At 36.2% G+C, this 72,089-nt stretch overlaps 1 protein-coding gene and 3 long non-coding RNA genes across 5 annotated transcripts; 2 read left to right on the forward strand and 2 right to left on the reverse strand.

Moving 5' to 3' along the window:
• Positions 1-9,551: 9,551 nt before the first annotated feature.
• LOC145792386 (uncharacterized) lies at positions 9,552-16,948 on the reverse strand. Its single transcript, XR_014331783.1, has 4 exons — positions 16,925-16,948; positions 14,657-14,728; positions 9,747-9,790; positions 9,552-9,625 (listed from the first exon to the last, which is right to left on the reverse strand). It is a non-coding gene; the product is annotated as an uncharacterized LOC145792386 (long non-coding RNA).
• Positions 16,949-18,150: 1,202 nt separating this feature from the next.
• LOC145792387 (uncharacterized) lies at positions 18,151-22,681 on the forward strand. The gene is made up of 3 exons (XR_014331784.1): positions 18,151-18,506; positions 21,642-21,698; positions 22,557-22,681. It is a non-coding gene; the product is annotated as an uncharacterized LOC145792387 (long non-coding RNA).
• Positions 22,682-23,849: 1,168 nt separating this feature from the next.
• On the reverse strand, positions 23,850-28,969 carry LOC145792388 (uncharacterized). Its single transcript, XR_014331785.1, has 3 exons — positions 28,627-28,969; positions 25,021-25,077; positions 23,850-24,162 (listed from the first exon to the last, which is right to left on the reverse strand). It is a non-coding gene; the product is annotated as an uncharacterized LOC145792388 (long non-coding RNA).
• Positions 28,970-52,199: 23,230 nt separating this feature from the next.
• LOC114281430 (sucrose transport protein) lies at positions 52,200-59,933 on the forward strand. 2 transcript variants are annotated; one of them, XM_028223878.2, is made up of 4 exons: positions 52,200-53,575; positions 57,136-57,199; positions 57,296-57,339; positions 59,473-59,933. In XM_028223878.2, exons 1-4 carry the CDS (start codon positions 52,343-52,345, stop codon positions 59,668-59,670), a joined length of 1,539 nt encoding a protein of 512 aa, XP_028079679.2. In that variant the 5' UTR covers positions 52,200-52,342; the 3' UTR covers positions 59,671-59,933. The 2 variants fall into 2 exon arrangements, with proteins under 2 accessions (XP_028079679.2, XP_028079681.2); XM_028223880.2 differs by lacking the exon at positions 59,473-59,933 and adding an exon at positions 58,505-58,704 and having other exon boundaries at positions 52,229-53,575.
• The last annotated feature ends 12,156 nt before the right edge of the window (positions 59,934-72,089 follow it).

The following is a 72,089-nucleotide window of genomic DNA, read 5'->3' on the forward strand; positions in this document are numbered from 1 at the left end:
TATGATCTGATGTAAATAGCACGTACTGCTACTGGGCAGCAAAATGGGTTAACCATTTTTGACTTGGAAAATGTTTGAGGGCCACAAAATCAGTGACTCAAATGGTTTAAAACTGTCAAAACGACGTCGTTTTGCGTCGTTTTGTGTCCAAAACGACATCGTTTTGACAGTTTTAAGCCATTTAAGCCACTAATTTTGTAACCCTCTAACATTGCTGTTTTGACTAATGAGTTGCGTGTCTCAACAAGCCAATGATTAAGTGGTTGTGATTGTGTAAAAACCAATATTTTGAAAATTGAGCCTCCGTTTTGAGAGTTGGTTGACTTTTTAGTTTTTTGACTTTTTGATTTTTTTAGCCTGGGGCTAAAAAGTTTGATTTGGCAATGACTTTTTGACTTTTGACTTTTTTTTATGAGAAAGGAGTGTAATAATTATGGATTGAATTTGATGTTTTATTTTTTGTGGTTATTTTAGCCCCTAACCCACCAAAACCAACTTTCCAAACTATGCCTAAATCGATAAGCTAACTGAAATTGTGATTGGATGGATAGGTTAATAGTTTAATTGTGGGTTAATTGAAATTTAATTGTGATGTCATAATTATATCATAAATATATTAAAATTATAAATATAAAAAATATAAGTATTAAAATAATTAAGAAAAATTCTTAGAATTTATTTTGTATTTTTTATATATTGATTTTTAGTAAAAATAATTAAAAAAATATTGAATATATAATATATATAATGATTTCAACAATTGTGTTAAAGATTTAGCAGTTAAAATGCTTGCTTCTTATGTTCAAACCCTCTCTCTCAATAACATATTTGTCTAGTAACAGAGGAATTTTCAACTCCGTCGGCTGGTCGTTTCTTGAATACATTTTTTTAAATTTATTTAAAATATGAATTATTTTTTTTATTATTTTAAAAATTACATCTGGTATTTTGAAGTTTTTAATTTCACAATAAATGCCCAATTTGTTAATAAATCATTAAGTTAATTAAATTTTTTTAATGATATCAAAAAATTATTTCAATTAATAATTCAGATAATTTTATTATTACTTAAGAGAGTAATTATGAGTTTCATTTGTTTACTTAATTCTATTAAATAAAAAGATCTAATAAGGAGATATTTATAATTTTCTAAATTACAGAAAATAAATCATTTATAATTTACCTAGAGTTTGATGTTGGGAGGTGATATAGTGTGCCCAAGGCACCGAAATACATTTCTTGTTTAATATGTTCAGTAGGTGTAGTAAAATGCGAGTTCCAACTTTTTTAAAGAAATATTTTTTCTCAAACCATTCTAATAAAAAGTTCTGAATCACGAGTAAATTGAATGATGATTGAAAAAATAAAAATTATTTATATTCGTTTCTTCAATTTCTTTTAATTATATTTTCAGAAAACATTTGTTTGACAATTAAACTAAGCTTTGAGTGTGTGTGGAATCTCCCACTGATCACAATCAAACACTGGCCTCTAGGGATGGCAATGGATAACCTACCCTGTGGGTATCCATGGAGACCCAACCCAAATACATGGGTTTTCCCCTCTTTTTCTTATCCATTGGGTAGGGTAGGTGATATTCTTTAAATATCCACAGGGGATGGGTTGGGGATGGATACCCACTAATTTCCCCATATGTTTTTTTTTTTTTTTTTAAGATTCACAACTAAAACTAAATATACATTCAATCTTTTTTTTTTATTTATTTATTTACTAGCGTATGCCCGTGCCTAAAGGCACGGTGTAAATAATTTTAAAATTAAAATGCAGTTATAATTTATACGTATTATATTGAAATTTATAAAGTTTATGTCATTTTTTGATAAAGATACTGAAAAAATATTTTGAAATATTTTTCTTCTTAAAGAACTTACAACAATTTTGCTTGTATTACACGCTCTACAAAACTCAAATAAAATGACAACTCTCCCTAATCTTAATGCAAATTAAGAAACAAACATTTAAGATTTAAAGTTATATTGCATATCAAAATATAAAAGGCAGTAAAAAAAAGTGTAAACACTGAACAAAAAATAGAAATAAAGTTATACTGTCATACACCAAAGGAGTAGGTTAAAACTTTACAAAAAGTGGGTTAAAGCTTTACAAAAAGTGGGTTAAAGCTTTACAAAAGATGTATGCTTTACAAAAGATGTGTCACTAACATGTCATACACAAAAAATTATATTGTCATACACCAAAAATATGTATGCTTTACAAAAGATGTGTCAATAACATGTCTTCAAATATGCGTTTGCCCAAACTTCCTCTTCATTACTTTCCAAAAAGTGTTTGTATCAACTTTTATGTATCCCCAATGAGGAATATGCACAACAATCTGGTAATTTGTGGAAACAAAAAAAATATAGATTAGTACATGTGTTGGAAATATACATGTCAAAATACTTTCAGATTGAAATTACCTTATTACATCCCCATCGAAGCAAGGTAGTCGTATTTCTCCTTTTAAGCTCCATAGATTTTTCGGTCCAATCCTACAAAAGTCCAAATTTCAAATTATTATTAAATTGAAAATTTTTAAAAAGTTATATAATCAACAGAAATAAATCTACGTGGTTACCTTCTAATAAAACGTCATTTAATCTGCATAGAGTACTACAGCAACACTTTAGGATAAACAATATTTGTAGTAGAATCCAAATTATCTTTAGGAGGGAGAATACTTATACGATCAAATGATGTACATCTAGACAATGCCACATATAATTGCCCATGGCTAAACACTGGTATACGCAAATCAACCCCAACAAATTTCACGGATTGTCCTTGAGATTTATTAATGGTCAATGCATATGCCAATCGGACTGGAAATTGACGTCTTGTCATTTGGAAAGGCATTTCTGAAGAAGATGGTGTCAAAGATATCCTTAGTATGAATGCCAAATTGCCAAACTTTTATCCAGTTAAAATTTGAGCTTCAATTATGCGAGTGCTGCACCTAGTAACCATCAATCTTGTACCATTACATAGTCCATCTTTCGGTGCAATGTTTCTCAACAATATTATAGGACAACCCACTTTCAACTCTAACTTAAAAGTTGGCAACCCAGGAGGATCCAATGAATTTAAATATTCATTAGGATATCTATTTGTAATGGTAGGATCAATTTCATTATCTTCAGACATTTTATCTGCTGCAAGATAAGTATATAATCTCCCTGGAAAGATATTCAACGCAGTAGTATTAATGTCACTGACATCATCGTTACGCGCAGACAGAATTGTGCGTTCAGTTAAAAATGTTGGGGTTGACGTCTCTATCATATTCAATTGTGGATAAACTGTAGAGAGTAATTCATTCAAATCTTGACATTTGTGTATTGTTGATGGAAGGTTAACGATTTCTTGAGGATTGGTCCCAATCTAAAAAAAAAGTGAAATCAATAAAAGAGTAAGTGTAAACACAATTTATTAATTTAAAATCTATATAATACAGGTTAAAGTAGTGTTACCTCCATCAAGAAATTTGCAAAATTAGCATTTTCATGGCCTTCATGATTCAAGCGCATATTCAAATCCAAAGTCAAGATATATATATGCTTCCATAGAACAGAGTGTCTTAATGATGCATTCACAATTTGCTCACGAACTCCTTTGGGTATAACTGGTAAGATTTGTCGAAAGTCTCCTCCAAGAACAACAGTAATACCCCCAAATGGCTTTTCACTATCGCAAATGTCCCTCAATGTACGATCAACCGCCTCAACACAATGTCTATGTTGCATAGGAACTTCATCCCAAATTATGAGTTTTGTTTCTCTAAATAACTCAGCTTGTAATGATTGTTTGCTAAACCCACAAAGTGAATTTTCCAAGACATCTAACGGAATGAAAAATGTTGAATGTGCAGTGCGACCTCCTACCAGTAACAGTGATGCAATTCCAGACGAAGCCACAGTAACAACGATATGCCCAAGGCTACGACATTTTAATGCAATTGTATTGTATAGAAATGTTTTCCCTGTTCCTGCACCCCCATTCAGAAAGAAAACAGTTCCTTTATTTTGAAAAACTGAAGAAGTGATTGTATTATAAGCATTCCGCTGTCCATTATTGAGACAATCAATATTAATTTGTGGATCTGCATGTTCTGCCTCACTCTGCAGTTGTTGATGTTCAACTATCAATCGATTACCAACTACTGTACTCCAATTTGCAGTAGGTTGTGGCATGGGTGGGAAGTCAATTAAACTTTTGCCTGATTCATGAAGCATTTGATTCAAAAGATGGAGACCATAATCTTCAATTTGAGCCTCAGTTGGTTTAGAAATGACAAACAATGTACAAATCTTATGTGCAAGATCATCACATATATGCGTTGAAAATTGATTCCATAATGCATATGGATTTAGTGGAGTGCACTGGGTGAGAATAATACTAAACAATCTTCTCAATTGATATCCAGTTTTTATGACTACAGCCTCTTTCAAGCATTGTATCCATTCTTTATCATCTTCTAAAAGCCCCCTTGCAATACATGCTAATTTAAATGTATCATGCACAACATTATCGACTGTGCATAAAGACTGAAACGACTTTGGTCCTTTGACAACGGTTAGTAACAAACGTAGATAAAATCTTTCACCACAATTAGGGCTAGCAAAGTACATTCTACCAATTGCATATCCCCTTTCTCTTGATTTCCATCTCTTTTCTGACTTGAGCCAAACAAAATGTTGTGGAAATTCTTGATAAGTGAATGGACATTCATCTTCACTGGCAGCACAATATGCAAAGAAGCCAGTAAGAGTTGACATTTGTTGACCAGCTCTAGATTGAATCGTTTGTAATGACTCTTCTGGGTTAAAAACAACACGATGCATTCCAGGTAAATGAAGTGCCAATCGTACAACTGTTGGCATCTCTGCATGCAAAGGATGACCAAATATTCGCCAAGCAGCTTCTGGAGGTCCAATATACCTTGCATCGAGATATTGTTGAATCTCATTTATCATTCCTAACACCATCGTTGTACGATCATAACCTTTATAAATGTACTTATGTATATACTTGACACATCTCATTCCGGCACAAACTTCCACATTTATATGACAGTTGAAAAGTTTTGAAAGATATGCATTGTATGGTACGACATCCCTGTTATCAACTTCTTGCCCTCTTACAGTATGTACTTGACCATTATTGCGACGACGATAGATAGGGTATCCATCTTGATCCATAGTTGTTGTTTCTGTGAAAGCTCGAGGGTATCTCTTAGTGCATCTACCATTTTCCATACATGGTGCTTGCGGATTTCGAGCACCACATGGTCCATGTACCATACAACATTTGATAGTTTCAAAAAGCATTGGATCGTCTTTTGGGTCTGGAAATTCTGCACACACCAATTTGTCTACTTGAGCACATGTCCGAATTTTGTCTGGACCCTTGAGAAATAAAAGTGCATGCATATGAGGGAGGCCTCGTTTTTGAAATTCAATTGTAAAAACATGTGCAACTTTATTTCCAAACACTTTATTTGTTTCTATCTCCTTCATCAAACATTTTCTCTTCAACTCAAAAACACGGGCAATTAAATCAGGACGATCAATAGGTTTTTGATATGGTAATAATGCTGAAGTAATTTCTAGCCAATTGGGATTTGCAGTCATGGTAAGAAAAATATCTGGGTGTTGGTTGTATCGTGTGATAGCCATTGAATCTTGAAAGATTTCAAACATATGTCTAGGACTACCAGTAAATGAAGATGGCAAAACAAACCTTTGACCAATTTGTCCAGGTCGCACATAATCTGGATCCATATCTGACAACTCTTGGTAAAGCTCAGCCCGAAGTTTCCCTTGATTAAGCTTGTAGTATGTCAATCGATTTTGCTCAGTTGCAGCCCAAGCATCTACCAAAAACTCTTGAAATAGTTTCCCACCTCTCAAAATTGTTGAATACTCTGTGGGTCGTTCAAATAAACGATAACTATAAAAATTCATTTGAGTAAGTCGATCAATTGAAGGTCGATCGTACTGAACATTCCACAATTTCAGCTTAGGTTCCCATCCAAGCTCACCATATGGAAATAATAGAACATAATGTAATGGCAAGTATGCTGGGTGACATTCATTAATTTGCATCAACTCATTATTTCCTCGGAAATGTAAAATAATATCTCTCATTCCATTTACCTCTGTTCCATCACCTGGTATTACAATTGCAATCTCATCTGTAGTTGGTAGGTTATACCGACGTCGATCAGTTGTTGAACTGTAATGAAGATGAGCAGGTAGATTGTGTCCTGTCGAGTCTAATTGATGTAAAATGGCATAAGCCTGGCGATATTTATCTACAAATGCATTGACTTGCAACAAACTATCCTGAATAGTTTTGAGAACATCCCTTCTCAAGTTAGGATTCCTACGATTACGAATTTCTAAAGCTGAATAAGGGTCATAGATATACAGCTGAGCATAACTCGCATCCTGCCCTGGTTGTGGTTGTAATGATCCTGTTCGATGTCGCAATTCCCTATGAATTGTGAATGATGTAGGGCCCCTTCCACTGAGTACTCTAGGATCCAATGTAGCACCAAGACTCGTAAAAGCATTGGCTGCATTGTACACTCGAGTATAACTTCGAAAGGATTTTGATTGATCATTATTCCCATCATACAATGCCTGAAGTGGTGGAGGGGGTGTAATAAGTAAAGGTAGCCTAATCTTCCCTTCCAAACAGCAAGTTCCGAATAAGGGATGCTTTATAGATGATTTTGTTAATTTTTCATCCATCCAATGTAAGGCTGAACAATAAGGACATAATACATCCATCTTGCCAAGATAATGGCGGCAAGAATCTTTGTGTGCCCGGGCGCCAATTGATATACTCGTAGGTAGATCTTCTAATTCATCATCAGTACATAGATCTTGTTGAAGAAATCGATTTATAGGAGTAGTCCTACAAATATTTGTGTATAAATAAAATTCTGTACAACAAAACGGTATGAGCAAAAGTATGTATTGAAGATGTGAGAATCTGAAGATGTGCTTGAAGAAATCGATTTATAGGAGTAGACACAGTAATTTACCGATTCCTTTGTGAATTTGAAGATGTGCTTGGCATAGAAAACGAACATGTCTGATGATAGGTAACCATTGTTCGTTTTTGTGCCGACTGAGAATCTTCAGTTATTGTTTCCCACTCCAAGTGAGTGCGATCGCGACGAATTGGTGTTAAAGAACATTGTCTTATTTGAACACATTCTTCTAATCCCTCTTGCTCTCGTTGCAAGCATTGAAATTCAATTTTTTCACGCTTTCGCCGTGCCCGTTGGGCCAATGCAGCTTTTGATATTATATTATCATTTTGTGCCTAAAAAGAAAATATTTTATCATTGAAGCAAAATATGTGAATATTTTGTGTTTAAAATGAAACTATCTTCTTATTTCTTCCCTTTCTCTTAATTTTGTTTTATATTTTATTTGTTTTATACCTTTAATAGTGTTATCTTTATTTCTTTTTTTCTTATTTCTTCCCTTTCTATCTTCTTATTTCTTCACTTTCCCTTTCCCTTTCTTTGTTTTCTATTTTATATATTAAATAAGAATTAAAAACCTATCTTATTTAGTTTCTCCTTTCTTTATATATTTTTTCTTTATTTCTTCGTTTCTTTTTTCCTATTCTCTTTATATAAGTAGCAACTTATGGATGGTACATTATAAATACACATGTATCCATGCAAAATAAGAATAAATAAATTTGAAAAATACATACAAATAATAGCAAGTTACAGGAAAACATATTACAATCATTCTACAAAAACAACATAAAACAATAAATTCATTTTACACACTCATATATTTTAACTATCAAAATTTTGATTAGTTTTGCATCATATTTTTAAAAAAGAATATATACCACTTGACATGCATTTGTCATTCTCTTGCCGGAAGGAGCCATCTTTTCTTTTCCTTTAGACATTGGGTTGACCTTTTCTTTATCTTTTGCCTAACAAATATAAATAAAATATTGAAAAGATTAAAAAAAATCTTATATAATCTTATATAAATAAAATACATACAATGTTTGACTTGATTTTGTACTTACCGCACGAACACGGATAACATTAAGGTCGTGCTCATCACGGATGACCACACCAACATTTCTACATGGAGTTGTAGGAGGAGGCCTACAGAAATAGATTGTGAACAAATTAAAATCTATATAATAAAGTGGTAATAGTAAGAGTAAAAAATTTAAAATTGTCTTGGGTAAAAAATTCTTTTTATTTTTACCAATTTGGTGTTAAAGAAGGTTGTCTTGAGTTAATACATTCCTTCGATCTTTCTCTTTCTCGTTCTCGTCGCAGGCGTTGTCCCAATTGGTATGCAGAACATGGCTTTTGATTTTTTTCACGTTCTCGCCGTGCACGTTGGACCAATGCAGCTTTTGATAATTTATTATCATTGTGTGCCTAAAATGAGAATATTATATAAGAATGTGCATAAAATGTGAAGATTAACGAACTTGCTTCCCTTTCATCATGTAATTTTTCTTCCTTTTAACTAACTTTTCCTCTTCACTCGGTTAAGTTGTTAGTCATATAAGAACCAATGCATGTATTTATGAAATTTAAAAAGGAAGGGAAAAATAATTTGAAAACACAAAACTGCAAACTCACTATGCACGCACTTGTTGGTTTTAAGACACTACCCATCTCTTTACAAAATGTACGTTGAAAAGGTAAATATTAAATCATTGGGTACGTAAAATGTGAATATTAGTATGTAATGTCTTGTACTTTCCTTTTCTCTCTTCTTGTTGTTTCTGTTGTATTAAAATGCATTTTTGTCTTTTTCTTCTTTCCTTAAGAACTTCTTATAAGAAAAATAAAATTATATTATGTAGTTTCCTTTTCATCACATAATTGTTCTTTCTTCTTATTTTCCTTTTTCGTTTTCTTCTATTTTATTTTTATTATGCTATGTTGTAGATGCAACATATTGTACAAATGCAAAATATTTTTATCATACAAATAGACAAACATATTAAAAATTCAAATTAATGTTTATACAAATGCATTAGCATGTTGTACAAATGCTTACTTTACCATGCTTCAGAAAAACATTTCACATTCAATAAAAAGAATTGAATAAATTTTTGAAAAAGAAACTTTTGAAAAATGTACATAAAAAATAGTATATGACACTATGCAATTCGTAAAAAAATCTATATAATATTCGAAAAAGAAACTTTTAAAAATTGTTGAGAAACCATACCATGGGATGTGCATTTTCTTTTCCTTTGCCATAAGGAATAGCTTTTTTTGTTTCCTTTGATATTGCCTTATCTTTTTCCTTTGCCTTTGCCTGTAAAAAATAAGTAGAATATATTTATAAATTATTTTTAAAATGATAAGAAAATACATGTCCAATGTTGATGCGACTTTTAGGCTTACCTCATGAATGCGAATAGTATTAAGGTCACGCTCATCGCGAATAACAATATTAATATTTCTTTCTTGAAGAAATCGAACCTATACATACAAAAATTTTAGAGTGATAAATAAAACTTTATACACATAAATAAGAAAATTAGTAAAGGGAGGTGATATTACGGTTCGGTGTAAGTCCCCATCCACCTATAAAGTATGAGGAAAAAAAATAATTAGAATAGTGATATTGTCCATAACTGTTGTACTTAAATTTATAAGAGAGGTACTTAAATTTATATGAAGAGAAAAAAGAAGAAAAAAAACTTACTTGACCAAAAATAGTGATATTGTTCATAACTGTTGTACTTCAACCTAAAAATGTTTGGTTATATAATTTTAGACACAAAGAAACAAAAAATTAGCAATAATAAAATTAGCAATTACCAAAAAATTGGAAATGAAATGTTATTTAAATAAAATTCAAATAACATTTAAAATGAAATGTTATTTAAAATTCGAATAATAAAATTCAAAATTTTATTTAAATAAATAACTACCAGGAATAGAAAATACTTAACGGGTTACAATCAAGAGGAAAAGAAATAAATAAAAATATAAACTTCTAAGAAAAAGAAAAAGGTCAACAGATATCAGAGGCATGTGCCTTCTCTGTTTAGAATGGTACAATTTTTTATAACAAAATGTTAAATACATTTTTTTGGATTAAGTTAAATACTCGGTGAATTTGATTAAAAACAAAACGGATTATGTTAAATACTTGCATTAAGTTAAATACTTGTAAGTTTAATACATTTTTTTTCTTGAAGACAACTAAAGTAATACTCGAGCATAATCAAACTCACATTAAAATAGATGTTTTTTAACTCACATTTTCTGAGTTAACCCAGCATAATCAAACTCACATTTTCTGAGTTAACCCAGCATTTAGAATAGATGTTTTTTAACAATCACATTAAAATTAAAATGATAAATTAAAACTCGAGCACAATAATTGTCCGAATTTGAACTTTTCTCTTTCTTAACTGACTTCAATTTTAAAACCCATTATAATCATAAAACTCATTATAATCATAAATATTTTGAAGTTCACCATTTATGATTTGGAAAGTCCAAACATAAATTTATGCCAAAAAAAAAACTCACCACATAAGAAAGGCATTTTATAAGCAATAATGAATAATTATTTCATCAAGCAACTAAAGTAATACACACATATGCATTGACCTGAATTTTTGAAATGCAACATATAATATTATACTCCCTTAAAAATGTGAAAAAAAAAAGGAACATAAATCTCTTGCCATATTACACATAAATGTTAAAATGCCAAGTCTTTCAAAAAAAAAAATTAAATGAAAAAAAAACAATCACTTTCTTTTTAGAATCACACAACAAATATACTACATTTGAATGGTACAATTTTTTTTTTTTTTATAACAAAATGTTAAATACATTTTTTTGGGTTAACTTAAATACTTGGTGAAGTTAAATACTTGTAGGATATCTATAACGGATTATGTTAAATACTTGTGTTAAGTTAAATACTTGTAAGTTTAATACATTTTTTTTCATGAAGACAACTAAAGTAATACACACATATATACATTAACCAGAATTTTTTGAAATACAACATAGAATACTATACTCCCTAAAAAAAAAAAAAAATACTCTCTTGCCATATTACACAGAAATGTTAAAATGCCAAGTGTTTCAAATTTCTCTTTCAATTAGGAACTCTAGATATTCAAAAAAATGAAAAAATTGAAAAAAAAAAATAGTCCATTTCTTTTTAGAATCACACAACAAATATATTATATTTGAATGGTACAATTTTTATTTTTATTTTTTTATAATAAAATGTTGAATACATTTTTGTGGGTTAAGTTAAATACTTGGTGAATTTGATTCAAAGCAAAACAAATAATGTTAAATAGTTGGGTTAAGTTAAATACTTGTAAGTTTAATACATTTTTTTTCATAAAGACAACTAAAGGTGCCAAAAAAAGAAAAAAGAAAACATAAACTCTCCTGCCATATTACACATAAATGTTAAAATGCCAAGTCTTTGAAATTTTTCTTTTAATTAGGAGCTCTAGATATTAAAAAAAAATTATGAAAAATATTTATCATCTGTACAACACAGAGAACTAAAATATTTAAAAAAAAATATTCAAAAAAATTGATAAAAATATTTATCATCTGTACAAAAAAAAAAAAAAACATAAACTCTCTTGCCATATTACACATAAATGTTAAAATGCCAAGTCTTTCAAATTTTTCTTTTAATTAGGAACTGTAGATATTCAAAAAAAAAAAATGAAGAAAACAGTCCCTTTTTTTTTAGAATCACACAACAAATATACTACGTTTGAATGGTACAATTTTTGTGTAAAAGTATATCGTAGTGATGTCTCTCTCTATATCTTGCATACATGTGTGACCCACTAAATGAAATGTTCTTTCATCAAAAGGGTGACTAAATTATGGTTGATTGCATCTATTTTTGAAAAATAAAATTGAGCATGTAGAGTTCTTCAACTGAGCATTCCAGTGATTAGTGATGTGCTTGATGGTTTAGTAAGTTGAATAGAAATGAATAATGCCTTTTTGTCAAACAATCCTATGGGTGCCTAAGCCTAGGTTTTTATTTTGGAAGGAATAAAAAAATAAAAGGGAGAATAGAAGCCCATATTACATCAAAATATATCATCACATAATTACGATGAAGCAGCCCGACTATGCCTCACTAAGTAAAGGGGTCAGGACAACCAAACCATGATGGTTATGATTAGTAAATTACTTAACTTACTCTCTCTCTCTCTCTCTGTTCATCAAATTTGAGTAAAAATTTGATTAAAAGTTTGATCTGATACGAATACTCCAATCCTTACTCTCATGGTCTTCTTCAAATCTTTTCAAAAAAATTCCAAACTTATCCTAAAAACCATCTCCTATCTATACTATTTTTTATGAAAGAAAACCATTTCCTATCCATACTCTATTCTAAAATTTTATCAAAAAAGATTAAAAGTATTATTATTGGAGATTTGGTAAAAAATTTTGTTCATCCTTGATTTAGTGAAAATTTTGGATCTATTACGTTTTTCTTGTGTATAATAACCAAATAATTTTGAGACCAACCTTATGTGTAAGGAGCAAATTTGTGCTTAATAGTTCAAATAATTGACAGAAAAATTGGCAATAATTCTGATTAAAAATTGACTAAAAAAATTCCAAACTTATTCAAATAATTCCAAACTTATTCAAATAATTTCTGCTTAATGTTTTTTTTGATTAAAAAAATTGGCAATAATTCTGATTAAAAATTGACAGAAATTTGGTGATGAGAGACATTTCGTCAATGTTTAATAGTTCTGAGAGAAATTTGGTTCACAATAATTCTGGTTAATGTTTAATCAAAATTGATAGAAATTTGGTTGACATGATGTTTTTTAAATAATTGACAGACCAACTATTATACACAGTTGACAGTAAACACAATGTGTATAACCTTTTTTTTTTTTTTAATAGCAAACCAATTTCTGTTTAATTTTTTTTTTATTAAAAAAATTGACAATAATTCTGATTAAAAATTGACAGAAATTTGGTGATGAGAGACACATTTCCTCAATGTTTAATAGTTATGAGAGAAGGCACGATGTTTAATCAAAATTGACAGAAGGCACGATGTAAATAATTTTAAGATTAAAAATATATTAATTTTTTTTTCTTAAATAACTTGTAACATTTTGGCTTGTATTACATGCTCTACAAAACTCAAATAAATAACAACTTTCCCTAATGTTAATGCAAATTAAGAAATAAACATATAAGATTTTTAATGTTCACCAATACTGCAAATCAAAATATAAGAGCAAGTAAAACAAAAAATTGTAAACCCTGACAGAATAATTTCTTAGTTGATGATTAAGTAAACCCTAAAAAAAATTGTAAACACCTAATAATTTCTTTGTTGATGATTAAGTAAACAAACAAACCAAATTTTTTAAAATTGAATTTATGCACAATTTGTATATACAGAATCTTTTTATATAATGCACCTAATATTAAAAAATCCAAGGCACTTAGATTCACAGATTCACATGATTTGTGAAGATCATCTATTTTTTTTTGAGAGCACTGAGTAAATCAAAGCACTCAGTAAAATATATCATCAAGTTTCTTTTGAATATGATATCTCAAACCAATAATATTGAGTCATAAAAAAATCATCTCTAAAGCCAAAAGGGTCCTTGGATTCTCCACAACTTTTTTTTTTTTTTTTTTTTTTTTTTTTTTCTTTTTGGAGTGTTGAACACATTCAAGAGGCTGAACTAAACCAAGCTAAAGGTCAAACCACTGAACTGAAGTATGCTCTCTCGTGCTGCACCACTTCGTTAATTTCCTACCTAATTTTATATACAATTTTTTAATTTTTTTTGTGTAATAAATATAGATATATGAGTGGCATGGTTGTCACAAAAGTTTCATTCAATTTTATTGTTGTGGGATCTCTAGTGTCCAACATTGCAGTGGTGATTTAAAGGGGTAGGCAACTTTTGTACTTATTTAGGATATCAAGTTAAAAAGAATCCCATATAGTGTATGTGTATATATAAGTATTTTGTTTTAGAAAATAAAATAGCAAATTGTATGATTGAATTCAAAATATAAAACTTAAAATAAATTTTAAAAAATAATAAAGTTAATATATTTTCCATAAAAAGAAATAATAAATCATAATTACCCATATAACTAATTTAAAAAATGTCTTCAAATATCAAGTAATTCAATAATTAGAAAAATGTCTTCAATAATATCAAGTAGTTCAATAACATGTCTTCAAATATGTGTCAATAACCTTTTTTGAAACCAATTTTCAAGTGTATAACACCAAACTAATTTAAAAAATCCATTGAGCAGAATTTTTGGCGGAACCAAAATTTATGATTTTGGTGATAAACAGTTGACAGTAAACACATTGAGCAGAATTTGGTGATTTTGGTGATAAGAAATTCTGCTTTCAAAACACATTGTGCAGAATTTTTCTAATTGAGCAGAATTCTTTGAAAACAGAATTCTTTGAAAACAGTGGACAATTAAAATTCTTCTCAGTAAACACATTGAGCAGAATTCTTTGAAAACACAGTTGGCTCAATATCAAAGCAAAACAATAACAGAAGCTGCAGCCAAACGTTACCAAAGCAATAAACTAACCGAGCAGCCGAGCTTTTTATTTTTTATGGCTCCAAGTTCCTGATTAACTAACCGAGCAGCCGAGCAAAGTTCCTGTTTCAAGTTCAAGTTCCTGATTTCAATTAAAAAATAAGTGATATTGTTGGGTGCAAGGAGATACATGGAGCCATGTGAAACTAAGTGAATAAAATAAATGAACATTCATACTTAAATAAATGAACTTTCGCAACCATGTGAAACTAAGTAAATAAAATAAATGAACATTCATACTTAAAATATATTATAAGAATTTAATATATTTCTATCATAAATATATTTTACTGAATAGTCATTAAGTATAAATATTTTACTGAGTAGTCATTGGGTGCAAGGGAAACTTCACTCTGGATGATATATGCTGGTAGTCATTAAGTATAAATATTTTGCATTGATGATATATGCTGTTAATGTGAATATTTTACATTGATGATAAGAAAATATATATGTGAATATTTTCTTAATCATCAACTAAGAAAATATATGCTGGTATAAATATTTTCTTAATCATTTTTTCTTAAAATGCTATTCTTAATCATTAAAATACTATGTGCCAAATATGTTTTTCAACTCACATTTTTCCAGATGTCATTGTGCCAAATATGTCACATTTTTCAACCTCTAACACCATTCTGCGAGGGGACCATTTTCAAAATAGAAAGTCACAGCGGTAAACATCATCATGTTTTTCAAAATATGTTTTTCAACCTCTAACACCTCTGTTTGAAGTTCTTAATCAACTAAGAAAATATTCTTAATCAATATTTTCTTAATCATAAACTAAAGCATCAGATTAACCAATCTACTATAATCTCAAGTCTGGAGTAAATGAAACGAAATGGTGGAGTCCTATCTTTTAATGATCAAAATATAAAAGTATTTAAATATATTATTGTATCCTATTTTGTATCCTATAAATTGTAAATTGTATCCTATTAATGATCAAAATCTCACCTCTGTTTGTAGAAAATTTTAAAATCTCAAGTATAAATTTTATGATATATTGTATGATAGAAAATTGTATCCTATAAATTGTATCCTATTAATGATAATAAATATATTTTATGATAGAAAATTGTATCCTATAAATTTTAAATTGTATCCTAAAAGTATTTAAATACTTTAATGATCAAATTTACTCCAGACTTGAGTATTTAAATATAAATTGTATCCTATTAAGCATCAGATTAACCAATCTACTATAAAAGGAAATAATTGAAATCATTAAAAAGATACCCAAAGAAAAATCCCAAAGAAAAAAATGTACATAAAAAAGAATTGAATAATGAAACTCAATATAATATTGAATATGAAACATAAAAAATAAAACTCCTGAAATGAATTGAATATGAAACATAAAAATTGAATATGAAACATGAATATGAATTGAATATGAAATGAAACATAAAAATATGAAACATAAAAATATAATATTGAATATGAATTGAATATGAAACATAAAAATATAATATTGAATATGAAACATAAAAAATTTATTTGGGATTTTAATGAATTGAATATGAAACATAAAAATATAATATTGAATATGAAACATAAAAAATTTATTCTATACGTGCAGAAAACTCTTGATCAGGAAAAATATAATATTGAATATGAATCCATATGAAACATGATTGATCAGGAAACTCTTGTAAACTCTTGTAAACATTTCCAGAAAAATGAAACTCTTGTAAACATTTCGAGAAAAAAATGAAACTCTTGTAAACGATTTGTAAATGAAACTCTTGTAAACTCTAGCATATTGTCATGTTAACATATTTTCTTTCCTCTGAGTTTCATTGGAGGGGACCAGAAAAATGAGTTTTCAGGAGTACTCATGTTTTCAGGAAACTCATGGAAACTCATTTCATGAAAACTCATGTTTTCAGGAGTACTCCAAAAAATAGAAAGTCAATGATACATGCTGGTTTTGTTAACATACTCTGGTTTTGTTAACAGAGTACTCCAGAAAAATGACACTCAGAGTACTCCAATGATTAACATACGTTTTTGTTCTTCGCTCTCTCTCCTTAAATACTCAATTGTCATGAAGAAAGAGAGTGAGAGAGAAAGAGCAAAGCACAGAACTGAGTACTCTGGTTTTGTATATTAAAATTTTTGGAGTATATCATCATCATTGGTTTCAATTGGCATCATCAAGCATCAGATTGGTTTCATTTTTTGGAGTACTCTGGAGTCGGCAAAACCAGCATGTCAGATTGGTTTCATTAAGTGTATGTTATTTTGTTTCACCTCTGTTTGAAGTTCCTGTTTCACTTGGAGCCAGAGTGAACAACGGTAAGCTCTGATGAAGGCAAAAGTTGAGGGAAAAAAAAAATCAAGAAGAAGAACAAAAATGAGAGAATAAAAATGAGAGAAAGCATATATGAATCGATTGACTGTGCATATAAGAGAGGAAAGGAAAGGAACCCGAAACATAACTGTGCAGAATTTGAATCCAACCTGCTTCTCTCCAACCCACCTCTGTTAGAATTTGAATTCAACTCACCTCTGTTTGAATTCAATCCAACCTTCTCAAATCAATTTCGTATGTGCTTCTCTCTAGCAGTTAAGAGTGCAGTAGTATTTTTCTGTCAAGCTTCACATCTCATCAGAGAGTAGGAATGGGAAGAAGACAGAGGGTATGGGGGAGACAGAGGGTATGGGGGAGACAGAAATGTGTTGGGCGGGAAAACTTTGATACATTTTGATATAAACCATTGATCTCAACCATTGATATATATTTGGAATTGATCTCAGCCATTGGATCAAAATGTATCTCACATACATTTTGATACATTTTCAAAAAACCTCTTGCCTTATTATATAGATTTTTTCAGGTTCACAACCAATTTTTTTTTTTTTTTAGATCCACAACCAAAGCTAAATATACCTCCAATCTTTTTTTATTTTATTTTTAAGGTTCACAACCATTTTTTTTTTAATTTTTAAGATTCACAACAAAAGCTAAATATACATTTAATTTTTTTCCTTTTTTTAATTTTTTTTAAGGTTCACAACCATTTTTTTTTTTTAAGATTCACAACCAAAGCTAAATATATATTTAATTTTTTTTTCTTTTTTTTTTAATTTTTTTTTAAGGTTCACAACCATTTTTTTTTTTTTTTTAAGATTCACAACCAAAGCTATACATTCAATCTTATTTTATTTTATTTGGCTCAACAATAAAATCAAATACACATTAATTAACATTGTCACATTATTCTTGTCAAATTTTATGCATATCTAGAATTTTTTAAATTTATTTAAAAAAAATTAAGGACATTGTCTAGTGTAGGTTTCGGTTTGTTTTTCTATGTTATTTTATTTTGTTGTGTATTGTAATTTTCAGAATGGTTTGCTTGTTCTGAAATTTCAATTAACGAGTATGAATCTATTTGTTTTATGTTATCACACAATTTATACAACATATATATATCTATATAATATAGGAGTAAGGTTTTTGAATTTATGTCAAAAATGTATCAGGGATACATTTCAATTAAACGGCTGAGATGATTCCTAATAAATTTCTAAGGGTTGAGATCAATTTCTTTCCCTCCCAAACACTCTCTCCTCTCTCTCTCTCCCACGTCTGCCCAAACCCATTCTCTTCAACTCTCTCTCTAACGTTCTCTCTTCAACACCCATAATCTTCTTCAAGATTAGGAGGTAGCAGATCAGAGGTAGCAGATCAGAGAACGTTAATCTTCTTCAATTCACTTCTCAAACTGGTGACCAGAGGTAGCAGATCAGAGATGGACCAGCTCACCACCACCGCCGTTGCTCATCATCACTGTCGCCATTGATCACCATCAGTTTTCGAAATCGCAAGGTATTTTACATTTAGTTCTTCAAGTCTTTGTCTGTCTTGATCGCTATTTTAGGTTGAATTTCCATGGGTTCCCTGCAATCCAAACCTCAAAACAGAGGTATTTTACATTGAGAATCCTGAGGCTTCAGTTTTAGGGCAAAATTTTTTCTTCAATTCTTCAATTCTTTGAGAATCCTGAGGCTTCAGTTTTAGGGCGAAATTTTGAATTAATCATAGTTGTCTGTCATCACATTCATTTCAATTTCAACAAACAAAAAGAAACAACATTTAGCAACCAAGGGTTAATGTCACTTTTATCCCCCTTACAATATCACTATTTTTCTACTTCATCTCTAAACTATCAATCTCATCTAAAGATTTCATCACATTCATTTCAATTTCAACAAACAAAAAAATTCTGATCTTTGTTCATATGGTCTAAACACCCATTAAATTTGTTGTGGGTGTAATTTGTTCAAAATAGTAGGAAAATTGAGTGTATCCCCACTCCCATATTAGTATTTCAAGAGTATTTAGCAAACTCAAAAGTATTTAGGACCCATTTCATGAATTAGCACCCATTTCCCATTAAAGAATCAAACATTTCATAAAATAGACACAGATTGGGGCATCTAAACTGAAATAAACACAGATTAGGGCATCTAAATAAACACAGATTGTTTAAACTGTAATAAACATAAATCAAACTGAAATAAACAAATTCCTGAATCTAAATTGGGGCATCTTTAGATTTAACTAATGAAACCCATTAAAACCCATAACATCACAGATTTCAATTTCAACAAACAAAAAGAAACAACATTTAGCAACCAAGGGTTAATTTCACTTTTATCCCCCTTACAATTAACTGGTTTGTCTATATGGTTGTGAAGATCATCATTGAGTGTATGAACTGGTTGTTTATCTTTGCTCTTTATCGCTGTTGTTGGTTGATTATTAAATCGCAAACCTGATTGAACAAAAAGGGCAAGACTTGGTGTATATTAGTCAAATCAATTTGAATGCTTGGAAGCTATCTCCTATGATCAAGCAATCCTTATTCTCACCTTCACTGTATATTTTTTCTCTGCTCTGTGAGTCCTTGATATTGGTTTGGAATTTAAAGGGACTCAATAAACAGTTTATTCCTTTATTTATTATGAATAGCATTTAGATAGCCAAATAACAGAGGACAAAACATTTTTCCAAACGAGTTCACTGAGCCATTTCCATTTTCTCTATCTAGAAAATAAATATCTATATAATAAGTCAAGAGGTTTTTTGAAAATGTCTTAAAATGTATATGAGATACATTTTGATCAAATGGCTGAGATAATCCCCAATCAATATCCAACGGTTGCCATCAATTTTTTTACCGCCCAAACAATTTCTGCTCTCTCTCTCACGTCTGCCTAAACACGTCTCTCCCTTACCCTTCCCTCTCTCATCCAACGGTTCTTCTTCTTTCCTACCCTCCATCTTCGCTAGCTCCCGACGCTGCTCTCCAGTCCTTGATATCCAACGCTGGTTCTGTTTGTGCAAATGATAGTGTTGCTTATTCTTCCCCCAAGAGACCCGATTAAATCGCCGACAACGGGGAGCTCACGATCGTCGGACTGGAAATCGACCTCGAAGATCTCGAGATTCACCGACGAAGGCCATCGTCCTCGCCGCCATGTATGGGGGGGTCCGGTGCGAACGCCACCGACGCCGATCTGTTAACCCTCTTCACACACGCCATAACCACCACCACCAAAACTGATAGGTACAAACACATATATATATATATATATATATAGAGAGAGAGAGAGAGAGAGAGAGAGAGAAATTGGGGATCTGGGAAATGGATAAATAAGGAATTAGGGTTAGGGTTGAGAGATGTTATTGAAAATTGAGGAAGATTTAGGTGCGAGAGATAGACAGATCATGAATGTGAATGTATTTTTCCATTATTTGTTCATTTGTATTTTTTCATTGTTTATTCTGGGTTGATCATTGAAGGATTTTCTGGTAATTGTGGGAAGGGGCTTCATTTCTTCAACATTTGAGCCTTTGGGGACCTACATTGTGCTCCCTCTCCCTCTCTCTCTCTCCCCCTCTCTCTCTATTCAAGTGTAAATAATTTCCTTATTGTTTCTTAGTTTTTAGTTTCGTATCTCAGGTGATTTCTGCTGGGTTAAAACTCATACATTTGTGACTTTGTGCCTTAAAACTCTGCTGCCTTGAATTCTGACTTTGTGCCTTAAAATTCTGCTGGGTTAGTTTATCACTCCAGAGATGAATTTCAAAATAACAAAATTGACTCAGGTTGACTGATTTCCTGTTTTTTACACCGTGCCTTGAGTAAAAATTAAAGAGTACTCATGTTAATAACTCATGCTAAAATAACCGCAACTGGAGTTAAATGTGTGTTAAATTCTGAAATCACGTGTTAAATGTGTGTTAAATTCTGAAATCATGCTAAGAGAAAGAGAAAGACAAAGAAAGTGTTTTTGAATGAATTATAACCGCACCTGGAGTTAAATGTGTGGGGAATTGGAACGCATAGTATTATATATAACAATTTGACTTCCTATAGTCATCAAATTCTGAAATCACAAAATCAAATTTGACTTCCTGTAGTCATGAAATTCTGAAATCAAATTTGACTTCCTGTAATCAAATTCTGAATCAAATTCTGAAATCAATTTGAACACAATGGAACACACGGTGTAACTCAGTCAATTTGAACACAATGGAACACAAAATCAATGGAACACACGGTGTAACTCAGTCAATTTTGTGTTAAAATCTGTGTTTCCATTACTAAAAGGCAGAGTTTATTTAAGTGGAAAATCATAACTTCATCAATGATTTGACACAATCATTGAAGTGTGAGCTTTGCTCAAATTCTCCTGGTCCCCTGAACAACCACAAAAGAAGAGAGAGAGAGAGAGAGAGCTCTTTTTCCATTCTCAATATACTGTTATGTTCTGTCATTTTTTTTGGCTACGGTAATGGCCAAAACATAGATTATGTTTAGTCTGCCTTATTGTATAATCTTTTTTTTCTTTTTTTAAAGTGTCACTTATTGTATAGTCTGTCTTAAATTGTTCAATTTTCCACTTTGAAGTTGGATGAACATACGTTTATTATATTTGCTAATTATTTTTACAGGTGTTGGAGGCTATTCATATTTGTATGAGCCACTTTGGTGGGCTGGCATGATAACAAGTGAGTTTATTTTGTGCTTTCCTTTCAATAGATAACAAACTAAATTGGTTAATGCTGTATTGCTATTGCATTATGTGATCTTAGTTTCCTAAGTTTTTTTAATTCATAATCTTCCCATTCTTAGTTTCTGCAGTCAAGGATTTTATTTTGCACAGAAGTCAATGACTCTAGAATTCAAACTTCACATTTTCCTTTTTACCCCCTGTTTTACCTTTTATTGTGTGGAAACTTCCTTATCAATTTTTTCATATTATACATCCTACAAATCACAATGCAAATGCAGAAAAGCACCAATAATAAAATTAGTAATTAAACACATTGACTTGGTAAGTAATTGTTTTGTAACAAACTAACCATCATCTGTAGATTTTTCTCTTCAAGATAACATGGTCTCATGTTTAAATATTCACTGAAAGATTAATGGCGGTTATAATTAGCGTTAAGGGTATAAATACAATTGTTGCTCGATACATGGTGTGTAAGGTGTTGATTTCCTGTTAAATAACTCATGTTAATAACTCATGCTAAAATAAAGGAAACAGAATTTCAATAACTCATGTGTTATCTCAATGTTAATTTCAAAATTTCAATAACTCATGTGAGTCCTTGGAAGCTATCTCCCTATTCTGTCTGTTTGACTCTTTGTTGATTTCAGAATTATTTTCCGGATTATCTTGATTACTCTTTGTTGTATTTTTTTTAGTTAGATACAATGTGTTATCTCCTCTGTTATTGAGTTTTCCTCTATTATTGTGTTCCTTTATTCCTGTAGTCAAATGCATTGTGTTCCATTTTGTTCCTTTATTCCTCTACATTCTGTATATGATCTCATTTTACTGGGTTTGTTTTTGGCTCAAGGTTCTGTCTGTTTTTGGCTGTCTTCGGCTCCCTTCGAACTCCCACTCGCAAGGTAAGACTTCGAACTCGCTGTTGTGTTTTTCTCTTTTTGAATTCTGAATTTTGAATTTTGAATCCTGAATGAGTTTTTGGGATTCTGGATTTTGAATTCTGAATTTTGGTCCTAAATTCACCTAAATTCTGCTCCCTTCGGCTGGATAGGAGATGGTTTTCGGCCCAGATAACCTTATCCACAATTCTAGATTTGATTGATTACACTAGCAGATAGATAGCTATACTTCTTCTGACTAATAGCTATATGCCTTCTTCTTCTAAAATTATACATACTACTAACTGAAATTTGTTAAAATTATATATGTTTGTAGCTTGAATTCAGAATTTAGGTGATAGTTAAATTCTGCTGTCTTCGGCTTCCTTCGAACTCCCACTCTTGAATTCTGAATTTGTAGCTTGAATTCTGTGTTTGTCAAGCAAATTCTGCCCGTCAAACACAGTTTAGTAATATTTTTGTGCTCTATATTACTCAAAAATATTCTGTGTTTGTGCTCTAAATTCTACTGTCTTCGGCTCTCTGTTGTATATTCTCTATGGGCAAACCGAAACCCTGTGGCCCAGCAGACCGCATCTGAAACAAATGATGCCCCTCTGCTTACTTTCCCCCGAACCCAAATCTGACACTGGAAGGGCAGTTCTAGCCCGTCCTCCCTGTTGCGAGTTTAAAACCCTCTGCCTCTTAAAAGGCCTACCAACACCCTGAGTCACAGGAGTCGCCGAGATGGCTTCCTCCCCACTCTGCCCCATTGCTAGCACTGCAGCCTCTACATGGGCGGCCGCCTCAACAAGCGCCCTATATCTTTTATGCCAAGACCCCGCTATCCTTACACGGATGTCGTCACGCAGCTTACTCTCAAACTCAAAACAACGTAAGTCCTCTGTCTCCACCAATTCTGGAGCAAACCTCGACAGATTAGCAAACCATCTTTCGAACCGCACCAAAGGTGTAGTACCTTGGCGTAATTCCACAAATTGTTTCCGAGAGCCGAAGACAGTAGAATTTAGAGCACAAACACAGAATATTTTTGAGTAATATAGAGCACAAAAATATTACTAAACTGTGTTTGATGGGCAGAATTTGCTTGACAAACACAGAATTCAAGCTACAAATTCAGAATTCAAGAGTGGGAGTTCGAAGGAAGCCGAAGACAGCAGAATTTAACTATCACCTAAATTCTGAATTCAAGCTACAAACATATATAATTTTAACAAATTTCAGTTAGTAGTATGTATAATTTTAGAAGAAGAAGGCATATAGCTATTAGTCAGAAGAAGTATAGCTATCTATCTGCTAGTGTAATCAATCAAATCTAGAATTGTGGATAAGGTTATCTGGGCCGAAAACCATCTCCTATCCAGCCGAAGGGAGCAGAATTTAGGTGAATTTAGGACCAAAATTCAGAATTCAAAATTCAGAATCCCAAAAACTCATTCAGGATTCAAAATTCAAAATTCAGAATTCAAAAAGAGAAAAACACAACAGCGAGTTCGAAGTCTTACCTTGCGAGTGGGAGTTCGAAGGGAGCCGAAGACAGCCAAAAACAGACAGAACCTTGAGCCAAAAACAAACCCAGTAAAATAAGATCATATACAGAATGTAGAGGAATAAAGGAACAAAATGGAACACAATGCATTTGACTACAGGAATAAAGGAACACAATAATAGAGGAAAACTCAATAACAGAGGAGATAACACATTGTATCTAACTAAAAAAAATACAACAAAGAGTAATCAAGATAATCCGGAAAATAATTCTGAAATCAACAAAGAGTCAAACAGACAGAATAGGGAGATAGCTTCCAAGGACTCACATGAGTTATTGAAATTTTGAAATTAACATTGAGATAACACATGAGTTATTGAAATTCTGTTTCCTTTATTTTAGCATGAGTTATTAACATGAGTTATTTAACAGGAAATCAACACCTTACACACCATGTATCGAGCAACAATTGTATTTATACCCTTAACGCTAATTATAACCGCCATTAATCTTTCAGTGAATATTTAAACATGAGACCATGTTATCTTGAAGAGAAAAATCTACAGATGATGGTTAGTTTGTTACAAAACAATTACTTACCAAGTCAATGTGTTTAATTACTAATTTTATTATTGGTGCTTTTCTGCATTTGCATTGTGATTTGTAGGATGTATAATATGAAAAAATTGATAAGGAAGTTTCCACACAATAAAAGGTAAAACAGGGGGTAAAAAGGAAAATGTGAAGTTTGAATTCTAGAGTCATTGACTTCTGTGCAAAATAAAATCCTTGACTGCAGAAACTAAGAATGGGAAGATTATGAATTAAAAAAACTTAGGAAACTAAGATCACATAATGCAATAGCAATACAGCATTAACTAATTTAGTTTGTTATCTATTGAAAGGAAAGCACAAAATAAACTCACTTGTTATCATGCCAGCCCACCAAAGTGGCTCATACAAATATGAATAGCCTCCAACACCTGTAAAAATAATTAGCAAATATAATAAACGTATGTTCATCCAACTTCAAAGTGGAAAATTGAACAATTTAAGACAGACTATACAATAAGTGACACTTTAAAAAAAGAAAAAAAAGATTATACAATAAGGCAGACTAAACATAATCTATGTTTTGGCCATTACCGTAGCCAAAAAAAATGACAGAACATAACAGTATATTGAGAATGGAAAAAGAGCTCTCTCTCTCTCTCTCTTCTTTTGTGGTTGTTCAGGGGACCAGGAGAATTTGAGCAAAGCTCACACTTCAATGATTGTGTCAAATCATTGATGAAGTTATGATTTTCCACTTAAATAAACTCTGCCTTTTAGTAATGGAAACACAGATTTTAACACAAAATTGACTGAGTTACACCGTGTGTTCCATTGATTTTGTGTTCCATTGTGTTCAAATTGACTGAGTTACACCGTGTGTTCCATTGTGTTCAAATTGATTTCAGAATTTGATTCAGAATTTGATTACAGGAAGTCAAATTTGATTTCAGAATTTCATGACTACAGGAAGTCAAATTTGATTTTGTGATTTCAGAATTTGATGACTATAGGAAGTCAAATTGTTATATATAATACTATGCGTTCCAATTCCCCACACATTTAACTCCAGGTGCGGTTATAATTCATTCAAAAACACTTTCTTTGTCTTTCTCTTTCTCTTAGCATGATTTCAGAATTTAACACTTTCGGTGTCATTGATGAAGTTATGATTTTCCACTTAAATAAACTCTGCCTTTTAGTAATGGAAACACAGATTTTAACACAAAATTGACTGAGTTACACCGTGTGTTCCATTGATTTTGTGTTCCATTGTGTTCAAATTGACTGAGTTACACCGTGTGTTCCATTGTGTTCAAATTGATTTCAGAATTTGATTCAGAATTTGATTACAGGAAGTCAAATTTGATTTCAGAATTTCATGACTACAGGAAGTCAAATTTGATTTTGTGATTTCAGAATTTGATGACTATAGGAAGTCAAATTGTTATATATAATACTATGCGTTCCAATTCCCCACACATTTAACTCCAGGTGCGGTTATAATTCATTCAAAAACACTTTCTTTGTCTTTCTCTTTCTCTTAGCATGATTTCAGAATTTAACACACATTTAACACGTGATTTCAGAATTTAACACACATTTAACTCCAGTTGCGGTTATTTTAGCATGAGTTATTAACATGAGTACTCTTTAATTTTTACTCAAGGCACGGTGTAAAAAACAGGAAATCAGTCAACCTGAGTCAATTTTGTTATTCTGAAATTCATCTCTGGAGTGATAAACTAACCCAGCAGAATTTTAAGGCACAAAGTCAGAATTCAAGGCAGCAGAGTTTTAAGGCACAAAGTCACAAATGTATGAGTTTTAACCCAGCAGAAATCACCTGAGATACGAAACTAAAAACTAAGAAACAATAAGGAAATTATTTACACTTGAATAGAGAGAGAGGGGGAGAGAGAGAGAGGGAGAGGGAGCACAATGTAGGTCCCCAAAGGCTCAAATGTTGAAGAAATGAAGCCCCTTCCCACAATTACCAGAAAATCCTTCAATGATCAACCCAGAATAAACAATGAAAAAATACAAATGAACAAATAATGGAAAAATACATTCACATTCATGATCTGTCTATCTCTCGCACCTAAATCTTCCTCAATTTTCAATAACATCTCTCAACCCTAACCCTAATTCCTTATTTATCCATTTCCCAGATCCCCAATTTCTCTCTCTCTCTCTCTCTCTCTCTCTCTCTATATATATATATATATGTGTGTTTGTACCTATCAGTTTTGGTGGTGGTGGTTATGGCGTGTGTGAAGAGGGTTAACAGATCGGCGTCGGTGGCGTTCGCACCGGACCCCCCATACATGGCGGCGAGGACGATGGCCTTCGTCGGTGAATCTCGAGATCTTCGAGGTCGATTTCCAGTCCGACGATCGTGAGCTCCCCGTTGTCGGCGATTTAATCGGGTCTCTTGGGGGAAGAATAAGCAACACTATCATTTGCACAAACAGAACCAGCGTTGGATATCAAGGACTGGAGAGCAGCGTCGGGAGCTAGCGAAGATGGAGGGTAGGAAAGAAGAAGAACCGTTGGATGAGAGAGGGAAGGGTAAGGGAGAGACGTGTTTAGGCAGACGGAGAGAGAGCAGAAATTGTTTGGGCGGTAAAAAAATTGATGGCAACCGTTGGATATTGATTGGGGATTATCTCAGCCATTTGATCAAAATGTATCTCATATACATTTTAAGACATTTTCAAAAAACCTCTTGACTTATTATATAGATATTTATTTTCTAGATAGAGAAAATGGAAATGGCTCAGTGAACTCGTTTGGAAAAATGTTTTGTCCTCTGTTATTTGGCTATCTAAATGCTATTCATAATAAATAAAGGAATAAACTGTTTATTGAGTCCCTTTAAATTCCAAACCAATATCAAGGACTCACAGAGCAGAGAAAAAATATACAGTGAAGGTGAGAATAAGGATTGCTTGATCATAGGAGATAGCTTCCAAGCATTCAAATTGATTTGACTAATATACACCAAGTCTTGCCCTTTTTGTTCAATCAGGTTTGCGATTTAATAATCAACCAACAACAGCGATAAAGAGCAAAGATAAACAACCAGTTCATACACTCAATGATGATCTTCACAACCATATAGACAAACCAGTTAATTGTAAGGGGGATAAAAGTGAAATTAACCCTTGGTTGCTAAATGTTGTTTCTTTTTGTTTGTTGAAATTGAAATCTGTGATGTTATGGGTTTTAATGGGTTTCATTAGTTAAATCTGAAGATGCCCCAATTTAGATTCAGGAATTTGTTTATTTCAGTTTGATTTATGTTTATTACAGTTTAAACAATCTGTGTTTATTTAGATGCCCTAATCTGTGTTTATTTCAGTTTAGATGCCCCAATCTGTGTCTATTTTATGAAATGTTTGATTCTTTAATGGGAAATGGGTGCTAATTCATGAAATGGGTCCTAAATACTTTTGAGTTTGCTAAATACTCTTGAAATACTAATATGGGAGTGGGGATACACTCAATTTTCCTACTATTTTGAACAAATTACACCCACAACAAATTTAATGGGTGTTTAGACCATATGAACAAAGATCAGAATTTTTTTGTTTGTTGAAATTGAAATGAATGTGATGAAATCTTTAGATGAGATTGATAGTTTAGAGATGAAGTAGAAAAATAGTGATATTGTAAGGGGGATAAAAGTGACATTAACCCTTGGTTGCTAAATGTTGTTTCTTTTTGTTTGTTGAAATTGAAATGAATGTGATGACAGACAACTATGATTAATTCAAAATTTCGCCCTAAAACTGAAGCCTCAGGATTCTCAAAGAATTGAAGAATTGAAGAAAAAATTTTGCCCTAAAACTGAAGCCTCAGGATTCTCAATGTAAAATACCTCTGTTTTGAGGTTTGGATTGCAGGGAACCCATGGAAATTCAACCTAAAATAGCGATCAAGACAGACAAAGACTTGAAGAACTTAATGTAAAATACCTTGCGATTTCGAAAACTGATGGTGATCAATGGCGACAGTGATGATGAGCAACGGCGGTGGTGGTGAGCTGGTCCATCTCTGATCTGCTACCTCTAGTCACCAGTTTGAGAAGTGAATTGAAGAAGATTAACGTTCTCTGATCTGCTACCTCTGATCTGCTACCTCCTAATCTTGAAGAAGATTATGGGTGTTGAAGAGAGAACGTTAGAGAGAGAGTTGAAGAGAATGGGTTTGGGCAGACGTGGGAGAGAGAGAGAGGAGAGAGTGTTTGGGAGGGAAAGAAATTGATCTCAACCCTTAGAAATTTATTAGGAATCATCTCAGCCGTTTAATTGAAATGTATCCCTGATACATTTTTGACATAAATTCAAAAACCTTACTCCTATATTATATAGATATATATATATATTTTTCCCTTCTTTCCCTTCCACTTCTCGTTTCTCTGTCAACGGTTGAACCAAACCCAGAGAGAAAGAGAGAAGGAAGAAGAGAGGAAAAGGAGGATCTGTGTATGTTGATGATAATGGAGGGGGAAGATCTGTGTGATCCCTCATGTATCTGTGTGTGTGGAATATACCTCCTTATTGGAGTGTGAGACCCAATTAGTTTATTAAAAGAGTTTAATTTGGTTTGGTATTAGCTATAATATATTTTTTATATATTATATCTAATTTGTGGAGACCCAATCCAATTTGATAACAACTAGGGTTTTGATGAAAAACCCAAGAGTTCACAATATATATTGTTCAATAATATATTTGAGAGATATATTTGTTTTCACCAAAAAGGTACGGCTGCTATACCAATTATATGGTTTCGGTAATAGTGCCGAATAATTACAGTTTGTGAAGATTTGTCAAGGGTGCTTGATTTGTTAATGGTTATGTTGTCTTTGTTCTGAAGTTGATTTGGTTCGTTATTTTGGGTCTTTTTCAACTCTGGTTTCGAAGATTTTGGTTTATCAATTTGGTGAGGTCTTTCCTCTTTTTTATTTGTGATTATTTGGAATTCACCTAAGGGTGGTTTTGTGAGACTATTCGTGTCTCGTTTGTAATTGTTTGGAAACTCTTTGGTTGATAGTGGAATCGGATTTCGATCTCGTGGACGTACCTTACATTGAAGGAACCACGTAAAATTCTTGTGTTGGTTTTGATTTAATTTTTCCGCATTAGTTTTTATTCTCATTAATTGATTTACTTGTGAGGAATCATATATTTTCCCTAACATGTATCTCTTGGGAAGATCTCTCTCTCTCTCTTGATGGGTGAGTTTGATTTTTTGTGTTTGATCGGTGGGTGAGTTTGATTTTGATTTTGTTTTTAGAGAGAGAAAGTGGGTTTGCTTCAATTTTGTGATGAGTTTGGTAGTTTTTAGGGTAAGAAAGTAGAGGAAGAAGAAAATGAAGAAATGTTCAACTTCAATTTTGTCAATGTTCAACATTTGTGAAAGAAAGTGGGTTTCCTCTTCTCTTTTCTGCACAGACCAGTTCACTAATGTTGAAGAAGATGAAGAAAATGTTGATCACAAATGTTCAACCCACTTTCTTTCACAAATGTTGATCACAAATGTTCCTCTCTTTTCTGCACAGACCAGTTCAATTTTGTCTGTGTTCACAAATGTTTGAGACAGAAAAGACAGGAGGAAGGAAGACGAAGACGGAAAGAAGAAGAAGAAAAAAAAATGCAAAACGATGTCATTTTGCATTTTCGAGCCATTCGGGCCAGCTGGTTTCGAGCTACCCAGATGAACTGAATTTTAAATTTAGCAGAAATTATATATAATAGGTCGGTAAGAAACCAACCAATCAATATGTTATTTGAGTTTGATTTATATTTAACTTGTAAAATTTTATTCGAGATTGATTTATTATGTAAAAAAATTAAATTTTAATATAATTGTAAATTTGTTAATTTTTCAAATGCAATTTAAACAACCTACTACTTAACTCGATAAATTTATATGCATTATAAAAAATCAAACTACTCAAACTCGATTTGTATTCAGCTAGTTAAAAACTTGTTTGAATTTCTCGTTAAGTATGTAAACTAAATTTAAATATAATTTTAAGCTGGTTAAGTTATCGAACCAAACTTGAACAATCTATTACTTAACTTGACTCGTTTTCACTCCAACAAGTCGGTGTGTCTTTCTAATTGTATAAGATTATGTAACTAACCTATTTTGGGAAGTTGGTTAAAAGTCACTTTCCAGCTTTTAACTCACTTCTCTCTCACACAAGAAAGCCAAAAAGCAGCTTTTAACCATCTTCCCAAAACACCCCTAATTTTTCACTCTTTTTTTACTTATTTCATATTTTAAGTAAAATAGTTATGTATCTCTTTATTATAAGGTGAGCATATCATGTGATAAATCAAACTTATCAGATAATTTCTTCATAATTTAGTCATTTTCTTTAGAAATTATTCGCATATTTTATGTGGTGTTCGGATTGGATAGTTGTTGTTTTAAATTGTAAAATTTATTATTTTTGTATTAATATTTTTGAAAATAATATTAAAAATATCAATTAATTGATAATATGAAAAATGATTTTTTTTAATCGTCGAACGGTTAAATTCAGTAGCTTTCATATACAGTTTTAAAATACATTATTAAATAAAAAAAAGTAATGTTACAATGTAGTTATCTAAAAAAAAGCTAAGTTTTAGTTTAGTTATCCGCATTGTATTGGAGATGTATATGAATGACAGAACCCATTATAACAATATTATTTTGTTGACAAGATAGTAAGATATTATGATATAAATGTATAAGTGTGTGTAAGGAGTGATTTTATAATATTCTTTCATGTCAAACAGTCTTTTACTTGATTCTTGCTCCAATGCCTAAAACACGAAACACTCTGGTTGGAGGTGTTGGAACTAGCACACTAACGGTTAAATTAGATTGTGCATGAGAAGGAATGAGTATAATATTTCAGAGATAGAGTTTAGCTGGTTGATAGTGTTTATCTTTTTCCTTGTATCTATTTTCTTTATATAGTTATCGGGTGTAGATATTTCCTACATAATTTGACTAGTTTGTCATCATCATTTGAATGTTAAGACCCAAGTTTCTACTACACCTTCGGAAAGGGACAGCCTGAGCCCACTCTAGTACTCGGCATAGTTGCTTGTCGATTCTGCCTAATCCACTTACTTGACACATCATCTGAGCATTGAACACTCTGCTCAACACTTCACTTCTCGGCGATCCAATGGACTTTGTTCAATTTGGGCATGTAAAGGATGGGCTTAAGTTTTATACTCGACTCACGCAGTGTAGCATTATTGTTTGTCATATTTTTCACGAAATATTCTTAAAACGCACTCAAAATTGTGAAAATTTTAAAATCATATATATATATATTGATGACATAGTTTGTTGCAGGTGGAATGGGTCAGACTGATCCACGCTCCTTAAACCTATGTCCGAATGACCAAGCCTACCAGAAGACCTGCACAAGAGTTCAACAGGGAACGGGGAGTCCCCCAGCGAACCCTCCGACGAGCAAATTAGAAAGAGAAGTGGAGTGTGGAGATAGATTAGAGATAGAAAGCTTAACCTTCTTCTTGTCTTCGATGTCTGCTTATATCCTCCAGTAATCATTTCATTGTCCCTTCCGACCTGTCGCTATGGTCGAAAGTCTATGCTCTAGCTTGCCTTGTTCATGGTGAGGCCGTTTCGTCTCGACGGGGAGGGCTTATCGCAATAAATGCTGTAAGGGGCTTCATTAATGGATGATGTGCAGTGAAATAACTTTGCAGGATCTTTGTCTGCTTATGTGGCTTGTCCTTCACCTGCCACGTGTCTGAGTGTCATTGGTTCTTAATGCCATGCTGACTTCCACCCATATTGGGCCTCATCAGTTGAATTATATATTGGGCCCTAAGTGGTGGGCTTGGGTTATTCATAGTGGGCTATAGCCTTTGTGGGCCTACCCATGTCAGTAGTCCCCCATTCCCTAGTGCAGCTTTAGTCCAACGAAGGGAATATGATGAAAAGAATGATGGTTGGTAGAGACCAGCGAGGCGAAGGGGTCGACCGTGCGGAGGGCTGACGCGGCGGGTGATCGACTGGAGGGACCGACCATGAGGAGGGCTGACTGCGGCGGGTGATCGAATAGAGGGACTAACCATGAGGATGGCCGACCACGAAGGGTGACCGAGTGGAGGGACCGACCGTGAGAAAGGCCGACCGCAAAGCGTGACCCAGTTGAGGGACCGACCATGAGGAGGGCCGACCGCGAAGGGTGACCCAATGGAGGGACCGACTATGAGGAGGGCCGACCGCAAAGGGTGACTGAGTGGAAGAACCGACCATGAGGAGGGCCGACCGTGAAGGGTGACCAAGTGGCGGTGCGTGGGTCTCGAGGGGTGGCAGGGCACGTGGTGATTTGAAGTGGAAAAGACAGGGTAGGGAAAGGGGACAGTGGATCGTGAGCATACACGTGGTGGAATCCCATGATTGGAAAGGTTAGGCGTTAAGTAAGATATGAAACGATAGGTCAATATAGGGTGTTGAAAAGATCGGGGAAGAAATTTTGTCCCCTCTCCAAACCCCATTAGTCGATTTCACTGGAGATCAAGTGACCTCCATCGGCTCCATCGATCTTTCCATCACAATCGGGGAATACCCACGGCAGACCACAAAATTACTCACCTTCCTCGTCATCGATTGTCTCTCTGCCTACAACATCATCCTCGGCCGCACCGCCCTAAATGCTTTCCAAGCTATCACGTCCACTTTCCATCTTGCCGTCAAGTTCCCCACTGACCTGGGAGTCGGCACAGTAAGAGGAGAGCAGATCGTGGCCAGGGAATGTTACATCACCTCACTTAAAGAGGTCAAGTTAAAGGAGGCTATGATCATTGAAGGGCTCGACGTCAGAGATGAGGACGAGCTGGTCAGAGGAGAACTAGTGGAAGAGCTTGTTGAGGTCCCCATAGACCCACCAACCGAACAAAAACTACCAAAATCAACAGCCAACTATCCTCCCAAGCAAAGGTCGACCTTACTGCCCTCCTGATTGAGCACAATGACGTCTTTGCATGGACCCACTCCGACATGCTGGGTATTGACCCCTCATTCATAACCCATCGTCTCAGTATCGAGCCCCACTTCCGACCCTTTTGCCAGAAGCAGCGCATCTTTCATCCAGAGCGCAGCACTTTTATCGCCTTCGAAGTAGATAAGCTCCTCGAGGCACAGTTTATCAAAAATGTCGACTACCCAGATGGCTGTCAATCGTGGTCTTGGTTCGCAAAAACAACGGTAAATGGCGACTCTGTGTCTATTACTCAGACCTTAACTGAGCTTGCCCCAAAGACAGTTATCCCCTTCCTCGCATAGATCTGCTCGTTGACGCCACGGCCGGCCATCAAATGCTCAGCTTCATGGACGCCTTCTCTGGGTACAACCAAATTCTGATGCACCCGTCTGACCGAGAGCACACCTCTTTCATCACCGACCAGGGGACCTACCATTATTGTGTCATGTCGTTTGGGTTGAAAAATGTTGGGGCCACTTACCAACGGTTGGTCAATGTCGTCTTTTATCATCAGATAGGCCGGAACATGGAAGTATATGTCAACTACATGTTAGTCAAGAGCAAGCTCTCCACCGATCATCTAGTAGACCTGCGAGATACCTTCGGCATCCTACGAAAGTATCAAATGAAGCTTAATCCGGAGAAATGCGCCTTCGGCGTAGGATCTGGGAAGTTCTTGGGTTTCATGGTCAGTCAGCGGGGCATCGAAGCTAACCCCGAAAAGATCAAGGCCTTAATTGAAATGCAGTCACCCAAAATGGTTAAGGAGGTTCAAAGGCTTGCTACCTGAGTTGCCGCCCTCAACCGCTTCATTCTCTGGTCACAATCTGCTCTCCTCTTACTGTGTCGACTCCCAGGTCGGTGGGGAACTTGACGGCAAGATGGAAAATGGACGTGATAGCTTGGAAAGTATTTAGGGCGGTGCGGCCGAGGATGATGTTGTATGTAGAGGAACAGTCGACGACGAGGAAGGTAAGTAACTTTGTGGTCTACCGTAGGTATTTCCCGGTTGTGATGGGAAGATCGATGGAGCCGATGGAGGTTACTCAATCTCAAGTGAAACCAACTAATTGGGTTTGGAGAGGGGACAGACTTTCTTCCCTGATCTTGAGCTGGCGTAAGTAATTTAGGAAAATGATGTCTGAAGAACTGCCGTTGTAGACGAGAACCCGTCTGATCTTGTAATTGGAGAGGAGGGTAGAAATAACGAGAGGGTCGTCATGGGGGTAACGGATGCCTGTGCAGTCGGCGTCCGTAAAGGTGATAGGCTCCGTCCACTGCTTGGGCTGTTTGGAGGGTCGGTCCAATGTGGCAACTTCTTTGTCTGAGTCCTGCCTTATTTTTCTGAGTTCTACCCGCTGAGCTGAGCAGGATGGTCCTCCACAAGCAAGCTCGCCGGAAATAACTCTAATTTCTCCAACAGATGGGGCGGGGTTACCTTGTACCCGAGGTTGCTATGGAGGGCGATCATGGCGTTGGTTAGGTTGGGCTAGTTGCTGGGGAGGAGTGCACCGACGATTATTTCTGACGGGTTCAGTCCTCTACCTCTACTAAGGGCAGGTTTTCGTGAATCGGCTAAGACGTCCCTAACATATCAAACCCTCGACTTGATCTTTGAGGTTAACACACTCCTCGGTATTATGGCCGTGGTCTTGGTGAAAACGGTAGTATTTGGACTGGTCTCGCCGATTGGAAAGAGATCGTGATGGTTAGGGCCATTTTAGGGGGTAGTCTCGTTGGATCTAATTGAGGACTTGTTCCATGGGGGAGTTGAGGGGTGTGTACCGTTCGAACCGGCCGGGCGGTCGGATTGGTGCCGACCGGTCGGCTCGGGGGGGTCGGTCAGTAGACTGAGGTGTTTGGTTAGTGGATTGCGTGTTTCTGGTTTCTGAGTCCTTTCTCTTCTCTCTGGGGGTCAGGTTTTTGGCTGTAGGGTCTTGGCGAGCGACTAAGAAATTTTCGGCGTTCATGTATTTTTAGGCTTTGGAAAGTAGGGTTGCCATGGAGGTCAGAGGGTTTTTGGAGAGGGAGAAAAGGAAATCAGATGATTGTAGGCTAGCCATGAACACCGTGAGGATGACCTTGTCATCGTTTTCCACCACCTGCAGGGCTTCGGTGTTGAAGCGGGTGACAAAACTGCGCAGCGACCCCCCCTTAGTCTGACAAATGTTGAGGAGCTAGGTTGTCGGACGCCGCTGGCGCTGGGCTCCAATGAAATGGCTAAGAAAGGAGTCACTGAGGTGTTGGAAAGTGGAGACAGAGTCTGCTGGCAGTTGACTAAACTAGAGTCGAGCCGACCCCTTGAGTGTTACGGGGAAAGCCCGACACATGATTTCATCGGGGAATGCATGGAGGATCATGAGGGTTTTGTAGGTCTCCAAGTGATCGATTGGGTCCGATGTACTGTCGAAGGAGTCGATTGTGGGCATCTTAAACTTGGGGGGTAAAGGTTTGTCCCTGATGGAGGCAACGAATGAGGAGTTGGCTGTGGTAGATGGTTTATATTGTATGTTCTGCCTAACGCCTTGGAGCTGGAGCTTCATGGTGCAGACACCCCATTTTTGACCGTCCTCAAGACTTGGACGTCACTGCTTGAACACTAGGTGATCATCCATGTTCGTGTTCGTCTTGAGTTCTCGGAGGTTTCGGTCGCCTTGCCTCAAGACCTCTCGACTTGTTTGGTTTGTGCTTGGTTGTACACCAAACACTTGTGTTTTTGCTTCTGAGGGCAGGGAATGGCTTGTTGGCCATCCCCACACCTCACCGGCCTTGGCTTGAGGCCACCAGCTCTGTTTTCTTGCTACTGGCCAAATATTTTGGTCAGCCGGCCATTTTTGTTGGTCAATCGGCCATATTTTCCAGCCGACTCCTTTCCATCTGCTTTTGGCAGATATTTTATGCCAGCTGTCACAGCTGGCATCCACTTTACACCCCTTCCATACACGTGTATGGAGGAATTTGCCTCTTGTTTAGCTTCTCTTGGAAGCTTGAGGATTTGAACCTCTATAAAGAGGGAGCCCCTCCTCCCTTTTCCAAGTTCCAGATTTTTAGGTTAGAGGATTTTGTATCTATCTATCTCTATATTTCCCTATCTTTGCCTTTGAGTGTGTGTAATAGTGTTCTAAAGGCGATTTTGTTCTTAGTTTTGCACTAAGACACCTAGTGTTACACTATACCTTGGAGCTGAGGTCCCTTGAGGTTGATCTTGGGGTTCTTGGGTTGATTTAAACTCAGAAAAAGTGCTGGAGTGGTGTTCTTGAAGAAAGTCTACAAGGGTGAGAAACTTACCCTTTTATTCCCCATTTTTGCACAAGCTTTTAACCTACCTTACATCTGTTTTTAAGCTTAGTGTATAACTGATAATAGTTCTGATTTTGTATGCTTTAAAACTTTCTTTAAGGTCATTTTGAGGTTTGGGGTTGTCTCACCCCTCTAAGGCCTTGTTAGGCCTTGTTTTAGGCCATACCTTTTGGCCATTGTTTTGGTCTTTGCATGACCTCTCTACCACTGAAATCCAGAGGATTTTCAGTGGTGGAGAGGTGGTTTTGAGGTCCTAAATGAGAGAGGGTTGTCCCCTCTCCATGTTGTCTTTAATGCTAGCATAAGTGGCTTGTGTTGTAGCATGTGCGCATAGCTTTATTTGGCTCTATTTCAGAGGGTATTCGGTGTTATTTTGCCATGATATACCTCTTTCCAAAGTTGGTTTAGACATGCCATGCATGCTTTGTATACTTGTCTTGTAATTCCATGAAATTGCCCTAATATGCTGTGTGCTTTGAGCTTTGTTTCTAGCATGATTTTGGCTTGACTCCATGAAGTTTTTATGCATGTTTTGGCATACTTTAGGTCTGATTTTGGTTGTTTGGGTCATCCATGACTTGCTTTGTATAGCTACCATGTAACCTAGCTTGTATGCTTTGAGTGTTGGTTCCTCTACCATGCTCTATTTGCATCATTTCAGTGGTTTGACACCATTAGTTATGATATTTCAGTCCTTGTTTCATGCTCACATGCTTGCATCTTATCACTCCTTTAATGCTCTAAAAGGTTAGTGTTTTATGCTCCATGATTGGGTCATTGTGCATGCCTTTAGACTTAGGCCATTTAGATGCCATCTAAGTGGGTTTTGGGGCTTATTTTGGCATGATATGATTCTGTTTTGCATTGAATAATCCATGCCATGTTTGGTTGTGATAGGTGTAGAGCAATCCTCCCTTTTGTAGCTTTGAATGCCCTTTGTTTTGGGCCTATTTCTTAGCATGTTTTGGTCTTGTTCCACGCATGCTCTAACCTTGTTTTGGTCTGCCTTGGGACTGTTTTAAGTCCTCTTGGCCCTTTGGGGCTTGGTTGATATGGTCATGGTTTGAACCCCCTTGGCTAGCCTCAAGTTTTGGACTCCCTTGCATGCTTTACTTGGGTAGTATGATTGGTTTGGCACCATTCTTAACATGATTTCAGAACTTAGCATGCTTGTCATTTGTCCATATTAGTCTCTTTTAAATGTGTTTAAGAGTTATCTCTTTTATGCCTTAGATGATAGGCCCTTGTGCATGCATGTTTGCATATCTATTCCATGCTTTTGTGGCATCATATTGGCCACTAATTTGGACTTGTTTGAGAGTTGTCCATATTAGTTTAAGACCATTCTCGCATGTTGTTGCATGCTTGCCTTGCATGTTGTTACATACTCGGCTTATTAACATGTTGTTGCATGTCTAAGTGGTAGTGCATTTGGCATGCATTCTTTTGGTTTTACGTTGTTTAACATGTTGTTACATGTTTGCCTCACATGTTGCTACATGATTGAATGAAGTCACATGTTTGTTTGCATACTTGAACGTCCATGTTGCATCTTGCATGTTAACATACTCATATTGCACTAGATGTGTTGCACACTTGAGTTATTTGCATGTTTGCTTGCTTGCCTAGGTTGCATTGCATTAAGCATGCATTCCTTGCCTCTTGATCAACCATGATAGAGGTTGGGGACCTTTATGTGTTTGTGTGCATTTCATTTGATATTGAAGTTACACACTTGACTTCTTGGGCCATCATGCATTGAAATGCGTGATTGGTAGCCTGAGGGTCGAGAACCATACTCCTTTGAGTCTCAAATATAATGAGGAGGGTGGTGGTGCACACATTGCTTTGAAATGCATTGTCATGTCTTGTCTGTCCTCTGTTGCAGCAAACCAGTATTCTGCAGGAAGAAATGACCGATCGGCAACTTTCAGTGCCGGCCGACTATCAATACCTAGCCGGTGATATAATTTTTGGTTGATGACCATAATTCCATGGCCGATGGTGCTCCCTCTTGGTCGGTGGCCTCCCACAACTCTCAGGGAGTATTTCAGAAGCAATTTGGAAACTTGTGCAGTCTTCAGAGGAGGAAAACAGTGCAAGCAGGGGCAGCATGAGCATGGCGATGGATTTTCGGACGGAGCCGAGCATGCATGCATTTATCCCTCTTCCCGGGGCTGCTTTACCGTTTTATTAGCTTAATTAATTTGTTTAACTAGTTAAGTGGTCTGTAATAGTTAATTAGCTAGAGTAGTTAATTATTTATTTGGTTGGTACTATTCTTTCGGTCCCTCGAGAGGGCGCAATTGTGTAATAAGCGTGCGTGTGTGTGATGCATGTCTTCCAACCTCCACTTGTTTCTCCATTTCACTTAACCGCTTACGATGGTCAGTTCTAGGGCACGTTTCAATTAGCATCCTTATGCTATGTATGTTTGCATCATTCATCTGTATTGCATGCACCGGGCTCAGCGCATCATACTAACTACATTGTATTTAAATTCAACTTGAATACATGTATCGAATTGTCGCATCTCATATGCCACTTTAGATTAGCTGAGCCTATTCTAATTGTATTTTGCCTACGATGCATTAGCCATTTTTAACATGGACTTGGATCATATATTTGATTACTAACATGTTCATTGTTTTGGCTTGGAGTATACTGTGAGTATTTGTGCTTTAGCATCTTGCATGTATGTGAGTGTTAACATGACAGCATGCTTACCATGAGGCTATTTGCTTATGTGATATAACTGCCTGAATGCCTGTGGGTGAAGGTTGGGTTGCTCGAATTGGAATAATTCGTTGAAACCCGTGTTTTAGCCTACTTGCGAGTAAAAAATTTCAAACCATTTTCCAAAACAAGACGGATATACGATGCTTTGTTCCAAATTAGGCGATCTAGTCTATACTTGTGTGTTGTGCGCATCACATAGTAAATTCTAGCTAATTAACCAGAATAAGAACACATATGTTTTCAAAACTCGATATCATGTTTAGTACAGGCCAATCTTTGATCGGGCGAGCGGGGGTGCTCATAGATAACCTTCCCCAATCGTACCCAAGTTCCTGAGCCGAGGCAACTTTGGTGATGATAGACGCGTGGCCTTAGGCACGAGTCAGGGTTTCCTAAATTCTCCCAAAATAAAATATTTAGGTGGCGACTCTGTATCTGGCAAAGCAGTCCATATTTGGCACTTCTTTCTAAAAATCAGTTTTTCAAAACGATTTGCCGGATTTGGACTCTTTGATGATTCATCGGTCTTGCATTATACTCTGCGAGATTAGATACAGGACCGTGACATTTAGTCCAAACTGTAGTAAGCCCCAATGAACAAAATGGGATTCCCTCCCGGGGCGTTCGGGGACGTCTACACGTGTCTTGGAGCTCTGCATCCCAAAGAAGAATGTTGTCACCATCGAAAGGCAATGGGGGCTGGACATTGCTAGCCTCTCCTTCAAGGGTTGGTGCCAGGACCGATGGATGCGGGGCCTGGGGTGGCGGATTTATATCTGGGGGAGGGGGTCGCAACCCTTCCAAGTTGGGTGGATAGGGCTGCGAGATAGTATGGCTCGGGGCTCGTTCATGGTTGGGTGGAACATCTGGAGGTGATGGAGGAGGTACGGGAAGGTTTCTTTGGAGTAGAGCATTAACCAAAGCTTGGTTCTGCTCAGCCAGGCGGTTAATGCTGTTGGTGAGCTCGGTAAAGTACTGTGGTGGGTTGTTTGGGTTGAGATGGTCGGCTTGGTGGTCGGGAACATTGGGGTGGGAAGCCATGGATCTAGTTGTGACCATCCACCTTCGCAGGTGTAGGAATGGGTTATTGGGAAAGGGCCTTCGGCGACAATGACCACAACTGGCGCGCGGAGTAAAAGAGTTCCCACAAACGGCGCCAACTGATGATACAGTTCGTTCCAGGTGGAATGGGTCGGACTGATCCACGCTCCTCAAACCTGTGTCCGAACAACCAACCCCACCAGAAGACCTGCACAAGAGTTCAACAGGGAACAGGGAGTCCCCCAGTGAACCCTCCGATGAGCAAATTAGAAAGAGAAGTGGAGTGTAGAGATAGATTAGAGATAGAAAGCTTAACCTTCTTCTTGTCTTTGACATCTGCTTATATCTTCTGGTAATCATTTCGTTGTCCCTTCCGACCTGTCGCCATGGCTGAAAGTCTATGCTCTAGCTTGCCTTGTTCATGGTGAGGCCGTTCCGTCTCAACGGGGAGGGCTTATCGCAATAAATGCTGTAAGGGGCTTCATTAATGGCTGATGTGCAGTGCAATAATTTTGCAGGATCTTTATCTGCTTATGTGGCTTGTCTTCACCTGCCACGTGTCTGAGTGTCATTGGTTCTTAATGCCATGTTGACTTCCAGCCATGTTGGGCTTCATCAATTGAATTATGTATTGGACCCTAAGTGGTGGGCTTGGGTTGTTTATAGTGGGCTATTGCCTTTATGGGCCTACCCATGTTATACATATATATATATATTTTTCAAAACTAGAAAACAAAAAAAAAATGGAAAACAATATCCGGCTTTTTCTTAACCTTAGACAATTTTTCAGTCTTATTTTTTTGTTGGTAAATATTAAAACCAAATAAATGTAAAATTGCCTATCATCTTGAGATTGTGGCAAGTTGAGGCCAAACATCATAACTGAGAGTCAACCAGTGCAAGAAAAAACATATTATCTCTAATTGATTCTTCAAGCCCCAACAAAAAATAGTGGATTTTATCTTTTCCATCAATGACCAAAGTTTTAAAGTACCACCTAGCCACGGGGTATGAAAGAAAAATATTACATATAATTATATTTTTTTTAATCTTATTTTCTTATTTTATAACACAAGTAATTGGGTCTTATATATATTTCTGAATGTAAATCCCATTACTTTGTCTTTAAGAGTAAGAAAATAAGATATGAGATTAAATATAGTATTACTCAAAGTATGAAATAGCTTTTCCTAGAGTAAGCTGGAATTTTTTGAAATTTAAGAAAATAAATGTAAACCGTTACAAATTAAATACAAGAAAAAAAACAAAAAAACGAAGTAGTATTGGTTTGGTTTAACGCTTAACTAGATAACCATATTATTATTCAATGCATAAAAACAAATACAAATATTGATACTAATGTATTAATGACACATTTAGTTGGTAAATTCTACTAGTAATAAAAAATTTGTTATGTGAATCCACTTATCAAGTGAAAAAATAAATCAAATTTAGTAGGTACGAATAACATTTTACAGTAAATTTACCTTTGAATTATAACCCGTGTGTTTCTGTTGGCTTATTTTTCCTATGAAGGAAAATATCATAAATGTAAGCGTGCCAGTAAAGATTGAAAAATCCTTACAGATTAAATTCAAGCTAATTATCAAGCAATTGCATTGACGGTTCTTTTGCCTCAACAAAGAGGATTTCAAAATTGTCAAGTGTAGTGAGAGGGAGATTTATGATCTGGATTGGGCCGTGGTAATTGCCGGACAGATTTGGGTCGGACAAGATTGGGCCGAGGTAGCGCGGTCCTGTGCTGAAAGGATTTGCTCGGTTAAGGCAAGGCGTAGTTGGACCGAGCTACATAGCTGCATGGTATAGAGGTTAGTCAAGGGAGATGTCCGGCGCCAGGAAAGGCGTGGTTGGACCGGGGTTCATGAGTTAGTCCGGCAGGAAGGCCGATGGCAAACCAGCATGAGCTGTCCCGAGCTCGGCTCTGTCGGGATGCAGCCGAGCTCGGTCCTCATTAAGCGCGGCGAGCGGAGCGCTCTGGCCAGTTGCATAGCACGGCCGTTGATAGTCGAGAAGATGCAGCCCGGCTGCCGAGCTCCCAGTAGAGTGCGCTGGCAGTTTGGTTAGGTGGTGTTCAGCAAGATTTGTGCTGACAGATGGGATAGCAGCACCACGTGTCGAGAGACTAATGGCAGTAGATTTGGGGCGCAGAAGGTATATAAGCGAGTCCGCGCCCCCCATGCCTGGACAGAGGAACATTTTGTAAGGAAATTCTTACACTCTAACACTCTTCTCTCTCCCTCTATCCTCAGGTGTGTGCTAACTTGATCGTCGGGGGGTTTTTCCGGCCACACACTGCCGGGTAGCTCACCGTTATTTGCTCGCAGGTGATCGGACAGAAACGGCGCTCGGAAGAAAGGAGTACGGCTCGCCGGAATATTTGCTCCCCGTACAATTGGCGCCGTCTGTGGGAAGCTTTTCAGACAAAACCTTGTCTTCCAGGCTCATCTGATCGCCGTCCATGGCGAACAACGACGAGATTCCGTTGTCCGCCATCGATGGAGTCACCTCGAAGTCAGGTAGACGGAGAGAAGGACATCCTGCCATCCCTCCAATGGCGAACCTGGAGACATTCCCAGGAGGACAGTCGAGAGACGCGCGAGATAAGCGCGGAAGAAGTTATGGTCATTCGCAAAGTCCAGACGGTCATCGGCGGCGGAGAGAATCACACGCCAGACGTCTGGAGCACAAGCTGAGAGACCAAGACGCCGTCATCCGGAGAATGGCGGCAGAGATGGAGGATCTTAAGAGGCATGTCAAAGGGAAAGGTGTAGCTGGAGTGGGAGACCACAGTGAGCGCACCCAACCCCACCGTTCATGCAGTCAGAGCTAGCGGTGTACTCCGTTCATCTCAATCACTAGAAGTTACATGGTTGGAGATTCCGATGCGCACGTAGAGAAGTCCAACGCGCAAGACAGCACCTATCAACCCTCACGTTCGGCGACGACGTCGAGGTATTCTTATTCCGCTCGTTCAGAGAATTTGCGGGTAGTCTTGAAAGAACAGGCTCGCCGGCGAGAAGCTCAGAGAGTGCCGGCGTTCCAGCGGTTATCATATGGAGGTCGCGCCAGTGAAGAGGTCATAATGCCTCCGCCTCGCCTAGCTGTGCTTCCTCCTCTAGACGCAGACTTGGCGAGGCTGAACGCCACTCCTTTCTCCCTGAGGATAGAAACCACACTGCTCTCAGCAGGCTCTCACCAGCCCAAGTTTACGCTTTATGACAGAAAAATTGATCCGTACATGCATGTGAACCACTTCCGACAGGTCATGGCCGGACACCGGCGTAATGACGCTCTCATGTGCCTTATTTTTCAATCAAGTTTGGGTGAGTTGGGCTTGAAATGGTTTGAGAAGCTGCCAGAGGAGAGCACCGAAAGGTGGCAGCAGTTGGCGGAAGCGTTCGTGATTCATTTCAAAACCAATGCGAAAATGCCAAAGGAAGTGGACCACCTTCTTAGTGTCAAGATGGAGTCGAGTGACACCCTCAATGCATACAACTCTAGGTACTGGGAAACCTTCAATGAGATCCTAGATTGCCCGGTCAACCTGGCAATCACCCAATGTAAACGCGGTCTCCCGGTCGGACATGGGCTGAGGGACTCACTTACAATGAGCTAGCCGAAGTCCATGGGGCAACTAATGCAGCGCATCAATGAGCACATCTGAGTAGAGGATGATGCGGCGGCATCCACCGTGAAGATAGCCCCGGTGGCAATGGATAAGAGGGCGACTGGGTTTTGAGGAAGGTCATGGGCAATACCCTGGTGCCAGGTGAAGGCAATGTAGGGGCAAATTAGGAAGGACCCTACAAGATAATCAGTCTGGCGGGCAAGGAGGCATACCGCTTGGAGGATTTGGAGGGTAGAGATATACCCCGGCCATGGAATGCGGCCAACCTCGAACTGTACTACTTTTAGCTTTTGTTTTCTTTTTGTGCAAAGGAATTTTTTGCCTCACTTCAGAATGTAATACCCTTTTTGTCAATGTAATAGAAGTGAATTATTTTTGTTGAAGAACTTTTGTATTTTCGCCGAGATGATTTACTCCGGCTAGATGAGTTGATGACTTTCTCAACTTTGATGTTTCAGCCGAGATGATTTACTCCGGCTAGGTGAGTTGATGATTTGCTCAACTCTGAAGTTTCAGCCGAGATGATTTACTCCGGCCAAATGAGTTGATGATTTGCTCAACTTTGAAGATTCAGCCGAGATGATTTACTCTAGCCAAATGAGTTGATGATTTACTCAACTCTGAAGATTCAGCCGAGATGATGTACTCCGGCCAAATGAGTTGATGATTTGCTCAACTCTGAAGTTTCAGCCGAGATGATATATTCCGGCCAAATAAGTTGATGATTTCTCAACTCTGAAGTTTCAGCCGAGATGATGTACTTCGGCCAAATGAGTTGATGATTTGCTCAACTCTGAAGTTTCAGTCGAGATGATATACTCCGGCCAAATGAGTTGATGATTTGCTCAACTCTGAAATTTCAGCCGAGATGATGTACTCCAGCCAAATGAGTTGATGATTTCTCAACTCTAAAGTTTTCAGCCGAGATGATGTACTCCGGCCAAATGAGTTGATGATTTGCTCAACTCTGAAGTTTCAGTCGAGATGATATACTCCGGCCAAATGAGTTGATGATTTCTCAACTCTGAAGTTTCAGCCGAGATGATGTACTCCGGCCAAATGAGTTGATGATTTGTTCAACTCTGAAGATTCAGCCGAGATGATTTACTCCGGCCAAATGAGTTGATGATTTGCTCAACTCAAGGCTCTAGACGAGATGTTCTATCCCGGTGGAAAGCTCAGAGGATGGCAGTGCGAACAACCGTGGAAGAGATCTAGAGAGTTTGGTTTTGGAAGATGTCAGTCAGAAGGGCGAGGAAAATGGGCAATTGACAATCATTTTGGTGGAAAGACCAGAGTTCCTTGCCGAGCTGATCTTGCTCGCCAAGAAGGAAGTTGCGGAGCGAACCTTGCTCGCCTTCTTTGGAGTGCCTTGCTGAGCTAATCTTGCTCGCCAAGAAGGAAGTCGTGGAGTGGACCTTGCTCGCCTTCCTTGGAGTTCTTTGACCGAGCTGATGGTGCTCGCCAAGAAGCAAGTCGCGGAGCGGACCTTGCTCGCCGACCTTGGAAGTTCCTTGCCGAGCTGATGTTGCTAGCCAAGAAGGAAGTCGCGGAGCAGACCTTGCTTGCCTTCCTCGGAGTTCCTTGACTGAGCTGATGTTGCTCGCCAAGAAGCAAGTCGCGGAGCGGACCTTACTCGCCGACCTTGGAAGTTCCCTGCCGAGCTGATGTTGCTCGCCAAGAAGGAAGTCGCGGAGCGGACCTCGCTCGTCTTCCTTGGAGTTCCTTGACCGAGCTGATGTTGTTCGCCAAGAAGCAAGTCGCGGAGCGGACCTTGCTCGTCGACCTTGGAAGTTCCTTGCCGAGCTGATGTTGCTCGCCAAGAAGGAAGTCGCGGAGCGGACCTTGCTCGCCTTCCTCGGAGTTCCTTGACTGAGCTGATGTTACTCGCAAAGAAGCAAGTCGCGGAGCGGATCTTGCTCGCCGACCTTGGAAGTTCCTTGCCGAGCTGATGTTGCTCGCCAAAAAGGAAGTCGCGGAGCGGACCTTGCTCGCCTTCCTTGGAGTTCCTTGACCGAGCTGATGTTGCTCGCCAAGAAGGAAGTCGCGGAGCGGATCTTGCTCGCCTTCCTTGGAGTTCCTTGCCGAGCTGATGTTGCTTACCAAGAAGGAAGTCGCGGAGCGGACCTTGCTTGTCTTCCTTGGAGTTCCTTGCCGAGCTGATGTTGCTCGCCAATAAGGAAGTTGCGGAGCGAACCTTGCTCGCCTTCTTTGGAGTGCCTTGCCGAGCTAATCTTGCTCGCTAAGAAGGAAGTCGTGGAGCGGACCTTGCTCGCCTTCCTTAGAGTTTCTTGACCGAGCTGATGGTGCTCGCCAAGATGCAAGTCGCGGAGCGGACCTTGTTCGCCGACCTTGGAAGTTCTTTGCCGAGCTGATGTTGCTCGCCAAGAAGGAAGTCGTGGAGCGGACCTTGCACGCCTTCCTCGGAGTTCCTTGACCGAGCTGATGTTGCTCGCCAAGAAGCAAGTCGCGGAGCGGACCTTGCTCGCTGACCTTGGAAGTTCCCTGCCGAGCTGATGTTGCTCGCCAAGAAGGAAGTCGCGGAGCGGACTTTGCTCGCCTTCCTTGGAGTTCCTTGACCGAGCTGATGTTGCTCGCCAAGAAGCAAGTCGCGGAGCAGACCTTGCTCGCCGACCTTGGAAGTTCCTTGCCGAGCTGATGTTGCTCGCCAAGAAGGAAGTCGCGGAGCGGACCTTGCTCGCCTTCCTCGGAGTTCCTTGACCGAGCTGATGTTGCTCGCCAAGAAGCAAGTCGCGGAGCGGACCTTGCTCACCGACCTTGGAAGTTCCCTGCCGAGCTGATGTTGCTCGCCAAGAAGGAAGTCGCGGAGCGGACCTTGCTCGCCTTCCTTGGAGTTCCTTGACCGAGTTGATGGTGCTCGCCAAGAAGCAAGTCGCAGAGCGGGCCTTGCTCGCCGACCTTGGAAGTTCCTTGCCGAGCTAATGTTGCTCGCCAAGAAGAAAGTTGCGGAGCGGACCTTGCTCGCCTTTCTCGGAGTTCCTTGACCGAGCTGATGTTGCTCGCCAAGAAGCAAGTCGCGGAGCGGACCTTACTCGCCGACCTTGGAAGTTCCCTGCCGAGCTGATGTTGCTCGCCAAGAAGGAAGTCGCGGAGCGGACCTTGCTCGCCTTCCTTGGAGTTCCTTGACCGAGTTGATGTTGCTCGCCAAGAAGCAAGTTGCGGAGCGGACCTTGCTCGCCGACCTTGGAAGTTCCTTGCCGAGCTGATGTTGTTCGCCAAGAAAGAAGTCGCGGAGCGGACCTTGCTCGCCTTCCTCGGAGTTCCTTGACCGAGCTGATGTTGCTTGCCAAGAAGCAAGTCGCGGAGCGGACCTTGCTCGCCGACCTTGGAAGTTTCTTGCCGAGCTGATGTTGCTCGCCAAGAAGGAAGTCGCAGAGCGGACCTTGCTCACCTTCCTTGGAGTTCCTTGACCGAGCTGATGTTGCTCGCCAAGAAGCAAGTCGCGGAGCGGACCTTGCTCGCCTTCCTTGGAGTTCCTTACCGAGCTGATGTTGCTTGCCAAGAAGGAAGTCGCGGAGCGGACCATGCTTGCCTTCCTTGGAGTTCCTTGCCGAGCTGATGTTGCTCGCCATGAAGGAAGTCGCGGAGCGAACCTTGCTCGCCTTCTTTGAAGTTCCTTGCCGAGCTGATGTTGCTCGCCAAGAAGGAAGTCCGGGAGCGGACCTTGCTCGCCTTCTTTGGAGTTCTTTGGCCGAGCTGATCTTACTCGCCAAGAAGGAAGTCGTGGAGCGGACCTTGCTCGCCTTCTTAGTGCGGTCACCGTCTTGCAGACTAAGAACTGAGGAAGAGTTACCCCGGTCAGATAGGTAATCCCAGTTACGCTTGCGCAGACTGAATTAAGGGGCAATTGAGAGGGAGATTTATGATCTGGATTAGGCCGTGGTAATTGCCGGACAGATTTGGGTCGGACAAGATTGGGCCGAGGTAGTGCGGTCCTGTGCTGAAAGGATTTGCTCGATTAAGGCAAGGCGTAGTTGGACCAAGCTACATAGCTGCATGGTATAGAGGTCAGTTAAGTGAGATGTCCGACGCCAGGAAAGGCGTGGTTGGACCAGGGTTCATGAGTTAGTCCGGCAGGAAGACCGATGACAAACCAGCATGAGCTATCCCGAGCTCGGCTCTGCCGGGATGCAGCCGAGCTCGGTCCTCATTAAGCGCGGCGAGCGGAGCGCTCTGGCCAGCTGCATAGCACGGCTGTTGATAGCCGAGAAGATGCAGCCTGGCTGCCGAGCTCCCAGTAGAGTGGGCTAGTAGTTTGGTTAGTTGGTGCTCAGCAAGATTTGTGCTAACAGATGGGATAGCAGCACCACGTGTCGAGAGACTAATGGCATTAGATTTGGGGTGCAGAAGGTATATAAGCGAGTCCGTGCCCCCCATGCCTGGACAGAGGAACATTTTGTAAGGAAATTCTTACACTCTAACACTCCTCTCTCTCTCTCTCTCTCCCTCTATCCTAAGGTGTGTGCTAACTTGATCGTCGGAGGGTTTTTCAGGCCACACACCGCCGGGTAGCTCACCGTTATTTGCTCGCAGGTGATCGGACAGAAACGAAGCTCGGAAGAAAGGAGTACGGGCTCGCCGGAATATTTGCTCCCCGTATATGTAGAGAAAAGAAAAATTAAAAGAAAAATGAAAAAGACAGAGAAAGACGATTGAGTGAACAATCAAAGTAATAATTATTTACCTCTACTCCTATGCTTCGAAAAGGAAGTGCATAATGAGGGAGACGAAAAAAGATGATTGAGTGAACAATCAAAGTAATAATTACTTACCTATACTCCTATGCTTTGAAAAGGAAGTACTGAAAATAAATGTTTCGAAATATAAATTTATGTTAAACTACTCCTAAGATAAGGAAAATGACAAGAAATATTGAAATCAATTGTCTTTGATTTGAATTCTGGATCCTTTACAATGTAGCCATGAATGGTTATTTATAGACAAACATTTGTAGGGAAAAACTACTTAAAACTACCCACTCTTCCACGAGCTTCATTTCATACTTCATGATTTTCCATAATTTCCTTCAACCTCCACTTCATACTTCATGTTCTCCACTTTATTCTCCATCATTTTTTCACATTTTATAACTTCTCATAACCTCCAAATGAGTAGGAAGATGCCACATGTCCTGCAACTATATAAATAATAAATAATAATAAAATCACAGATTTATGGTGCTAACATTACTCCCCGCGTCCCTTAAAAATGATGTTTACTTGAGTTTTTGAAGGGCCGAACCAAGCACATGACTAATCTAGGCAACAAAGTGCTTCGAATAATATCAACAAAGTGCTTCGAATGATATAATAACACCAATAAACTGCTTCGAATGAACATGAAATTATGAGAAGAAGACCAATAACAAGCTTCGAATGTGGTATAAAAGACCAAATTCATTGTTCGAAGGTCTTGTGACACAGCTTTGAAGGAACAACATCACCCCTCGAAAGTTGGAAGCATTGATATAGGATGATGATACTTACAATGAAGTTTCAAGGTTAGGCTTGATGCTTCGAATGTATCTTCAAAGCTTTATACAGTTTCGAAGGTGAAGTAATCAACCTTCGCAACAACTTTTGATGTTTCGAATGTATCTTCAAAGCTTTATACAGCTTCAGAGGTGAAGTAATCAACCTTCGAAATAACTCTTGATGCTTCGAATGTATCTTCGCTGCTTTGACTGTGTACATACAAACAACTAGCCATTAATTTGAAAAGATAAGCCATTCTCAACCACTTATTTAAATGCATAGGCTTTTCTTAGCCAAGTTCATGCATTTTAAATGGTCATCCCCTGTTCTTAGTGCTTCGAACTCATAAGAACAGTTTGTTAATTTTATTAGCCACATCATTAGAATTATATTTTAGTGTGATCCACAAATCCAAAGTAGGTTTTGAACAGCAAGAACCATAGCACAAAATGGCCTTAAAAATTCAAACAACTTGACATTTTGAACAATTTCAAAAAATTCAGATTCATGAACATTAAATTGTTTATTATTCTTAGTCATGTTTGGGTAGAGAGCATATTCTTTAGCCAAATAACTTTCATTATTTATTGATAAATGGGATTGTTTTTCTATTTTAGCCACTAACGGCTTATGAAAACCCTCCATGTGAGTTTCATCATTTTTTGGCCCAATGGGTTGTTTCATTTTAGCCATTAATGGCTTATGAAAATCCTTCATAAACATGTTGTTTCCATGGGTTGACTCTCTAAGAATGAGTTTTTTAGCCCCCCGAGCTCTATATAAAATATAACAAGCTTTTTATCAAAGTTATTTTCATAAGTTGGCTTTTTAAAAATGGATTTTTCGACCCCCGAGCTATTGATGAAATTATATTTTCACTAATTTCAGTCAAAAATGACTTAAATACATTTTGTAAAACCCCACAAAATTCGGTCATTAAAGACTTGACAAAAATGGTTGATAACTCATGTCTCCATTGACAAATTTCCATATCAAGTTGATGATTTATTTCAATTAAGTGGTGTATTTTTTCTTTTACCAAATAATATGGTAATGAAGAAACTACTTGGAAATTTTCTTCATCAAGAAAATGGATCTTTTCTTGAAGATTCAAAATTTTTCTTTCACGCCAATATATTTCATATTGACAAGTTCGAATTGAGAAATCCAAATCGTTTGTCATTTCTTACACTTGGCAGTCCTACCGGGCGTGCCAAAAATTGTTGGCTTATTTTTCCTATCAAGGAAAATATCATAAATGCGAGCATGCAGCAAGGATTGAAAAATCTTTACAGATTAAATTCAAGTCAATTATCAAGCGATTACATTGACGGTTCTTTTGCCTCAACAAAGAGGACTTCAAAATTGTCAAATGTAGAGAAAATGAAAATTAAAAGAAGAATGAAGGAGACAGAGAAAGAAGATTGAGTGAAAAATCAAAATAATAATTATTTACATCTACTCCTATGTTTCGAAAAGGAAGTGCATAATGAAGGAGACGGAAAAAGATGATTGAGTGAACAATGAAAGTAATACTTACTTACCTCTACTCCTATGCTTTGAAAAGGGAGTGCTGAAAATAAATACTTCGAAATATAAATCTATGTTAAAATACTCCTAAGATAAAAAAAATGACAAGAAATATTGAAATCAGTTGTCTTTGATTTGAATTCTAGATCCTTTACAATGTAGTCATGAATGACTATTTATAGGCAAACATTTGTAGGAAAAAACTACTTAAAACTACCCACTCTTCCACCTGCTCCATTTCATGCTACATGATCTTCCATAACTTCCTTCAACCTTCACTTCATACTTCATGTTCTCCACTTTATTCTCCATCATCTTTTCACATTTTATAACTTCTCATAACCTCCAAATGAGTAGGAAAATGCCACATGTCCTACAATTATATAAATAATAAATAATAATAAAATGACCAATTTATGGTGCTAACAGTTTCTCTCAATATTACTATCTCTAGAAATTACAACACTTTGAAATTGTCACATTATGGTTTCATCTGGAATTGATTTTTTTTTTTAATTTTTTATTAAAAAATAAATAGAATGAGCCAATTTTTTTAAGTGCCTTTTTAGTTAAAATCTTATATGGTCACGAATTTTATTTTAATGATTTAAATTATTTATTTTATCAAATACTTAATTTATATCATTTATCTTAAAAATTAAATTAATTTAATAATCACAATTTATTTAATTTATTATATTTATTAAAGACTAAAAAGCTACTTTCAAATGCATCTACGTGTGTAAGTCGTCATCGTTAGACCCACACTGGTCCCATTCCCATTGCCAGACATCGTTCAAAAATCCTTTATAAACCAATCCAAAAACGTAAAACCTGTCTCTAGTTTAGACTTGAGTGTTTTGTTTACAAATTACAATCTATAGAGAAAACAGCAGACGTCTCTAACAAGTATGGAAAATGGTAAACACCCTTCGCCTCTCCAACTCCAATCACCACCACCACTGCGTCAAACGCCGCCATGGAAGGTGGTGGCGGTGGCCGCAATAGCCGTCGGGGTTCAGTTCGGCTGGGCTTTACAATTCTCTCTCCTCACACCATACGTGCAGCTTCTAGGCATCCCACATAAATGGGCATCCTACATTTGGCTCTGCGGCCCCATCTCCGGGATGGTGGTGCAACCTCTCGCCGGCCACTACAGCGACCGCTGCACCTCCAAATTCGGCCGCCGCCGCCCCTTCATCGCAGCCGCCACCGCCCTCGTCACCGTCGCCGTCATTCTCATCGGCTTTGCCGCCGACCTCGGCCGCCTCTCCGGCGACAGCCTCGACTCCGGCGCCGCCAAGCCCCGCGCCATCACCATCTTCGTGGTCGGATTCTGGATCCTGGACGTCGCCAACAACCTCCTCATGGCCCCCTGCCGCGCCTTCCTCGCCGACCTCTCCGACGGCGACCAGCGCAAAACTCGAAACGCCAACGCCGCCTTCGCCTTCTTCACCGCCGTCGGCAACGTCCTAGGCTACGCCGCCGGATCGTACTCGAACCTCCACCGCCTCTTCCCCTTCACCTCAACACAGGCCTGTGATGTTTACTGTGCGAATCTCAAGACCTGTTTCTTAATCTCAATCACTCTGTTACTCATTCTAACCGTACTCGCAATCAGCACTGTGCGTGAAGATCCAATTTCGAGGCTCTCGGTGCAGAAGAAGGATGAAACGGTGCCGTTTCTGGGGTTTTTCGGGGAATTATTGAGTGCGTTGAAAGAGTTTTCGAAGCCCATGTGGTACCTATTGTTGGCAATGATGCTGACCTCGACTGCTTGGTTTGGGTTCGTGCTGTACGACACTGATTGGGTGGGGAGAGAGGTGTATGGTGGAGAGGTTGGAGGAAAGGTGTACGATAGCGGAGTGAGAGCGGGGTCGTTGGGGCTGATGCTGAACTCAGCGGTGGCGGGGGTAACGGCACTGGCGGTGATGCTGGTGGCCCGTGGAGTCAAGGGAGGGAACCGGCTATGGGGTTGCGGTAACCTTTTGTTGGCGGTATGCTTGGCGATGACGGTGTGGATCACTAAAGTTGCAGAGTCGACACGGCGGAAAGCGGTGGCTAGTGGTGGGGGAACTACGCCGGCACGTGGTGTCAAGGCGGCAACTCTCTCTGTCTTTGCGGTTTTGGGGATTCCAACTGCGGTGAGTTTCAGTTTAAAGTTAGTGTTCCGTGATATATGGGTTTTGCCAGGTTTGGGTTAGTTTGGTTGTTTTTAGTCTTAAAAAAAAATTAAATTAATTTTTTAATTTAATAAAATAAAATATCATATTTAAATTATAATTATTTTTTTTTTTTCATAAAAATCATAAAATTCAAAAAATTTATCCAAAAGACGCTTATAGTCTCAGATTAAAATAATCAAAAAAATTAAAAAGTCAAAAAGTCAAGCTACCCCACATTCTAAATTAAGGCTATTTAAATGGTTGTTTGGAAAATGTTAAATAAGTATTTTTTTTTCAATTTTTTTATAAAATGATATATAAAAAAATAGAGAAGCGATATAATTAAAAAATAATAAGATAAAAAAGTGTGTTAATATGGTAAATACCAAATAAACTCTTAATTTTCAATAAAATTCTAAATATTTTTTATTTATTTAAAAATAATGGTTGATTAATGTGAGTTATATAATAAAATTCTAAATATTTTTTTATTTGTTTAAAAATAATGGTTGATTAATGTTAGTTATATAATAAGATTTCCATTACATATGAGAAAATATATATATATATATATATATATATATATATTATAAATCCCTATGAGAGAAGAAAATTGCACAAAATTTCCTTTGTAGAATGATATCATATCATCGAGGAATTTTTAGGTGTAGGTAGAGTAGATGTTGCGTTATACCCTATGAAGTATAGACACGCCAAAATGGAAGTTGTGGCGGTGTCAGATATAAGGACACGTCGGCGACACGTACGGGACACGGCACATGGCATGTCCCTTTAATTTAATTTATTTTTTGCATGGGACACGCGCATCTAAATCTAGACACGCCATGGACATGGCGAGAAGAGTAAATGAAAGGGAAAGTAAGTACAAACCTGGTCGGTGACGATCCAAAACCCTTCAACTTTGACTTCGACGATCTAGAGCCCCCTTCGACTTCGACGAGCTCTTTCTCACCTTTGCCTTCTCAGAGTTCTCTCTCTCGTCTTCTCTCTCTCCTTCGCGATCGCGATCATCTCCCTCTCTCTCGCTTCTGATCGCAATTGTCTCCTTCTGTCTTTTTTTGTCTCGGTTCTCTCCGGTCTTTGTCTTTTTGTCTTGATTCATATATAATATATATAACTAATAACTATTATTATATATTATATAATAGTTATTATATAACATAAATATATTTATAAGATAATGTATAATACATATTATAAGATAATATATAATTATACATATTAATAAATAAAAAAATAAATACATGTATGTATGTAAAATAAAATAAAAAAATTAATTGGAACACATTATTTAAAAAATATAATAAATAAAATAATTAATATGTATTAAAATAAAAATATTTATAAAAAAATTAAAAAATTTGTCGTATCCCGTGCCATATCCGTGCTCCCAATTTTTAAAAATTACCGTGTCCCATATCCGTATCCGTGCTTCATAAATTATACTTTCCAGTGTACAAAAATTTCTCCATATCATCCTATGTTGTTGAATTTTTTTTTCTCCTATCTAAGTTTGTTATAACCACCCACATGCCATATGAACATGTTTCATGTTTGGCCCTCCGGATTATCATTTGTTCTCTCTCTCTCTCAAATTTCTAATACTATTTTATGTTATAAAGTTAATATTTGGTGTAGTTATAATTTTTTATACCTTCAAATCTAACTGCTTAAATTAATAACTGCCGTTTTAAAAGTTTTGCACACGTATTGTGTATATATGTGTAGTTGCTTCTTTGAGGGGGAAAAAAATCCCAAGAAAAGACTTGTTTGGTAAATTTTGTTTTTAGTTTTTTTTCAACGTAACCCATTAAATGCCAACATTTTTAAGCAATACGTGATTTTAGGTACTCAAAATTTTATTAAAAAACAATATTTGGTTTCCATCCTTCAAAATGTGATTTTCACCATACAAGTGTTGCATTGTTTTTCTAGTTAAAATTTTGTTTACTTTTTCTAAATACCTAAATTATTATTAATTAAGCAACCAAAATCAATTAGGGTAAATTTTTTTTCTATTTTTGTTTTTTGGAGTTAAACATATTGTGCAATTTGTAGCTTATCCGAACCTTTACAATAATTTCTGATTGTTTTGTGTTGTTTTGGCCTTTGTTTGAAATGTTGGTTCCTCACTAACGTCTAATGCTAGTGCTAGGATAAGATAGGATTCCTTCTCGGTGCCCACCTAGTTGGAATTGATAAAACTATGAAATAAGAGTAACAATTTCACTTAAATATTACATATTCATATATTTGCTAATAGATGAGTTCACATTGGATGCATGAACCTGTTTCTTAATAAAAATATAAGTCTCACTTCGGAGAATAGATCAGTGAGACAGATTTTAGTATTTTATGAGAGGAAGAACTAGAAATATGAGTGTACAACTAGAAAGACTTTGAACAACTTTTTAGAATAAAAAAAGTTTTAGGTGTTACTTTTCCCTGTACAAAATAAAAAATTAAAGATCCATAATCAATTTCACTGGGTCGATGTTGGAGATAGTGAGATAATTGTTACAACAATTGTGTTGTTCGCTATTTATACGATAAAGAATTTTGCTACTTTAAAATCGTTAAAGTAATTGCCACATTTTTTGCTTTTGAGAAAAAGAGCTTTTTTAGCACATATAGTGGTAGTCACTTGTCCCATGTATTTTTTGGACCAGCATAATCATTCCATCTAAGCTAATTCCCATACCTATTTCATATTTTTCACCCAGTTCAGCTCGTCTTCATGCTTTTGGATGGACTAGTATCGAAGGGCATACAATTGATGATTGTCTCAATCAAAGCCTTCTATAGTTGTAACAGACTATGCCTTTGTTTGGGATATGAGTTGATTTTTTGACTTTTTGATTTTTCGACTATTTTAGTCTAGAGCTAAAAAATCTCGTTTGAGATTGACTTTTTGACTTTTGTGAGAGGAAAAATAAAATGATTATAATTTAGATATGACATTTTATTTCTTTGACTTTTTCATCAATTTTATCATTTTATAACTAAAATAGCCAAAAAAACTCATACCAAACATAACCTATAAATAAGGATTTGATGGAACTATACGATTACCAATCTCTTCATTAAAAAAAGCAATCACTTGAAGATTGTCCAAAATAATATCACGGCCATATAAATAGCACATCTATATATGGGACCATATGCAATTTTATTTGCTTTAATTTTATCAATTGAATTAAAACATGTATTTATTATATAATACTTATAACAAAAATATTAATGGCAACATAAAAACCATCATTATAGTGTAGTTTGGATGAAAATAATTAAAATTTACTTGATCTAGTCATTTTGTAATTTTTAAAAAATATTTTTATTTAATTTCAAAATAATTATTTAAAATCATGTATAACACAAGCTTATGATAGTCATTTTAAAAGGGGTGGTGATAATGGCGGGATGTGATGGGTAAGATTCTAATTTAAAAAATATTTTTTATATTGAAAAATAAAAATATTTACTGTCTGAATAAAATAATTACTTTTGTGGTTGTGCAGATGACTTCCACAATTCCCTTTTCATTGGGATCCATTTATTGCAGCAGCTTTGGTGGAGGACAAGGTAAAGTTTTTGCCCTTTTTGAACTTCTTCAATTTTCTTTTTTTTGGAATAATTAAATATTTCTTCTAAGACATTTGTAATGTTTCAATCTTATAGGTCTCTCTCTGGGAGTTTTGAATGTTGCTGTAGTCCTACCCCAGGTAAGATTTCATTATCTATCATATTGTTTCAAACTCCCAGTTGTGACAGTAATACATAATATTTTTATAAAATAAAATATAAATGTGAGATAAAAAGTGTATATCGGATCATTATTTATTATGCGATAATCGTCTGTACACTTAAATTTACTCTTCAAACCCATGCTTCTTAAACTCATGCCTATAAAATTAAGCTTAGGATGATGTTGGCTTCACTAAAATGAAATAGAAATTAATTGTTTATTTTATTAGAATATTCATTATCATGTTTAGTTCACTAAAAACCAAATGTAGTTTTATTACCTCATTAAAAAGACATTTGAATATGAATAATCTTCATGTATTACATGGGTTTTCCAAATGGAAAAATTAATGAAACGTCATTTTTCAACTTTGTATAGTAACAGAGGTCTAAGATATATATTTTTTTTTATTACCTAAGGTCCTTAATGAAATTTTTCTGTGATCATACCAGAGAAATTTTTCTATAAAAGTTGAATTTTTTTTATATTGGGGTCGAAATTTCTCTGAGTCGGGCCGATATTTCTTTGAGTCGGATACAAATTTCTCTAAATTAATTTTTCTTTATAAAAATATTAAATAAATTTAATTATTATAAAAATATTATATATTCTTAATTTTATAAAATTTTAATATCAAACACCCTAAAAATATTCCCCTTTGACAACTGCAAGGGGCCACATGTTAGCGAGCCTGTATATAGGATAGACCACTTGAGATGAGAGTATGCTTCAATTATTGGAAAAGGCCGAACAGTTTTAGCTACAATGCTGATCTCAAGTTTGACCAATGGTATCATTTAGAAAAATTATTTCAAAAAAAAATTTATAAAAAAAGAGAGAATTACCATCGAGCTGTACGTTCAAAAAATTATTACAGGGACATGAAAAAATTTAAGACTTTTATCATTAATATTGATAAGAGCAATCATTAATTTGTAATTTATATTTAAAATTTTTACTGATTTATTGTTTTCCTAAAAAAACACAATAATCATTTTAGATATTAGTTCACATTTTTTTAATCTTAAATTTATATTTTATACTTTATTTCTAGAGTAATTTTAAAGATAAAAATTTTTTATAAATGAATTTTTTTATTTATAAATCTGAATAATTCCTTATCCTTAGACATTTTTTGCAAGGGAGATGCATGTAAGTTACCAATCATATTCTCATGATGCAAGCGCAGCTTTGGTGTGGACTACTATAATGTCGTTATTGTGTAGAATAATATAATAGTAATAGATTCTATAATAAACACATTTTTTTTTTATTTTTTGCAGCTTGTCAGAAAAATCAATAATATGAAATTTTATATCAAATTTAATATAAAATTTTGTTGAAAGTTGTTACGGCGCGCACCTTTAAAAAAGATATACATACATGACAAGATTAAATTGTTTTTGTAATAATTCAAAATATATTTTTCACAAAAAATTCATTACACTTTTTATCGAAATTATTATATGATACCGCTCATAATAATATCATAATATTTATAACGTAACATTAATAATTTATGAGTTTCACTTTAGATAACTCTCACCACTCACATCTCAATCATCATCGGAGAATGAGTTTGATTTTCCTATTGAACAAATAAAGAGAAACGGTATACGTAAGCATTTTTAGATTGTAATGAAATCCTCATCATTCAATTAGAGGCTTAATCCTTAGGGCTAACAAACATGAAAAAATAAAATAAATTCATATATATATTTAGACGGTGTTTGGATAAAAAATTTAAAGAAAAATATATGGAGAAAAAGAATTGAAAAAAAAAAAAACTTTTATTTTATTCATTCTCTTTCTTTTTCCCTTTTTTCCACAAATACTTCCTCAAATTATTAATCCAAACACCGCATTATATTCATGCTTTGTTTCTTTTTTATTTTTTCATTTTTCTTTCCAACCAAACAGGAAGTGTTATCATCTCTCTTATTTTTCATTTTTTTTTATGATGATTAATGGTTGGACAATTTATTTTTCAGTGGAATTTTTTATTAAATCCTCACAAAATAAATGTCATTTAAAAAAAAAAAAAAGGTTTCAAGCACTTGTTAGTTAGATGGGGACTAAACTAATCTTAGCTAGCTAATGTTGAAAACAGTTGGTGGTATCACTTACAAGCGGACCATGGGACCAGCTGTTCGGTGGCGGTAACTTGCCAGCATTTGTAATTGGAGCTGCTGCAGCAGCGGCGAGCGGTGTGTTCGTGCTTGCATTGCTCCCATCACCACCACGAACTGATCACGATCCATCATCACCATCCGTTTTAAAGATCACTATTTCTGCACCTTCCCATTGAAATATTTTTCAATTAATTTTGAGTCGAAAAATGACTTACAAATAGAATTTCTATACAGAGAGAGTATAGGGTCATATTAATCTGTATATATAAAATTTTAGTACTTAAATTCTGCTTACAATTTAAACTCTTGATTTTTTAATTTGCTCCTTACGTTAATTAAGTTATTGTAGTTTTGATTATATCAATTTTGTGTTTATTTTTGTGTAATACGTTAATTTAATCAAATTAATTACATCGGTTATCCATCGGTTTAAAGTTCATTATTGCTAAACCAAGGGCTCTAACCTAGTCGGTTAGCCAATTTTATTACTTAAATTCTGCTTACAATTTAAACTCGTGATTGTGTAATTTGCTCCTTATGTTAATTAAGTTATTGTAGTTTTATTATATCAATTTTGTGTTTATTTTTGTATAATACGTTAATTTAATCAAATTAATTACATCAGTTATCCATCGGTTTAACGATCATTATTGCTAAATCAAGGGGCTCTAACCTAGTCGGTTAGCCTTTTGGCTATCAAGTTTCTCCTAAATGAGAGGTCTTGCATTCCACTCTTAGGAGTGGAAAGGGAGGGCAAGAGTTTTTTGTAAGATGTGTGAGGGTGAGTTTCAACACCTCGATGTGCTAATTTAACAACTAATCACTAATATTTGTTGATTAAAAAAAAATCACTATTGCTGCAGCTTCCCACTGAAATGGAGCCCAAAATATACTTCCCTCGTTCTCTCCTGGTTTCTCTTAATTGGGCCAAATATTTGCATTTGTTGTACGTTTATGAATATTTTTCCAACTTCGGTGGCTAGTTATTGTTGTTGTGCAAGAGAGTTCAGAAATGTGTTTAGTTTCTCTTATATTTTAATTTTAATTTAAAAGAATCTGAGTGGCTTATTAGACTCATCATGAGTTCCATTTCGATAATTCAAATTGTTCATTTTGTAGAATTCTCATTGAATTGTATATTATTCATAGAAAAAAATTAAATTAATCTGATAATTGTAATTTTTTTATTTTATCACATTTATCTTTAAAAAAATGAATGATAAATATGCCTTTGAAAATTGAGTAGAGGTTTTGGAAAGTATAAAATTCAAAATCCACCTCTGGTCGAAAGGGAAGGATGTGTGCAATTCAATTATTATTAGTGACCTTGTGTTTCGACTGCGCTCCATCAAGGATTATCTGTAGCAGTACACTTGGGCTCTATTACAAAAATGCTCCGGACCCCCAGTTTAGGCTGACCCCCAGCACCCCCAGCTGATGTGGAAAAGTCACGTGACATGCACGTGTGTCAATTATCTCACACTTGAGAATTCAAAATTTCCCCCAAACACAGACAGATCTCTCTTCCTCCAAAACCAGGACTCCGACGATCGAGAGGGCAACAACTCCTTCTCTATGTATATATCTTTGTGTATATCTGTGTATAAATGCATTTGCGTATATTGAGTAAGAATTTGGGTTGAATGTTTGGATTTAGGGATGTTGATTTGGGAATTGAGTCTGGGCTTTTGATTTGTTTATCAGATTGGCCTTTTGATTTGGAGTTTTACCTTGCCTACCACTTGCTCGATGAAATTTCTCAATCAAAATGGCCTTTTGATTTGGATTATAGTTTTAATTTTTTTGATAGGTTGTGCAAAACCAATCCAAATCTGTAATGACTGGTTAATGACTGTTAAATGAGCTTAGACCTTAGCTCATAATCATCTTGAATAGCTTCACTAAACAGCTGAGAAAAACATTTCCCAAGTTTGAGTTCAAAATTATGAATTACTAAGGAGTTGCTAGGCTCCTTTTACAGCTCTATTTACCAATAACTTAAAAGGTAAAGTTTGCATCTTAGGAATATAATTAACTTCTATGTGAAGAACATCTCCAGAGTCTTTAAGAGAAGCTAAGTTAGATCATATGAACATCTACAGAGTCTTTAAGAACATCTAGAGAAGCTTAAGTTACACATATAATCAGAAGTAGAGAAGGTTATAATACTTTACGGTTATGAAATGAATGACTTAAATTGGCCATCTTGTACTTAACATGAGAATATGAGATAAAAGTATCATCTAATCCACTTTCTCTTTTACTTATCTATTCTTATAACTAGCTCCATCCACAGTGATTGATGTCTTGGTACATATTACGTGAGCATATATGTAAGCATATATCTCTTAGTGCATCTCATTGTTAACATAGATAGACTTGGCTAGTGTTGAGAACTCAAACCAGTGGCTAGTGTTGAGAACAATATTGAATTTTTGGAACTTCACCACAACACACAAACCAATGGCTAGTGTTGATAACTAAATTGACAATTCACAATTGAACAATATTGATGATCTTATAACTCAAACCAGTGGCTAGTGTTGACAACTAAACTGGCTAGTGTTGAGAATTTAAACCAGTGAATAGTGTTGAGAACTCAAACTAGTGGCTAGTGTTGAGAACAATATTGAATTTTTTGAACTTCACCACAACACACAAACCAGTGGCTAGTGTTGAGAACTAAATTGACAATTGAACAATATTGATGATCTTATAACTCAAACCAGTGGCTAGTGTTGACAACTAAATTGGCTAGTGTTGAGAACTCAAACCAGTGACTAGTGTTGAGAACTAAATTGACTAGTGTTGAGAACTCAAACCAGTGGCTAGTGTTAAGAACAATATTGAATTTTTGGAACCTCACCACAACACACAAACCAGTGGCTAGTGTTGAGAACTAAATTGACAATTGACAAATGAACAATATTGATGATCTTAGAACTAAATTGAGAACTAACTTAATCAATGCATCATTGTAAGCACTTCAGGAGTTTATTAACTTAATCAACCTCAATTCTTCCTCTTTGCTTAATAAAATAACAATTAAATGATTTCAGAATGATTATATAACACAATGCCCAAACAAACACAATGAATCAGTTCCCTAACACAATGCCTAAATTGAACCATTGTTGAATAATGGAATTGATTTGAACAAATATTATGTGACTGTAGCTCGGCTTTTTCGCGCCCCCTTTCGGAAGTTCGAATGAAGCCCTACAGTTCGGACTCCCACGGTTCTGAATCTAATCTCACAAGTGCAATGTGAAATTGATAAACACCAAAGAGTCCAAATCCGACAAATCTTTTTGGAAAATCGATTTTAAATCAAATAATACCAAAATTGGACTGCTTTCCCAGATACAGAGTCGCCACCTAAATATTTTTGTTTTGGAGAAATTTAGGAAACCCTGACTCATGCCAAAGGCCACGTGTCTGTCATCACCAAAGTTGTCTCAGCTCAAGAACCTAGGTATGAGAGGGGAAGGTCATGAATTGAGCACCGCCGCTCGCCCGATCAAAGATCAGCTTCTACTAATCATGATATGCTTTTTTATAAACATTATGTACTCCTATTCCGATTATTAGACTAAAATTACTATGTGATTTTCACAAGCAAGTATAAACTACATCGCAAGAATTGGAACATTTCAAATCATGTTTGTTTTGCGAAAAAAGGTTTGAATTTGCCACCCTCAAGTGGGCTTAAAGTTTGTGAATTTGCTACCAATCATAATGGGCTTAAAACATGATTTGTCACTTAATAAAATGAGCTTAAAACACATATTTGTTAATCGTTCCAATTTAAACTGTGCTTTCATCCACAGGCATTCAAGTAGTTTAAGCACATAGCCTCATGGAAAGCGCGCTAATCATGGCAACATTTACATTCATGCAAGTATACTAAAGCATAAAAATTCACCTAGTACTCCAAGCCAAGAAAACATGAGTTAGAAAAATATGCATGATTCCTAACTTATACAAGATGCCTAATGCATCACATGCAATATGCAATTAATAGGCTCGGCTACTAATATGGCATATGAATCGATTTGATAACATGCGATCTAAGCACGTATTCAAATAAGATATTTGAAATGACAATGCAGTTAGAATGATGCGCTGAGCCTCGGTGCATGCAAGACAAATTGAATGGATGCAAGCATAAGGTATGCTAATTAGAACATGCCCCTAATCTAACCATCAAAAGTGGGTAAACAAAAAGAAGAAAGACATGGGGTTGGAAGACATACACACACGCACACACACTTATTACAACATTACGCCCTCGCGAAGGAGGGTCTGAATGAATAAGCTAACCAACCAGCTACGCTAATTAGGGTTAAGCTAATCTAATTAAGCTCTCATTAAACTAATCTAATTAAGTTAATTAGACTAATTATTACAAATTAAATGAATAACTAGTTAAGCTAATTACTAATTATTACAACACAAGTGTAGGTAAACTAAGCAATTAAACTACGTTGCCACTGCTCTGCCTCGAGAAGTGGAGGATGCACATGCACGATTTTCGTCCCAAAAAGACCACCGTTTTGCTTTCGAAAGTCTCTGTTTGCAGAGTTGAGCGTTTCCAGAACCTTTTTGCTCTACCTTATCGAAATTCTGCTATGGTTTATATCAGTGGCTAGCCAGTCATGGATGGATGCTGTCGGCCATCTGCCGGCCAGGAAGGTGTCCTGTAGGCCAGAAATGATACGCTGTCGGCCATGGATGGTGGCCTGCCAGCCACTGATGCACTGGGTCATCATACTGTAACAGAGTACAAATAGAGCAAAAATAGGGGGTTTCCAAGGATTTGTTTGTACTGTATCCCTCCTTATCATCTCAACATCTCAAATGAGTGACACATTTGGATCCAAAAATCACCAATCAAGCAAATTCATTGCATGATGGGTTGAGATCCAAGTTGTACAATTTCGATAAATGCACAAATATGACCAACAAGACCACCACCCTATCATGTATGATCAAAGGCAATGGAGACCTAGGAAAGTGGCACATTTCATTACTTTTGAGTATGAAATGTCCAATTTTCCTTGTGTTCAAATTAACGTCCAATTTGAACACATGCAATGCAACACAAAGAAGTGTTTATCTTGTCACTTTTACTTGTTAATTTTGTTTACACATTTTAATTACCAAATCATTTTTTAATTAATTTGTCCATTAGTGAGTGTCCTCTAAGGTGAAGGAAGTGTCAACCAAGGGATAGTGTAAGGCAAGAGAGAGATCATGCTTTTGATAATGAACCCTCAAAGAGGATTAAACCATTAAGCATGACCTCAATCTCAAGCTTAAATGATCTCAAGCTTGAAACAATCCTCAAAACCAAATGAAAGAGTGAAGCAAAGAGGGAGGTTGCAAAGATTTAGGTGCTGAAATTAAGTGATAAAAGCACTAAAAACATGCAACCAAGTCACACCAATTATGTTTAAAGCCTTAAAACAACAAGCTAGTGTAAAGACTTACACTACAACTACACAAAACAAAGTTCAAATGAACCAAACAGCTCAAAACAGAGCTAAAGCAGGCTATTTCAAAGGCTAAAACATGATAGACTTAAGCTAAGTTAAGTTAGAAAAACATGCTAACATGTAAAGCTAACTAAGCATGCAAACAAGACATAAGGAGGGGAGGCTACCCCCTCAAAATTAAGACTTCAAAATGAGTTTTTTGCCACTGAAAAACCTCTGAAATTCAGTGGTTAAAAGACCCATAAAAGTTGGTTTGGAAGTGATGATCAAAGGTACAAAAAACTTTACAAACAAAGGAGTAAGAAGGGTGAACCACCCCCTAACTGAAAATGGCCTAAAACCACCACCTTTAGGCCACAAAAATAGAGTTTTTACAGTTCAAAATCAGCCCAAAAACAATTAAAAAAGATAGAAAAACAAGTATTGAAAACAAGATAACAAGACTAGTATTCTACCTCTTCAAGCAAAGAACACTTTAGGCACAAGTTCAAGCCAAAACCACCTTCAAGAGCTCGAAGAATGCCCCAAGGAACCTCAACTCAAAGGTAAGAGGATTTGGTTTAGGAGATGTAGGCAAAAGTGTAGAGAAACTAGGCAAACACACACAATTTTGCAAGAGAGAGAGAAAATTTTTATGTCTCAAATTTTTCTAACCCCCACACATGAGAGAAAGGGGTCTTGTATATAAAAAACACAAATTTCCCTCACAAACATCTAGCCATACACATGCAGGAAGATGCATGAATCTGTGTAAACAACTGACACAAAATATCACAAAATATTTGCAGCATACAATGGTGGCTAGTAAGGCTTCATTGATGGCAAGCAATGCACATTAATGGCTGGCAAAAGAGAAGTGGTGGCCGACAGCCTCCAAGGATGGCCGGCAGGCCATCAGAAACTTCAGGCTAAAAAGACCCACGCATAGTCCAAAGATGAGACAAAATGGATGTAGGGTTTGAAATGCTCAAAGTTATGGCATTCCGCTAGAGACTTCGAGTGTTTGGCAATCAAACTGACTCATCATCGGATGTATCTGCAACAACATCCAAGTCTTAAAAGGCCGTTAAAAATGGAGTGTCTACAGTGACTATCCCCAAAGTTCATGAACAAATATCAGGGGATAATTAATGAAATTGATTTTTTATCTAGTGAAGAAAATGTATGAACAAATATCAGGGGATAGTGTATGAACAAAGTGTATGAACTGATTTGTTAATGAAACAAATGTCCAAATTGAGTCACTTGGGGTTGGGGGAACTGATTTTATATGAACTGATTTTTTTTGTTTAACTATTATTACTAATTTCTTATATGGACTGATTTTTTTTTGTTTAATGAAACAAGTGTATGAACTGATTTTATATGGAACTGATTTTTTTATATGGAACTAATTTCTTATATGAAGTGATTTTTTTGTTTAATGAAACAAGTGTATGAACTGATTTTTTTTGTGTTTAACTATTATTACTAATTTCTTACTTGGAGAGCTGGGGAAAAAGTTTACCTCATAAACAACCGATCCAGAGTAGACACAGACATGTAGCCAAAGATTGAGGACAGTGACAGATAGAGATGCAGCCGAAGATTACATCTACCTCAGTCGCAAGATCATTTGGATTGTGTACATGGGAAAAGCCAGAGTTTGGGTGGACAAAATTAACTACCGATAGATCTGTAGGTTGAGATAATGCTAGCTTTGGTGGTTTGCTTCGTGATTACAATGGCCGTTGTCGACAACGTAGAGCTACGATCGAGGAGGAGGAGAGCTGGCGGCGACAGGTGAGACAGACGAGGGAAGATGATTTTGGGTTTGGTCTCCCGCTATTTCCATCTTTTTTTTTCTTTTTTTTTTTCCACAATTGCTTGCGTGTTTACAAGCTTCTTCTACATCAGCTGCCACCTTCTTCCACATTAGCTACCAGCTCACTAGGGGTCTTGGGGGTCAAGTTTCACTGGGGGTCTGTAGTGGGGTTGGGCTCTATTATTCTTGGCTAATTTGTGCGAATCCATGAGGGGATTGATTCAAGATGTTTTAATTTTTCTTGTTGAGACTTTGACTTGCAAATGGGCAGTTCAGGGTACTGTGGCTTGCTGCCCTGTTCATGGTCTGTTAAGGTATGTTTTATTTTATGAAAAATGTTATGTGTCTCAAATTTTCTACCAAATGTCTCACATAAGTGTGGAGTCCATAAAATTGCGGATCCTCACCCATGTAAGACATTTAATCATTTATTTAGTAGAGAATTTGGTATCTCTAACATTAGCCTTATTTTATTTTCTTTAATTTGTCTCCTAAGTTGGTTACTCACCAATTGGGTGTTTTGCGTACATTTTGGTGTTAACATAGTTGGAATGATTTTACACTGTGATGCTTTGGGACTCCCCATTCTTTATTGATATTGTTATATTTGTACTTGTACTATGCTTTTCATTAACAAAGTTTCTTCTTTGCTAATTAAAAAAAAAAAAAAAGAGTATGCTTTTAAAAATAGATAATTTATTTTTTTAGAGACAAATATATTAAAATGAAAAGCTTATGATTAATTGACATAGCTTTTTTTTATTATAAATAATATGCATGTAAAATGACCAGTTTGAATTATCAAAATGAAGTGATGGTGAGCATATGGGATAATTAGTTACTATTATAAAAACAGTTAAAGATCATACTTTGACAAATGAAAATATTTCACTTTAATTGAAAGTGTGATAAAAAAAAATTAAATTGATATTTTAGTTACACTTGATTTGATTAAGTGTGATTATATATATATTTTTTAATCACACCTTTTAATTAACATGTGATTAAAGATCACATAAGAAGAATTAAAAGTTATTTAAATTTTTTTAATCTCACTTTTAAAGTGAGATTAACAAAATTAAAATAATTTTGTAAGCACACTTAATTTAATGAGTGAGATAATTTTTTTTTTTAATCAAACTTTTTAAATAAGTGCGATTATATATATTTAAAAAAATACAATCACACACTGATTCTATAACTCTCTGAGGGCATCCGCATCAAACTAGCTAATGTCATTTTTTAGCTAATTTGATGATATTGTTCATAAAAAACGGGTCTTCATCAATCTCGCTACAGTAGGTCTCTAATTTACGAGTGCTACAATACCTCGTTACAACAAGCGAGGCACTGTTCATCGCTACAACACGAAGATTAGTGTTACCAGATGTCTGCCCGGAAGTCCGACCGATGAACAGCCAATTTTATTTTATTTTTTTATTTTTAAGAATTGTTTGGCTGGTAACTCATCAATTTAATTTTAAAACAAAAATAAAAAGCACAATAAGAAAATAATATTTTAATAAGATTAAGTTAAAATAAAGAGTTTGATGTAATAGGTACGAAAGAGGTGATTAACTAAAATAGTAAAATAGCTTTTTTTAAGTTATAATTGTTGGACAATCTTCACTGTATTTAAATAGATTAAATTCTGTTATGTACTAAACAACAACAAGAATATAAAGAAATAAAGGAAATGAGAGAATTTGTTTGATTACAAAAATCAAACTAGAAATAAAATTAAATAAATAAAAACAGATTTTATTTTGTTACAAAAACAAAATTAAAATCTGATTTAAATAAACAAATAAAACAGAATAATAAATTAAACAACTTACTTGATTAATTTTTTTGAATAATAATCTGATCAAGTCCAGTGTTTGACACTGTGTCCTTAAGACAGATTTGTCCTCTCCATGATGCTTTCAGAATGTGGATGTCTATCTCTCAGGATGAAATGATCAACTACAAATAATAACAACACTACAAATTGTTTGCCTAACGAACACACTAAGTATTTATACTCTTTCTCACAAAAATTAAATGCAGCAAAATGAAGAATAAATTTGCAGAGGTGAAGTACGAAATTTTTGCATGTAAAACATCAAATGAGGGTTGTCCTATTTATAGATGTATTGGTGGCTGCAGGTTTGGAATTAAACAGGTGCAAACCTGTTTGAACAGGTATGAAACCTGTTTGATTTTGAATTTAAACAGATTTGAATCTGTTAGGTTCACAATTCAAACAGATAAAAACGGGAAGGGCCTTGTTTGGGTGTATAGTAAAATCGGATCAGTTCATTTCCATAATTAATTTGTATTCTGGATTTTATTTTACCAAAAAATAAAATTAAATTCAAATGTTTTTGACCCAAAAAGAAAGGTATTGGGCCGGACAAGCCCAACCCAACCTCACACCAAGCACAAGCGTCCAAGCCCAGCCCAGCCTGCCCGACCAACCGGACGGACGGCGGCGCGCGCGTGTGGTGATTTTTGGGTCCAATGGGTCTAGCCCATTTTGCCTATAACCTCCCTCTCTAAAATACTTGGGTACCCCTTGGGGCACACCCCAAGTTCCAATCCCATCCTTTATAAACCTATTCAAAACTTTCCACCAAATCAATGTGGGACAAGCCTTATTCAAACCTTTAAGAATTTTTCACCAAAACTCCATTTCCATGGAACATACCTTGGCTTCAATTTCCCATTCACTCGGTAATGATTTTGAGCAACCAAATATACCACGTGAATCACAACGCGGCATAGAACACGTTACCACTTTGACCCGCAAAAATCGACGCATGGGGCCCACCTAAAAAATAGACCAAACTTAGGAAAAAATTCTGGTTTTACCTAGAATTTTCCAACCATTTCCAACAATTCCCCACATGAATGGAATTTAATGACAATGGGAATGTAACAATATGTAGACTTTATCGAAAGAGTATAAGTCAAAAATAACTTGCATCAAGATAGGTAGCTTTCGGCCTTGAACCTTCCCTAGTGATAACCTATCGGACTTACTGGCTAAACAATGGACGCGATGCCTTGAATTGTTCAGCCGTTTGTGTAAGCCAAGACAATAGATTTCACACAAAATATCTTCTAACACATCGTGGTTTTCACTGTTGTGTTCATTTTGGCCTTGAACGCTCCTGGTTTTTATGAGTGTTTCTAGAGAATTTAGCCTTTTTCATTCTCGTAGAACGAGCCCCAGTTCGACACTCATATAGGTGATTCTTATTGTGAGTATCTCCTTATACTCATCTTGATTTTATGCCTCAATCAAGATATAAGTAATCATTAAAAGCAAAGCTTATCCTTATACCCCTGCATACAACATATGTTGCAGATATCACTCTCACTATAGGAATGGGTAGGGAAATTTAATCTCTTGATGATTTCTGGTGAGTCACACATAACTTAGTTGTCTCTTTGAACTTAGTTCTTGGGATCTCCAGTCATATAAGTAGGGTTATCATTATGACGACTCTTATGTAATAGGTTTTAATCCCATCCCCTTTGATGAACTATACACTAGCTCTTTTGTCAAATCTTTTGTTAACGGATCCGCAATATTCTCTTTAGATTTTATATAATCTATTGAGATTATTCCATTTGACAACAATTGCCTAACGGTATTATGTCGACGACGAATATGTCGTGACTTACCGTTATACATATGATTTTGTTCCTTGCCTATTGCAGATTGACTATCACAATGAATGCAAATAGCTGGCACAGGTTTTGGCCACATTGGAATGTCTTCTAAGAAGTGACGAAGCCATTCTGCTTCTTCTCCTGCTTTGTCTAAAGCAATGAACACGGATTCCATTGTGGATCGTGCGATGCAAGTTTGTTTCGTGGATTTCCAAGAAACAACAGCGCCTCCCAGAGTAAAGACATATCCACTTGTGGATTTTGAATCTTTAGTATCCGATATCCAATTTGCATCACAATAACCTTCAAGTACTACTGGATATCGAGTAAAGTTCAAACCATGATCATGGGTGAATCTTAGATATCTAAGAACCTGAATGATCGCCTTCCAATGGTCTTATCCAGGGTTACTAGTGTACTTACTCAATTTACTAATTGAATAAGCTATTTCAGGATGAGTGCAATTCATTAGGTACATTAGGCTTCTAATGATTTGGGAGTATTTTAACTGAGGCATCGCATCACCTTTATTTTTTGATAAATAAAGATTGACGTCTACAGGTATTCTAGCTAAATTCATATCATCCTTGATAAATTTACCAAGAATTTTCTCAATATAATGTGATTGAGATAATGCTCATCCGTCAGATGTTTTAGTAATTTTCATTCCTAATATAACATCTGCGACCCTCATATATTTCATATCAAATCTTTTGTTAAGCATTTGTTTAGTTGATTTGATCATGTTTTGACTGCTTCCAATGATAAGCATGTCATCCACATAAAGACAAACTATGACATATCTTTGGTCAGTGTTTTTAACATAGACGCATTTGTCACATTCGTTTATCTTAAACCCATTAGTAAGCATTGCATGATCAAATTTTTCATGTCATTTCTTAGGTGCTTGTTTTAATCCATAAAGAAATTTTACAAGCCGACAAACTTTCTTTTCTTATCCCGACACTATAAACCCTTCGGGTTGCTCCATATAGACCTCTTCATTTAGATCACCATTTAAGAAAGCTGTCTTAACATCCATTTGATGTATTTCTAAATTAAACAATGCTGCTATAGAAATAAGCGTACGAATCGATGTTATTCTTGTCACAGGAGAATATGTGTCAAAATAGTCCAAACCTTCCTTTTGTCTATAACATTTTACTACAAGTCTTACTTTATACTTGTCTATTGAACCATCTGCCTTCATTTTTCTCTTGAATATCCACTTATATCCAAGAGGTTTAGAACTTGGTGGAAGATCTACCAATTCCCAAGTATGATTTTGCATAATGGATTCAATTTCATTATTAACAACCTCTTTCCACAAAGGTGCTTCAGGACCTGTCATTGTTGCCTTAAAGCTTTGAGGTTCATTTTCTAACAGGTATGCTAGGAAATCTGGACCAAAGAATTTTGATATTCTCGCTCTCTTACTTCGTCTTGGTCCATCATCAGTTAAATCCTGTTGGTCGAGACCATTTCTAGTCTCTTGTGTTTGATTGTCATTAGTCTCTTGACTTTGTGTACAATCATAAGTTCTTTTCTGTGAACTTAATTCCTGTCCTTTCTTGTAAGGAAAGACATGTTCAAAAAACACAGCATTCCTTGACTCTATAATAGTGTTCACATT

Source organism: Camellia sinensis, chromosome 6 (assembly GCF_055761805.1).
Source record: "Camellia sinensis isolate YWXY chromosome 6, ASM5576180v1, whole genome shotgun sequence".
NCBI classification, from domain to species: Eukaryota; Viridiplantae; Streptophyta; class Magnoliopsida; order Ericales; family Theaceae; genus Camellia; species Camellia sinensis.

Bases quoted from the DNA above. Each gene is read 5' to 3' on its own strand.
- LOC114281430 (XM_028223878.2), top strand. From the start codon at position 52,343: ATGGAAAATGGTAAACACCCTTCGCCTCTCCAACTCCAATCACCACCA. The intron at 53,576-57,135 runs GTGAGTTTCAGT...GTGGTTGTGCAG, and splicing joins TTTTGGGGATTCCAACTGCG to ATGACTTCCACAATTCCCTT. The intron at 57,340-59,472 runs GTAAGATTTCAT...TGTTGAAAACAG, and splicing joins TTGCTGTAGTCCTACCCCAG to TTGGTGGTATCACTTACAAG.